General features: G+C 37.6%; 2 protein-coding genes and 4 pseudogenes across 2 annotated transcripts; 2 read left to right on the forward strand and 4 right to left on the reverse strand.

Annotated features, from left to right (window-relative positions):
• Positions 1-1,904: 1,904 nt before the first annotated feature.
• On the reverse strand, positions 1,905-2,848 carry LOC130849347 (olfactory receptor 5B2-like; annotated as a pseudogene).
• Positions 2,849-12,993: 10,145 nt separating this feature from the next.
• On the reverse strand, positions 12,994-13,944 carry LOC130848698 (olfactory receptor 5B3-like). Its single transcript, XM_057727111.1, has one exon. It carries the CDS (start codon positions 13,939-13,941, stop codon positions 12,994-12,996), a length of 948 nt encoding a protein of 315 aa, XP_057583094.1. The 5' UTR covers positions 13,942-13,944.
• A 23,867-nt stretch (positions 13,945-37,811) lies between these two features.
• Positions 37,812-38,745, forward strand: LOC130849386 (olfactory receptor 5B12-like; annotated as a pseudogene).
• A 3,935-nt stretch (positions 38,746-42,680) lies between these two features.
• On the reverse strand, positions 42,681-43,610 carry LOC130849388 (olfactory receptor 5B3-like; annotated as a pseudogene).
• A 15,738-nt stretch (positions 43,611-59,348) lies between these two features.
• Positions 59,349-60,291, forward strand: LOC130850031 (olfactory receptor 1S1-like). The gene has a single exon (XM_057729343.1). The coding sequence runs from the start codon at positions 59,349-59,351 to the stop codon at positions 60,288-60,290; it is 942 nt and encodes a 313-aa protein (XP_057585326.1). The 3' UTR covers position 60,291.
• Positions 60,292-71,148: 10,857 nt separating this feature from the next.
• LOC130848699 (olfactory receptor 5B17-like) overlaps positions 71,149-72,089 on the reverse strand; it is a 1,027-nt pseudogene continuing 86 nt past the window's right edge.

Below are 72,089 nucleotides of genomic sequence, written 5' to 3' on the forward strand. Positions count from 1 at the left end.
GGAGTGAGTTGACTAGGATACTGTAACATTTAAGCAAAGACCTGAAGGAAGTGAGGGAGATTTCTGAGCGCTGACAATAGCAAGTACCAAGACACTGAGGAAGGAACACACCTGAGTTGTCCAGGAATAGCAAGGAACTCAGCGTGAATGAAGTGGACTAAGCGAGTAAGAGAGTGGTAAGACTCAACATAGCTAATCTAAAACTAAAGTATCCATAAAGATTGACATTAGCCATTGTATAGTACTTCCAGAAAAAAAAGAATAACATTATTATTACTCCATGCATTTTTTTTTTAATTTATTTATTTATTTTTTGGGGGGGTACACCAGGTTCAATCATCCGTTTTTATACACATATCCCCATCTTCCCTCCCTTCCTTGACGCCCCCCCCAAGCCCCCCCCACCCTCCCTGCCCCAGTCCTCAAAGGCATCTTCCATCCTCGAGTTGGACTCCCTTTGTTATACAACAACTTCCCACTGACCATTTTACAGTTGGTAGTATATATATGTCTGTGTTACTCTCTCGCTTCGTCTCAGTTTCCCCTTCACCCCCCGCCCCCTCCCATACCTCGAGTTCTCCAGTCCATTCTCTGTATCTGCATCCTTGTTCTGGTCACTGAGTCCAACAGTACCATTTTTAGATTCCGTATATGTGAGTTAGCATACAATATTTGTCCTTCTCTTTCTGACTTACTTCACTCTGTATGACAGATTGTAGTTCTATCCACCTCATTACATATAGCTCCATCTCATCCCTTTTTATAGCTGAGTAATATTCCATTGTATATATATGCCACATCTTCTGTATCCATTCATTTGTTGATGGGCATTTAGGTTGCTTCCATGTCCTGGCTATTGTAAATAGTGCTGCAATGAACATTATGGTACAAGTTTCTTTTGGGATTATGGTTTTCTTTGGGTATATGCCCAGTAGTGGGATTACTGGATCATATGGTAGTTCTATGTGTAGTTTTTTAAGGAACCTCCAAATTGTTTTCCATAGTGGCTGTACCAATTTACAGTCCCACCAACAGTGAAGGAGAGTTCCTTTTTCTCCACACCCTCTCCAACATTTGTTGTTTAAACAATGTCTACAATTCATAGTCATTCACAGAAAACTGAAAATTTTCTTTATTATCAATCAATCCCCTTATCTTTTACTCTGGTCTTCTTGCTTTTGAAAATTTTATGCAACCATACTTTTTCTACAAAATAACTTATTGAAGGCATAAATATTAACTCCTTTAAGATGCTATAGTTCTGAAAAAATATGGAATCATTATGCTGTACAACTGAAGTTAATATAATATTGTAAATCAACCCTACTTTAATTAAAAAAAAACCTGAGACAGCAAAAAAGAGCCAAAAAATATACCTTTATTAAAAAATCCATGTCATATTTTTCTTCATTTTGGAATTTCTCCAGCAATTTTTAAACTGGAGAAATGAAAAGTGTTAAATTTATATTCTGATAGCATAATTAGTTATTTTAACTTTTTTATTAAAAACTAGCCATACTCCATTTAACTCCAACAAATTTCTCAGTCCTGTATGTGCACATGTGAGATCCTTTCAGGCACTTCTATTCATGAGTCTGAGCTCTGTTTTATAAATACTCTTGCATTCGCATGTGATAGAGAAAATATGGACATTGAATAAGTCAAATATAACAAATAAAATTTATTAAAAACAAGATCTAAAAATTTTTATGGTCTCTTTTGGCTATCCTCATTTAGATATTTTACATATCTAAACATATTATTCTCTTTTTTCCTGGTGACAGACTTTTGAGAAGAAAGGTATTATCTCAGTAATTTTAATGCAGTGTGGGTTGTAAAATTTGACTTAATGCATAGAGATGATCTGACAGAAATGAAACTAGGTTATTGTGGATCCTACAGATTTAAGAGGTGAAACCAAGAGACAATTTTGCCTTCTCATCAACTTTCTTGAAAGCACTCTTGACTTCTTTGTCTCTTAGGCTATAGACCACAGGATTTAGCATGGGGATGACCATAGTATAGAACACAGATGCAATTTTGTCTGTGTCCATGGAATGGCTGGAGCTGGGCTGGGAGTACATAAAGATGGCTGTCTCATAGAAGATGGAGACTGTAGTGAGGTGAGAAGCACAGGTTGGATAAAGCCTTCAGGTATCCCTCTGCTGAGGGCATCTTCAGGATGATGACAGATGTGAATAGGCAGGAAATCAATATAACCAGGAGGGCAAAAAAGGATATTGAAGCTTGCCACCACAATAAGAATCAGTTCACTAACATGTCTGTCAGAGCAAGGGAGAGCCGTGATTACTGGAACATCATAGAAAAAGTGATGTATAAGTTTGGACATACAGAAAGAGAGACTGAATGTGTTCCTAATGTGGGTGGAGGCATTTAGGAGACCACAAACATAGGAGCCTGTGGCAAGATGTGCACACACACTTGTCGTCATCATGGTGGTGTAATGTAGGGGTTTACACATGGCTGTGTCATAGGCCATGGAGGCCAAGAGTAAATTTTCCATAGTGGCAAAGGCTACAAAAAAGAACATCTAAGTAGCACATGCATTGTAGGAGATGACCTTGTCTCCTACAAGGTATCCAGCCATGACTTTAGGAGTGACAGCTGTAGAATAACGAAAGTCCACCAGAGACAAGTTACTGAGGAAAAAGTACATGGGGGTATGGAGACGACAGTCCAAGAGAATCAACAGGATCATCCTCAGGTTTCCAACCACACTGAGGAGATAAATAAGAGTGCACATGGTAAAGAGGGGGATCTGCAGTTCTGGGGCATTGGTGAGTCCTAGCAGAATGAACTCAGTCACTTCTGTATTGTTCTCCATGGAGGTTATTTGGGAATCACAGGATGCCCTGTCACAATGAGAAATAAAAGAGTGATAAACAAATGCGAGATTGAAGTGAAATTAATTCAATACTCTGTGTGTGTATGCACGCACAACATTTCATTATAGCAATACTTCAAGATTCTCCAGATCTAAGGTATTGACTAGACCATAAAACTGAAGGCACAAATTATCTGTAGACACAATGTTGAAGCTGAAAGAGCATCATAGATCATTTTCCAATTTTTAAATTTTGTAAATTTGTGAACTTATATTCCTTTCAACAACCCTGTGAGATTTATTGTTATCCCCATTTAACTTATGAAGCACAGAGGTTAATTACAGAGTAATGTATTTAAGTTTACAGAATTATTACTGTCAAACCAATGTGTGCCCCCAGGCAGAGGGATTCCCAAGTCTACTGGTCTTAAGCGAATTTAAAATCAAATTGAACTTAATTCAATTTATAACTACGCTATGTCTCCAATGATCTAAACTCAGCTGTTGGAGTTTCACAGTGAAGAGGCTGAGAGAGACGTGCACGGTGCTCGTGGTAGGATAACTGGGGCAGACAACTGCACATTGTCTCTGTGCAACCCACAGAGACAATGTGCAGGGAAGGCACAGCACTGAACAGGAAGCTCGAGCTCTGGGATGAGGAGCAAACAGCCCTAGCATCTACCACCTGGGAATCATTGAGCCTAACCTCACTCACCTGAACCTGATTTTCTCCATCTGCAAAATGAAAATAGTAATGAGACTTAAATCAAGGTATTATTGTGAGAATTAAACAAGATCAAATGTATAAGAAACAATGAGTAACATGCTGGGTATTGAACACAGTCTGATTAGCATCAGGTATAATATTAGTATTAAGATGAAACGATAACCTCCGTGTTTGAGAAATGTGGGTGGTGAAATGCAAGACTTAAGCTTGGATGAGATTTTTAGTCTTGCAGCCTCACTCCTCAATTTGCCTTTTCTCATGCTTGGTCCACTCAGATTTTCTGTGTCTTCCAGTGTTTCTCAGTCTGTCCCTCCTTGGCTACATGAGAGGCTCTTCTAATCATTTTATGTGAGCCATTCTTTTGCTCAGTTTCTTCCTTAAAATCCATGTTTTAGTTTGGGTTGAAAGAGTCTCCTTTATTAAACTAATTCCTTCTCTCATCGTCTTCTTTCTTAAACTAATTCCTTCTCTCATTGTTGTCCCATAGTTGAATTACAGGGATCAATGGATGGGAGTTCCCAGTTCATCAGCTGCCTTTAGCTGAAGATCTTCACCTTACATGCCTGGTCCAGCAAGTCGTTATGTTGACAAGGTTTTTTTTTTTTTTTTGGCACACGAGCTTAGTTGCTCCGTGGCATGTGGGATCTTCCTGGAGCTGGGATCGAACCCGTGACCTCTGCATAGGCAGGTGGATTCTTAACCACTGCGCCACCTAGGAAGCACTGTTGACAAGGTTTGACTTGGAGAATATTCTGTGTTCTACAATCAGTATGGATGATTATATGTTGATTATTATATATCTTTTCATTTAATTCTCATAATAATGTTATAAGGTAAGTAGTAGTCTTATTCCCATTTTACCTTTAAGAGAACTAAGGATTTGAGAAACTATGTAAAATTCCACAATTATACAGCTAGTATGAAGAAAATTGAAGATTTAATATTCAAACCCATCTATGACCAAATCATATGCTTTTAGCCACCTCACTGCCAGCATTTACAGATATGCTAGTGAATAATAAAAGTGAAATTATGGGGAAAAGACTGCAGTGGGTAAGGCGAATGGATCTTGCTAATTCAATTGGAAACCATCCATAGTTTAAAGGAGGGTTATTTCACACTCATTATTTTTTCTTTTTTAGCCTTCAATGAGAAGTCAACAGATAGTGAATAAGATTAAATTAATCTTTATTCAATCAGAGCATTACTTATCCACTTTTTTAAGCTCTTTATTGGAATATAATTGCTTTATACTGTTGTGCCAGTTTTTGCTGTACAACAAAGTGTATCAGCTGTGCTTATACATGTATCTCCATGTCTCTTCCCTCCTGCGACTCCTTCCCACCCTCCTTATCCCAGACCTCTAAGTCATTACCCATCATCGAGTTGATCTCCCTGTGTTATGCAGCAGCTTCTCACTAGCTATCTGTTTTACAGTTGGTAGTGTATATATGTCAATGGTACTCTCTCATTTCATCCCAACTTCCTCTTCTCCGCCCACCCCCCCACCATGTCCTCAAGTCCATTCTCTACATCTGCATCTTTAACTAATATCTTTGAGGAAAACAGCATGATAATACTTCGAACTCCCTACTGAAATTTTGGTATGTCACTGCTTTAGAAAATATCTCCAAAATCTATTTCTGTGCTTAAATAATTCATAGTAGGTATAGCTTTCCCATTGCTTTTGCATGAATTTCACTTCTTACTACAAATGTATATGGGACATAGAAACTTACCTTGTTGCTGGAAAAGAAAGGACAGTGAATCCCAAATAGTGAGTCTGAAATCAGAAATTCAGCCATGGAATAATGCATACCTACTGTTAGAGATGTTGTTTATCAGGTACTGCTCAAAAATTTTCATGGGCTCTAAGGCAAGTAAAATTGAGCAAAAGAACACAACTTGGAGGCAGGAACCTAAATTTACCAAGCACTCCTTGTGTAGCCTTGGAGGAGTCTCCTATCTTCTTCTGATCTGTAGAATTAAGAATAAAATTACCTATCCCACATAATTCAAGGGTTAGTGTCTGTGTATAGCAAATGAGGGAAGCTCTATAAAACACCTCACTCAGGAGTTATCATTTTAGAGTCTATCAATATAATTTCATCTTGAGATGTTTTCCTGGCCATGATTGGAGGTGCATAGCAAATTCTCAGGTCAGGATTTGAGGGTGAGAGAAAAAGTACAGCATGTGCTATTAACATTCAGATGAATAAATGATAGCCAAAGTGGTTCAGCACATAGTCTGGTCCCTCTAAAATGATGTCACATTGAGTCATACTGGGGTTTTAGAGGCTAATTCGTGGGAATCAGGAGGGAGTTACAGAGACATGGAAGTCTTTGGGGATGCCCCCCACACCCCACCTGCAATGAGGACATCTATAGCTCTCATCCCTCTTGCCTAGGAAAGAAGCAATTACATTGCCTATGGGGACCTAGCTGGATATGTTGAAGGTGCACACGTGGTTTTGTATTACTTGTGATTTCTTCCCCCCCCCCCACTTTCTTTTGTTTGTTTATTTATTTATTTATTTTTATTTTTTTAATTGGAATATAATTGCTTTACACTCTTGTACCAGTTTTTGAGGTACACCAAAGTCAATCAGCTGTATTTATACACATATCCCCATATTGCCTCCCTCCCTCAACTCCCCCACACCATCTCGTCCCGACCCTCTAAGGCATCATCCATCATCGAGTTAATCTCCCTTTGTTATACAACAACTTCCCACTGGCTATCCACCTTACAGTTGGTAGTATATATATGTCTATGCTACTCTTTCATTTCGTCCCAGCTTCCCCTTCACTCCCCGCACCCCCAACCTCGTGTCCTCCAGTCCATTCTCTGCATCTGCATCCTTATTCTTGTCTTGTCACTTGGTTCACCATTTTTTTTTTTTTAGGTTCCGTCTATATGAGTTAGCATACAATATTTGTTTTTCTCTTTCTGGCTTACTTCACTCTGTATGACAGTCTCTAGGTCTATCCATCTCATTACATATAGCTACATCTCATTCCTTTTTATAGCTGATTAATATTCCATTGTATATATATGCCACATTTTCTTTATTCATTCGTTGGTGGACATTTAGGTTGCTTCCATGTCCTGGCCCCCCTACTTTCTGATTAAAGTAGAATTTATAAACAGCAATGTCCCCAGATTTTGGTGTACAGCTCTCACAGTTTGGTCAAATTTATGAGGTCATGCAACCACTAACATAATCATGATATCGAAGAGCTCCATCATCTAAACAAACCCTCTGAGTGTCTTTGTGATCAACTGCTTCTACCCAAGGCCTATGGCAACCACTAAACAATTCTCTCTCCATGTTGCTTTGCCTTTGCAAGAATGTCTTTTAAACAGAATCTTAGGGTAGGTTGGCATTGACTTTGGCTTCGTTCCATTAGAATGGTACATTTGAGATCCATCCATAATGTTACCTGTATTTTCCTAGAAATGCCATAAAAAAGTACCACAAACTGGATGGAATAAGTAACAGAAATTTATTGTCTCACATTTCTATAGTCTAGAAGTCTGAGATCAAGGTATCGGCAGGGTTGGTTCTGTTCGTTCCTTCTGAAGGCTTGTTTCCCTGAAGGCCTTACTTTGGGTTTTAAGGTTCATAGGATTCGCTGGCAAAATAACCACTCTACACTCAGTTAAACAAGAATTTAGAGACAGTTTATTGAATTAAAAAGATTACAGTATATTAAGAAAGAATAGTAAAGACAGAGGTTTATGCATCACTGAATTGGGGAAGCACCTATATCCAGATTCAAGCAGCGCTGGGAAGTCCCGAGTGACAGCAATCTGGAGCCCCAGCTGGGAAGGGTCCCGGGCAGTGCGTCCACTCCACAGACGAGACTTCAGATTGGAGCTCTGGGGGCTTCAGTTTATAATTCTGGGCCACAAACTGATATCATCAGTTTGCGTGTAAAAATGCAGCTCTGGATTTACTTTAAGAATGTTGTTGGTTTCAACATGTGAATCACAAGAGTCTCCAGATCCCAGGGTACTGGCCAGGTCCCCAGGGCTAAAGAAATTCCAAGACCCACTCCCTTTCATATCATAAGCACTGTTTGACTTGCTAGCAGCAATTGTTAGGTGTGTAAACAGGCGTGCAGTACAGGCAGGGTCACAGGTCAGTCAGAGGCCTGCTTCTGTCTCTGAGGCCTGAATACAACTATATTACTAACTTCCCCAACAAGGCTGTGAGGGAGAAAATGTTTTTCATGTTTTTCTCTTAGCTACTGGATAGTTTTCTGACAGTCTTTTGTGTTCCTTGACTTCTGCTCCATCATCCTGATCTCTTTATTTTCACGTGTGTCCTCCGTGTGTCTGTGTGTCCAGATTTTCCCTTTTTGTAAGGATACCAGTCATATTAAACTGTCAACTTAAAAACGCACAACATGAGAGTTGCGAGTTGAGTTTATTTGGGGCAAAATGGGGACTGCAACCCAGGAGACAGCATCGTAGATAGCCCTGAGAAACTGTTCCAAAGAGGCAGGGGGAAAGATTAGTATATATGTATTCTTGGTAAAGAAGGAGTACATGCAATCAAGCACATTTTTTTGTAGGGGGTTTCTGCTAGTCACAAGGGGCAGACGTCATCATGTAGGGACTTAGTGCTTTTCTAGATATGAGGAGATGCAAGTGTTGGGCTCATCAAATCAGCTCCTGAAAACATCTAACTATCTGAAGACCTGTTCCGCCCATCCTCCAAAGCACAGAGTGCCTCATTCTTGGTCTCCGCCCTGAATTCCCTTCAGGGAATGTGGAAGGTCAGTAGCTACAGCAGCACAAAGTGATTTAATTCTTGTACAGGCAGATGGCAAGTTCCAATTTATAGTTAACAGAACTAAGGAGTACACCTTGCTCCAGTATGACCTCATCTTAACTAACTACATCTATAGTGACCCTATTTTCAAACAAGATCAGTTTCTGAGGTCCGGGGATTAGGTCTTCAACATGTAAATTTTAGGGACACACTTCAACCCACAATATATCAGTTGTGAAATATTTTCATTACTAGATGATATGCCATTATAGGGACACTACAGATTATTTATTCATTTCTCATTTGATGTACATTTGGATTGGGTCTAGTGGCTGGAGATTGAGAAAAGAAAAGAGTGTCTAAACATTTGCCTAACTTTTTTTGCATGAACATAGGTTTTAATTGCATTGGGGTATATATCTGTGAATTAGATTTGTTGGTTAGATAATAAGTATTACATATGCTTAACTGAATGGAAACTGCCAAACTGTTTTCTGAGGTGGTGCTAACATTTTGCATTCCCACCAGCAATGCATTACAATTGCTTCACTTGATACTATAATGGTTTTAAAATTTGTATTTTGATTTTATTTCATGTTTATTTTTAGCTCTTTCTCAAGGGAAACTCAAGAAGACAATTATTTGATTCATAACAGTCACATACTATATGATTTCATTTATGATATATCCATAAAAAGTAAATCTGAACAGTCTGAAAACAGATTATTGCTTAAAGTTTGGGGGACCTAGGGGAAGGAGGAATTACTTCTAAGTGGGTACAAGGTCTTCTTTGTGAGTGAAAAATATTTTGGAACTAGGCAGTTGTGATGGTTGTACAACACTGTGAAAGTACTAAATGTCACTAAACTGTACATTTTAAAGTAGTTAATTTTAATGTTATGTACATTTCATACCAACTGAAAAAGAGAGGCAGATGGAAATTAGTAAGAAGAAAAACTAATGTGACTACAAAGGCAGAGATTGAACTGGTGTAGATACATGTCGAAGAATGCTCTCAGTCACCTGAAGATGCTACACACAAGGGAGAGATTCTCCCCTAGAGCCACTGGAGACAAGTATAATTTCATCCCAGTAAAACTGATTTTTAAAAATTTTTATTTATTTACTGCATTGGATCTTCATTACTGTGTACAGGTCTTCTGTAATTGTGGAGAGCTCGGGCTCCTCTTCACTGCAGTGTGTGAGTTTATTATTGTGGAGGCTTCTCTTGTTGTGGAGTATGGGCTCTAAGCGCTCAGGCTTCAGTAGTTGAGGTGCATGGGCTCAGTAGTTGTGGCTCACGGGCTTAGTTGCTCCATAGCACGTGGGATCCTCCTGGACCAGGGCTCGAGTCCGTGTCTTCTGCATTGGTAGGCAGATTCTTAACCATTGAGCCACAAGAGAAGTGCTAAAACTGATTTTGACATCTGGCCTCCAGAACTATGAGAAATAAATCCATGGGTTTTTTGTTTGTTTTTTGTTTTTTTGGGGGGTGTGTGCCTCACAGCTTGTTGAGTAAAATGAATAAATGCTGAGTCAGTGTATGATTTACAAGTGTTTTCTTAAGATACGGTTTTTAGAAGTGGGAGAGGTCTTCAGGTACATATGTCAGTGATTGGTTGGTTGCAAGTGGGCAAGCAAATAGCTTGAAGAATTTCAAAAGTATAAGGATTATTCAATGTTAGGGGATGCAGAGTTTTTGAGACTGCTATTTTCCTGCAAGAAATTGGGGTCATTACCAAGTGGATATTGGTGACATTCTCCCCTCAAAATGTATACAGTTTTTACAGTTTGCTTCCACCACCATAACTTGGAATTGCTGGAGTCGTCTTAATGCTCAGTAAAATAATTTGAAAATCAACACTCAAAGCTTTATTTCCAGTGCAATAACCAGATTAAGCTACTGCTCAAAGGGATTTTCCATTCAGGTTGAGGGAAAGAGATGAACAGGTGAATAAATAGATATATGAGCTGAATGTTGTTAATAACTATGGAGACTAGAACAGGCTTAGGAAAAAAGTCCATGGGAGAGGGCTTCCTAGGTGGTGCAGTGGTTGAGAATCCTCCTGCCAATGCAGGGAACATGGGTTCAATCCTTGCTCCAGGAAGATCCTACATGCCATGGAGCAACTAAGCCCTTGTGCCACAACTATTGAGCCCATGTACTGCAACTACTGAAGCTCATGCACCTAGAGCCCATGCTCCGCAACAAGAGAAGCCACAGCAATGAGGAGCCCATGCACCACAACGAAGAATAGCCCCACTCCCCGCAACTAAAAAGAAAGCCCGCACACAGCAAAAAAGACCCAACATAGCCAATAAAATTAATTAATTAATTAATTAAAATAAAAAAGTCCATGGGAGGGAACTGGCTATTTTATAAAGTAGTTCATGGCAGGCCTCTATGACCTCCCTGAATGGGTAAAGTTTAACCAGCAGTCTGAAATTAGTGTGAGAATATTCCATGCAGATGAAACAGCAAATGCAAAGAAGCTAAGACAAGGGCAGGATTGGAGTGGTCCAGAATAGGTAGAAATCGGTGTGAATGAAATAGAGTGAATGAGTAGGAGAGTGATAAGTCATGGTATAGCTCACTAGGGTATAAATGAAGGGGTGGCATTAACCATCACAAAACATTTAATGCCAAAAACCAGGTAGCATTATTATTTTTAGTGCAATTTTTAAAACAAAATGTCGAGTTGGTACTCAAAAGATGAAGGTAAAAATGAATTAATCACATCTATCCCTTTATTTATTTTTTTTTATGATTTTAGTCTTACTTTTATTTATCCTTTTATTCTAATATGGCTGTTTACCTTCAGAAACTTTCACGGGAATGTGCTTTTTCTTTCCAAATCACTCAGTAATGACAGAAGCATTAATTTATAAAGCTATCATAATTTTTAGCTCTATATAAAGTGTGCCAGCAAAAGCACATACTTCATTAAAAACCATTATTATTTTTTGTCTCTATTTTAAATGATTGGAACTATTCCTCAACTAAAGAGTCAAAAATATTAGACAAAATTTTTGCTCTAATATCCTAAATGGCCATTATCATTTGATTTATTGGAGTAAATCTAAGAGGGATAAAATAACTCATAGATTTTTTTTAATTTTTTTTATTTTTTGGGGGTACACCAAGTTCAATCAACTGTTTTTATATACATATCCCTGTATTCCCTCCCTTCCTTGACTCCCCCCCTCCTCGAGTCCCCCCCCACCCTCCCCACCCCAGTCCTCTAAGGCATCTTCCATCCTCGAGTTGGATTCCCTTTGTTATACAACAACTTCCCACTGACTATCTATTTTACAGTTGGTAGTATATATATGTCTGTGCTACTCTCTCGCTTCGTCTCAGTTTCCCCTTCACCCCCCGCCCCCTCCCATACCTCGAGTTCTCCAGTCCATTCTCTGTATCTGCATCCTTGTTCTTGTCACTGAGTTCATCAGTACCATTTTTAGATTCCATATATGTGAGTTAGCATACAATATTTGTCCTTCTCTTTCTGACTTACTTCACTATGTATGACAGATTGTAGTTCTATCCACCTCATTACATATAGCTCCATCTCATCCCTTTTTATAGCTGAGTAATATTCCATTGTATATATATGCCACATCTTCTTTATCCATTCATTTGTTGATGGGCATTTAGGTTGCTTCCATGTCCTGGCTATTGTGAATAGTGCTGCAATAAACATTATGGTACAAGTTTCTTTTGGGATTATGGTTTTCTTTGGGTATATGCCCAGGAGTGGGATGACTGGATCATATGGTAGTTCTATTTGTAGTTTTTTAAGGAACCTCCAAATTGTTTTCCATAGTGGCTGCACCAACTTACAGTCCCACCAACAGTGCAGGAGAGTTCCCTTTTCTCCACACCCTCTCCAACATTTGTGGTTTCCAGATTTTGTGATGATGGCCATTCTGATTGGTGTGAGGTGATACCTGATTGTGGCTTTGACTTGCATTTCTCTGATGATTAGTGATGTTGAGCATCTTTTCATGTGTTTGTTGGCCATCTGTATGTCTTCTTTGGAGAAATGTCTACTTAGGTCTTCCGCCCATTTGTGGATTGGGTTATTTGCTTTTTTGGTATTAAGCTTCATGAGCTGCTTGTATATTTTGGAGGTTAACCCTTTGTCTGTTGTTTCATAGCCAATTATTTTTTCCCATTCTGAGCGTTGCCTTTTAGTCTTGTTTATGGTTTCTTTCGCTGTGCAAAAGCTTTTAAGTTTCATGAGGTCCCATTTGTTTATTCTTGATTTTATTTCCATGATTCTAAGAGGTGGGTCAAAAAGGATGTTGCTTTGATGGATGTCATAGAGTGTTCTGCCTATGTTTTCCTCTAGGAGTTTGATAGTGTCTGGCCTTACATGTAGGTCTTTAATCCATTTGGAGTTTATTTTTGTGTATGGTGTTAGGAAGTGTTCTAATTTCATTCTTTTAAATGTAGCTGTCCAATTTTCCCAGCACCACTTATTGAAGAGGCTGTCTTTTTTCCATTGTATACTCGTGCCTCCTTTGTCAAAGATAAGGTGCCCATATGTGTTTGGGCTTACTTCTGAGTTCTCTATTCTATTCCATTGATCTTCCTTTCTATTTTTGTGCCAGTACCATACTAACTCTTGTAGATTTTACATCAAGAAAAAACCTAGAGAAAATTTTGCCTTTTCAATAATCTTTTTAAATGCACTCTTGACCTCTTTGTTCCTCAGACTATAAACTAGGGGGTTCAGCATGGGGATGACCATAGTATAGAACACAGATGTCATTTTGTCAGTGTCCATGGAATGGCTGGAACTGGGCTGTAAGTACATGAAGATGACTGTCCCATAAAATATGGAAACAGTAATGAAGTGAGATGCACAGGTAGATAAAGCCTTCTGATATCCCTCTCGTGAGGGCATCTTCAAAATGGTAATAAATATGAACAGGTAGGAAATCAAGATTACAAAAAGTGCAAAAAAGACATTGAAGCTTGAGATAAGAACAAGAATCATCTCACTGATGTGTTTATCAGAGCAAGTGAGAGTTATGACTGCTGGAAAATCGCAGAAAAAGTGATGGATCACATTGGACCTACAAAAAGAGAGACAGAATGTGTCTCCAGTGTTAATAGAAGCATTCAGAAAACCAAAGACATAGCAGCCTATGACCATACGAGCACACACACTTGTCGTCATAGTTACAGTGTAATGTAGGGGGTTGCACACTGCTGCGTAGCGGTCATAAGCCATTGAGATCAAGAGGTAACTTTCTACAGTGGCAAAGACTATGAAAAAGAACATCTGAGCAGCGCATGCATTGTACGAGATGACCTTATTTCCTGTTAGAAACCCAGCCATCACCTTTGGAGTGACTGTTGAGGAGTAACAAAAATCCACCAGAGACAGGTTACTGATGAAAAAGTACATGGGCTTATGGAGACAAGAGTCCAGCAGAATCAACAGGATCATCCCCACGTTCCCAGCCAGAGTGATGAGGTAAATGAAGGTGAACATTATAAAGAGAGGGACCTGCAGTTCTGGGGCACTGGTTAGTCCAAGCAGGATGAAGTCAGTCACCTCTGTATTATTCATCATGGATTTGAGAATCATGAGATGCTCTGTAGTAACGAAAACAAGGCACAGAATGATGAACAAAGAAGAGTTGTACAGAAATTGAAATGTATATGCATTATTTCTTTAGAATAGAGTTTGTAGAGAAGATTCTTCATGGATCACCTTCCCAGCTTTTAAATTTTGTATATGAATAATCTGAGTCACAGGAAGGGGTAATGAGCTGTCCAAGGTCAATGCCTGGAATGGATTCACCTCTGAGATCTTTTGAGTCTACTAATAGCTTACACTCCTGTAGTGCTCATGTGTATTTATTTAATTTTCTCACTATCTGATTAGATTTATAGTCATTACACCCATTTATATCTGTGTAACATGGCCACAAACAGATCGAGTACTTTATTCAAGTTTACATGGTTATTAACAGAGCAATGCTGTAGATCCATCAGAATGGTCACCAAACTAGTGGAGATGTGGATGGACCTAGAGACTGTCATACGGACTGAAGTAAGTCAGAAAGAGAAAAGCAAATATCGTATAATAACGCATATATGTGGAATCTAGAAAAATGGTATAGAGGATCTCATTTGCAAAGCAGAAATAGAGACAGGGATTTAGGGAACAAATGTATGGATACCATGGGGGAAAGGGGTGAGGAGGGAGGAATTGGGAGACTGGGATTGACACGTAAACACTAATGATACTATGTATAAAATAGACAACTGATGGGAACATACTGTATAGCACAGGGAACTCTATCTAATGCACTGTGGTGACCTAAATAGGAGGGAAGTCCAAAAGGGAGGGATATATGCATATGTATGGCTGATTCATTTTGTTGTGCAGTGGAGGCTAACACAACATTGTAAAGCAACCATACTCCAAGAAAAATTAATTAAAGAAAAGAATGTTTACCAAACTAAATGACATTAATGAATTTGAATTGATTTTAATTTCATTAAATTTACATTTGACCATTGTATCCATTTGACCAAGCTTAATGCTTGGGGTTGCACAGTAGAGTACATCACAAATATATGCGTATAGATGCAATGAGATAAATGCAGCACTGGAGACAAATACAACCGACAAAATCAATCTAAAGAGAAGGTATAAAATTGGGTGTAAAATATTGGGCTTTGGGGTGATATGCATATACAATCACATACAAGCCCTACCATTTCCTACCTGGGAGACATTGGTCCTAAACTGAGTTTACTGAACCTCGTTTCATCCACCAGTACAATGAAGGTGATATTAGAACCTACCTCAGAACTATCAGAATTATTGTGAGAGTCAAATAAAATAATTGTAACAAACAGTTCACACAGTGTGGGTGTTCAGTGCAATCTGTTGAGGGCTAGCTCTAATATTACACTTAAGATGGAACGATGGTGCCCATTGGTTTAAAGAAGGTTGGTGACAACATGCAGGGCTTCACGATGTGGATGGGTTTTGAAGTCTTTGTATTTTTGATTTCTATTTTCTCACACACTTCTACACTCTGATCTTTTGTTTTTTTTACAGTATTTCTCACTCTGTCCTACCTCGCCCATATTAGTGGCTTTGCCAGCAATTCTGTGTGAGAACCCAGGGAACTTCATGACTTCTTTTGTTTAATTTCTTTAAAAATTCTGATCCACGTTTTAGCTTGTCTTGAATGACTCCTTTCTTAGACTCATTCTTACTGTCATTACTGTCCACGTTTATCTGCATCACAAATATTGAGGGTTGAAAATTCACATCTGTGGCGTTGACTCTAGCCCTGCAGATTGTTCCTGAGCAAGCACAGTGGTTTAAGTTTCTTAATTTGTATTTGAGATCTTTGAAAGGACATGCATTTTCTGGTAACTACTATTTGCTACCATCTTCTTCCTGACCCCTCCGCACATCACTTTATATGTCTGAAATTTATAGTATTTGTGTTTGTAAACCCATGACTCAAATAATAGTACAGGCTGTAATTTCTTGCTTAGCATTTGCTATGTTTTATGATGACTGGCATATTCTTATTGGGCCCAGATGAATAATCCAGTAAAATAGCGTCATCTCAAAATCCTTAACTGAATCACACGTGCACAATACTTTTCACCATACAAGAGAACAGAACCACAAATCCCAGGGATTAGGATATGGGCATATTTGGGAGCCATTATTTAGACTGACACAATGGGAATGGAAAGAGTATATAATAGGTAAATTATCCATAGAAGTAGAGATTGTTGAAGCTGAGGCATCTTCATAGATCATGTGGCAATCTTCCTAATCATGTATTTTTTTTTGAAAAGTAGAAACTTTTTATTTGATGAAGCCCAATTTGTCAATTTTTTCTTTCATGGATCATGCTTTCAGTGTTTTTTTTTTTTTAAGCTCTTTATTGGAATATAATTGCTTTACACTCTTGTGCCAGTTTTTGAGGTACACCAAAGGGAATCAGCTGTATTTATACATATATCCCCATGTCCGCTCCCTCCTGCGACTCCCTCCCACTCTCCTTATCCCAGCCCTCTAAGTCATCACCCATCATTGAGTTGATCTTCCTATGTTATGCACCAACTTCCTACTAGCTATCTATTTTACATTTGGTAGTGCATATATGTCAATGCTACTCTCTTACTTTGTCCCAGATTCCCCTTCGCCCCCTCCCCTGCACCCTGTGTCCTCAAGTCCGTTCCCTACATCTGCATTTTTATCATTGCCCTGTCACTGGGTTCAGTATGTTAATCAACAGAAGAGCAGAGGAGGTATTAACTTGTGCAAGGTCACATATCTAGAATGAATCCATTCCCGAATCACATTTATGAGAGTTAGTAACAGCTTTAACATAGTACTTATGTGCTAATTTATCTCACAGATAGATAGACAGAGACCAGATAAGACAGGCAGGCAAGCAGGTAGTCAGATAGATAGACATAAATATAGAGGATAGATGGTTGGATGGATGGATGGATGGGAGATTATACAAATGATAGGTTAGATGATAGATAGATAGATAGATAGATAGATAGATAGATAGATAGATACATACATACATACATACATACATACATACATACATAGACAGACAGATAGATAGACAGATAGAAGGGGGGAGGGAGAGTTTTTGGTTACATATTCATACCCATATACCTATAAGCTCATTTATAGTTAAGGAAGTGGAGGATTTGAGAGATTATATGCCTTCCCAAAACTCCACCTAATATGAATCTATTCAAGATCAAACACTTGTCCAACTGATTCTGTTACCTGTGCCTTTTATTGTTGCATGTTAGATTTTCTAAATGAGCAAGTAATGAAAAGGATTCAATTATGGGGAAATGCTAGTGAAAATGGAGTAAGGATCTTGGTATTTTCACGATGACCCTTCTGGAGTTTAAAAGCATGTTCTTTCATTGTTTTGCTTCGCTACCCTTTCATGGACAGGCCAACATATAGTACACAAGATGCATTTATGACACATTCAATCAGAGCATCATTTATTCTGTTTTTTTGCTCATTCTGTGAAGGAAAGCAGCATGACATTTCCTAAATACTACTATACTATCTCCTAAATAAAATGTTTTTATATTTAAATACTAGATCCATATGATGATTTGAGAAAAAGTATTCAAACAGCCAGATATGAGCTCAAAACCTCATAAAATATGTCTGTTTCATTGCTTCTGCATGAAATGTGTTATCACTAAGATGCATAATGAATATAGACACTTACCATGTTCTTTGAGAAAAGGAAAAGGTAATCTTGAAATGTGAGTGTGAAGTCAGAAATTCATCCTCAAAATCATTTGGAGAAACTGTCTCTCATGGGCTGGCCAAAAGGTTCCAATGTCCCTGAATCATGGAGAAATGGAGAAAAAATAATTAACGTGGAGCTAGGAAGCCTGGATTCAAGCCTTGCATCTACCATGGTTTTTTTCTGGGTACTTGGAAGAGTTACTTGCCTTCTGCTGAGTTCAGCCTTCTTATTTGTGATATAGAAATAATAAAATTATCACTGCCATATACTTCACAGTATTGTGTATGTAAATAGAAAATAAGAGTTGGTCTATAAAAGACCCTAGTAAGAGAATATCCTTTCAACAAAAATGAATATAATTTTTATCATAGGACATTTATTTTCCCCTGCTGTTTTTAAAGACTCTCTGTAAATAGTTTAAAGAAAGGCCAGTGTGTTGGCTAAAATGTGTCAGTATTCATTTGACTAGTTGGTGGACAAATGGGCTCTACTCAGAGTCTAGCCTTTTAAAAATAATGCCATGTGCTGTCATAATAAGATTTCAGAGGCTAATCAATGGGAACCAGGAGAAAACTGTAAGGGCATGTTGCTCTTGGGGGAACATGTGTCCTATGAGGGCAATCAATTTCCTTTCCTCACTTATCTAGGGAAGAAATTATTAAACTGCACACAGGGACATAGTTTGGTATGTTGAATAGCATATAGATGCATTTTTGGCAACTCATGTCATTCTCCCCTCTATATTTTAAGATACAATTTATGTACATGAACAGCAGATTTAATACATTTAATTTATTGTAATTATTGAGGTATGAAATATACTACTAACATTTTATTTTGTTATAGATAAAACATCCTTTTTCACCATTCCATCTTTTAGATAATCTAGCCAAATGTTGGGCTACTGGGAGTGTTAAGAGATTGATAAATAATATCTTTATTTTTCTTTCTGGGTTTGCAGTGAATGCACAAATATGGCACAGGGATTTGAAAGATGATTTTTTTTTTAATTTTTATTTTTTGGCCACATCACATGGTATGTAGGATCTTAGTTCCCCGACTAGGGATTGACCCTCGCCCCCTGCATTGGAAATGTAGAGTCTTAACCACTGGACCACCAGGAAAGTCCCAGAAAGATGAAAATTAAATCAGCCTTAATACTGATAAGTTAATTTAAAATTTTGGTTTATCTCTGTAGGCAGATGGGCTTCTATCTTTCTATCTTGAATTACCTTCCTGTAGTATAGGCTGATGGTGCCCTGTCTATAAGCCCATGGTAGTCACTGTCCTTGTGTAGGCCAAAGCTTATTATGAAAAAAAAGAGTAGCAACTCTTAGAATGAGGGCTTACTTTGCTGCAAGAATATGTTCAGTCTATGTGTGATCCATATAATTTCTCTGGTGGCCATCACTAGTAGTTGGCAGATAGAGGCAGAGTGATAAATACCTCAGATTCTTCATCTTTCAGATACTATAACTCTGAGGCATGTTTACATAGTCTTCAAGTGGTCCTGGTACAATTGAGCCCTAGTTGTCCACATATATAACATATTCACTAATGAAACCCGTATTGGCTTCCTTTCCATCCCTGATTCACTTTCCTGCTACTCAGTCAGTGCTTTCTGCTGTTAACTCTAAAATACAACTATTTGAAATGAAATCCTTTTTTTTTTCTTTTTTGGCCATGCTGCACGACTTGTGGGACCTTAGTTCACTGACCAGGGATTGAATCCAGGCCTTCATCAGTGAAAGCTTGGAGTCCTAACCGCTGGACTGCTAGGAAATTCCATGAAATGAAATCTTTGACTCTGGCTCTGCTTATGGAAAACCTAATCTAATATTTATCCCAGGATTAGAGGTCTCTCCTTCCTTTGACAGGCAGGTCCTATCCCATTACCTTTTCTACATAAAAAAAGCAGGATGGAAGGTCAGAAGGCATTTTTGCTGCAAATAAGAAGAGTGAAAAAGAAAGAGAAAAAAACAAAATATGCTCTATTCCTTCTTCCAAATTCCCCTATCTGATGAATTGCATCTCTTCCCTCCTGCTGAAACACTTTCACTGTACATCTGCACCTGTGGATAGTATACCAAGTTTTGATTTTTGGATCTCTGATAATGTTTTATTTTGCCATCACATTCACACAGTAGTTTATCTGGGTATAGAAATCTGGACTGATATTTGTTTTCCTTCCTTTTTTTTTTTTTAAAGCTATCAGGCCACTGACTGATGACTTCAATTTTTTTTTTAATTGGATAAGAAAACTGGTGTTCGGATGATTGTTATTACTACTTTCTCTGTGATGTTTCTCTATGCTATAGATTTAATTTTTTGTTTCCCCCCTCCCAGTTCATATGTTGAAGTTCTAATACACAATGCTATGACAATTGGAGGTGGGGCATTGGGAGGTAATTAGAATTAGATTCAATCATGAAGGTGGGGTGTTAATAATGTTAATAAAGTTAATAAAGTCTTAATGCCTTTAAAAAGAGAGGAAGAGACAAAAGAGCTCTCTTTCTTTACCTTGTGAAGATACAGCAAAAAGTTGGCCATCTGCAAGCCTGGAAGGGGGTTCTCACCAGATACCAAATTGACTCGATCTGGGACTTCTCAGCTTCTGAAAAGTGTGAGATATAAATGCTTATTGTATAATTCACCCAATCTATGGTATTTTGTTATAGCAGTCTGACCTAAGACATTTTCTCTGGCATCTAAAACATTAGATATTTTTATTTATTTTTAATTTAATTTAAAAATAAAAATTATATAAATGTAAGGTGTAAAACATGATGATTTGCTATACATATAGTGAAATGATGATAACAGTCAAGATTAGTAGCACATCCATATCTTTTCACAGTTATCATGTGTGTGTGTCTCTGTCTGTGTGTCTGTGTGTGTGGAGAGAACTCTTGAAATCTCCTCTCTCACTACATTCCAAGTATTCAATACAGTGTTAATAACTGTCAGATAAGACGGTTTGCAATTTTTTTCACACATTTCATAGATTGTTTTCATTTTGTTGATTCTTTTCTTTGTTGTGAAGAAGATTTAGTTTGATGTAGTTCCTCTTGTTTGTTTTAGCTCTCGATGCTTGTGATTTGGTGTCATGTCCAAAACATCATTGCCAAGAGCAAAATGAGGAAACTTTCCCCTGTGTTTTATTCTATGAGTTTTTTAGATCCAGGTCTTACATTTAAGTCTCTAATCCACTTTGAGTTATGTTTTGTGTACGGTGTAAGGTAATTATCCACTTTCGTTCTTTTGTGGATGAATGGATATCAAATTTCCTAATATCACTTCCTGAAGAGATAATTCTTTCTCAATTGTGTATCTTGGCACCCTTTTTTGAAATTAGTTGACTGAATATGCTTGGGTTTATTCCTTGGCTCTCTATTTTATTCTATTGGTCTAAGTGTCTGTTCTTAATATCAGAATTACACTCTTTTGATTACTATAGCTTTGTAATATAATTTGAAATCAGGAAGTGTGATTCTTCCAAGTCTATTCTTCTTTCTCAAGATTGCTTTGGCTATTTGGGGTCTTTTGTGATTCCACAAAAATTTTAGAATTGTTTTTTCTATTTCTGTGAAAACTGCTATTAAAATTTTGCTAGGGATTGCATTGAATCTGTAGATCATTTTGGTTAGTATGAACATCTTAAAAACATCAATTCTTTTAGTTTATAAACAAGAGATACCTTTCTATTCATTTGTGCCTTTCTCCATTTCTTTCATCAGTCTTTTATAGTTTTCAGTAAATAGATCTTTCACTTCTTTGGTTAAATATATTCCTAAATGTTTTATTGTTTTGATGCTATTATAAGTGGGATTTTCTTGATTTCTTTTGGGGTAAATATACAATAGATTGCTGCTGGTGCAAAGATACAGAACTGAGTGCTGAATTTGTTTATTATTTCTAACAGGTTTTTTGTTTGTTTTTTTGGTCTGTGGAGTCTTTAGGGTTTTCTTCATGTGGGGTTTCTGTCATCCACAAACAGATAATTTTACTTCTTCCTTTATGACTTGGATAAATTTTATTATTTTTCTTCTTGTCTGATTGCTTTTGTTGTTTCTTTGAGTACTATGTTGAATAGAAGTGGTGAGGATGGGCATTCTTGTCTTGTACTGGATCTTAGAGAAAAAGCTTTCAGTTTTTTCCCCCACTGATTATGATGTGAGTATTGTTTATAATTGAAAAGCTTAAGGCTTCTAATAAATGGTCTTTATTGTATCGAGAAAATTTCCTTTTATACCTATTTTATTGAGAATTTTGATAATTAATAAATGTTGAACTTTGTCAAATGCTTTTTCTGCACTTAAGATAATCATGTGGTTTTTAACATCTTTTATTCTGTTGATGAGTATATCATTGATTATTTGCATATATGAAACCAATCTTGTATCCCAGGGATAAACCCCAATTGGTCATGATGTGTAATCTTTTTGATGTATTGTTTAATTTGGTTTGCTAATATTTTACTGAGGATTTTGCATCCACATTCATCAAAGATATTGGCTTGTACATTTCTTGTAACATCTTTGTTTAGCTTTGGTATCAGTTGATGCTAGTCTCATAAAATGAGTTTGGAGATATACCACCTACATTATTTTTTTGGAAGAGTCTTAGAAGGACTGGTATTAATTCTTTGAATGTTTGGTAAAATTCAGTCATGAGCCATCTGATCCTGAGTTTTTCTTTTTTGGAAGTTTTTTGATTTCTACGTAATCTCCTTATTTGACAAGTACAAAACTTTTCACCCAACAACAGAAGAATAAACATTCTTCTTAAGTGCACATGGAAAATTCTGCAGGATAGATCACAGTTAGGTCACAGAAGAAGTCTTAACAAATTTAAGAAGACTGAAATAATACTAAGTATCTTTTGTGACCACTGTGGAATTAAATTAGAAATCAATAACAGCAAGAAAACAGAAAAATTCACAAATATGTGAAATCTAAATAACACACACTTGAGCAGCCACTGAGTCAAAGAACATATCAAAGAGAAATTTATAAGCTATCCTGAGATGAATAAAAACAAAAACAAAACATAGCAAAACTTATGGGATGCAGCAAAAGCAGTAGTATTAGGGAAGTTTATAGTGATAAACACCTACAATAAGAAAGAAAGATCTCAAATTATAAATTTAACTTTGCACCTCAAGGAACTAGAAAAAGAAGAATAAATTGAGGCTTAAAATTAGTAGCAGGAAGTAAATAATAAGATATAATGTAATCATAACAAATAATAAGATTAAAGCAGAAATGAATGAAGTAGAGAATAGAGAAATGATAGAAAAAATCAACAAAGACAAGATGTGGCATTTTGAAAAGAAAAAACAAATCTCTCTGGGAGATACTTGCACTGTGAAGCAAGGCAGAGGGGGAGTGCAAAATGATGCCCTCCAGCACACCTGTTCCTTGGAGAGAATCTGAAAAGGCCTCTGCCCCTCTGGCAGACACCTTAAGGTTAGCAAATCTCCTTCACACATTGTCTGGGAGCTTTTCCAAAAACTTGTTTCTGCACTGGGTCCTGGGCAACTGAGACTGCCCTAAGAGCCCTTTGAGTTTGCTACAGCATTTTGGGGTTGTGGGTGTGAACCCTGTTGGTTTTCAAAGCCAGATATTTTGGGGGTTCATTTCTTAAATGCAGATCTTAAGGGTTGAAGTGCTTGTGGGGTGTAAACCATTTGATTCTCATGGAGAAGCTCCAGATTTGTGCATTCCCTCCTGAACACGGGTTGCTGCACCAGGGATGGAGTTTATAGCAAGACTGTGTCTCAGCCTCTCCTACCCACCTCAGTGTGGCCCCTTTCTCCTTTGATGTGAAGGAGATGCTCAGCTTGTTTTCAGGTCTTTCTCAGAGGGAATTGCAGTATATGTAGCTGCAAATCTGATGTGTCCATAGGAGGTGATGAGTTCTGTACCTTTCTACATCAGCCTCTTGGGCCACCAAACAGTTGACTGACACATAATTTTAGGTAGGAGAATTTCAATCTTCCACTTTCTTTTTCATTGTTTCACATTTAAGTATTATGCTAGCTGTGGGCTTATCATAAATGCACTTTATCAGGTTGAGGAAATTTACTTCTACTTCTATTTTTCTGAGTGCTTTAATCATGAAGGTGTATAAAATTTTGTCAAATGCTTTTTCTGAATCTGTGAGATTGTCATTACATTAAAGTGCCTTATTACATTTATTAATTTTCATATATTGAACCATTCTTGCATTTCTGAGATAAATCCTACTTAATCATGGTTTATAATCCTTTTAATATGTTGATAGACTTTGCTAATATTTTGTAGAATACTATTGCTTCTATATTCATGAAGGGTATTGGTCCAGAGTTTGTTTTTCTTATGATGTTTGAACTCACCTTGGTATTATGGTAATGGTAACCTCATAAAATGACTTAGAAAATGTTCTCTCCTATTATACATTTTGAAAGAGTTTGAAAAAAATGGTATTTATTCTTATTCAAATATTTTTAGAATTCATCAATGAATTTGTCATTTCCTTTTTTGTTGTTTTTGCTGTTCAGAAGTTACTATTGATTCAATTTATGCTCTTGTTATATGACTGCTCAGATTTTCTGTCTTTATATTTTGACATAGTTTTTGTAATTTGTGTATTTCAAAGGATTTGCATATTTCCTCTGAGCTATTCCATTTGTTGTTGTATTGTCATTAATAGTATTTTTTTTCAAGCTCTTTATTGGAATATAATTGCTTTACACACTTGTACCAGTTTTTGAGGTACACCAAAGTGAATCAGCTGTATTTATACACATATTTCCATATTCCCTCCCTCCCTTGATACCCCCCCACCCTCCCCATCCCAGCCCTCTAAGGCATCACCCGTCATCGAGGTGATTTCCCTTTGTTATACAGCAACTTCCCACTAGCTATCTATTTTACAGTTGGTAGTGTAAATATGTCTATGTTACTCTCTCATTTGGTCCCAGCTTCCCCTTCGCCCCCTGCACCCTCAAGCTCGTGTCCTCCAGTCCATTCTCTGCATCTGTATCCTTATTCTTGTCTTGTCACTGGGTTTATCAGTAACTTTTCTTTTTTTTTAGATTCCGTATATATGAGTAAGCACACAGTATTTGCTTTTCTCTTTCTGGCTTACTTCACTCTGTATGACAGTCTCTAGGTCTACCCACCTTATTACATATAGCTCCATCTCATCCCTTTTTGTAGCTGAGTAATATTCCATTGTATATATATGCCACATCTTCTTTATCCATTCATCTGTTGATGGGCATTTAGGTTGCTTCCATGTCCTGGCTATTGTAAATAGTGCCACAATAAACATTATGGTACATGTTTCTTTATGGATTATGGTTTTCTCTGGGTATATGCCCAGTAGTGGGATTGCTGGATCATATGGTAGTTCTATTTGTAGTTTTTGAAGGAACCTCCAAACTGTTTTCCATAGTGGCAGTACCAACTTACATTCCCATCAACAGTGCAGGGGAGTTCCCTTTTCTCCACACCCTCTCCAACATTTGTTGTTTCCAGATTTTGTGATGATGGCCATTCTGATCGGTGTGAGGTGATACCTCATTGTGACTTTGACTTGCATTTCTCTGATGATTAGTGATGTTGAGCATCTTTTCATGTGTGTGTTGGCCATCTGTATGTCTTCTTTGGAGAAAGGTCTATTTAGGTCTTCTGCTCATTTGTGGATTGAGTTATTTGCTTTTTTGGTATTAAGCTGCATGAGCTGTTTGTATACTTTGGAGATTAATCCTTTGTCCGTTGCTTCATTGGTGAGTATTTTCTCCCATTCTGAGGGCTGCCTTCTTGTCTTGTGTATGGTTTCTTTCCCTGTGCAAAAGCTTTTAAGTTTCATTAAGTCCCATTTGTTTATTCTTGATTTTATTTCCATGATTCTAGGAGGTGGGTCCAAAAGGATCTTGCTTTGATGGATGTCATAGAGTGTTGTGCCTATGTTTTCCTCTAGGAGTTTTATAGTGTCTGGGCTTACATTAGGTCTTTAATCCATTTGGAGTTTATTTTTGTGTATGGTGTTAGGAAGTGTTCTAATTTCATTCTTTTGCATGTAACTGTCCAATTTTCCCAGCACCATTTATTGAAGAGGCTGTCTTTTTTTCCATTGTATACTCGTGCCTCCTTTGTCAAAGATAAGGTGCCCATATGTGCTTGGGCTTACCACTGAGTTCTCTACTCTGTTCCATTGACCTTCATTTCTAATTTTGTGCCAGTACCATACTGTCTTGATCACTGTGGCCTGGTAGTATTGTTTGAAGTCAGGAAGCCTAATTCCACCAGCTCCATCTTTCCTTCTCAAGATTGTTTTGGCTATTCGGGGTCTTTTGCGTTTCCATACAAATCATAAGATTTCTTGTTCTAGTTCTGTGAAAGATGCCATTGGTAATTTGATAGCGATTGCGTTGAATGTGTAAATTGCTTTGGGTAGTACAGACATTTTCAAAATGCTGATTCTTTCAATCCAAGAACATGGTATGTCCCTCCATCTGTTTGTGTTGTTTTTGATTTCTTTCATCAGTGTCTTACAGTTTACTGCATACAGGTCTTTTGCCTCCTCAGGCAGGTTTGTTCCTAGGTATTTTATTCTTTTTGTTGCAATGGCAAATGGGAGAGTTTCCCTAATTTCTCTTCCTGCTTTTATGTTGTTAGTGTATAGGAATGCAAGAGATTTCTGCGCATTACATTTATATCCTTCTACTTTACTAAACTCATCAATTAGTGCTAGCAGTTTTCTGGTAGAATCTTTAGGGTTTTCTATGTATAATATCATGTCATCTTCAAAGAGTGATAATTTTACTTCTTCTTTTCTAATTTGGATTCCTTTTATTTCTTTTTCTTCTCTGATTGCTGTGCCTAAAACTTCCAAAACTATGTTGAATAAGAGTGGTGAGAATGGACACCCTTGTCTTGTTCCTGTTCTTAGAGGGAATGCTTTCAGTTTTTCACCATTTAGAACGATGTTGGCTGTTGGTTTCTCATATATGGCTTTTACTATGTTGAGGTAATTTCCTTCTATGCCCATTTTCTGGAGAGTTTTTATCATAAATAGATGTTGACTTTTGTCAAAACTTTTTTTTGCATCTATTGAGATGATCCTATGGTTTTTATCCTTCAATTTGTTGATATGATGTATCATGTTGATTGATTTGCATATATTGAAGAATCCTTGCATCCCAGGGATAAACCCCACTTGATCATGGTGTATGACCTTTTTAATGTGCTGTTGGATTCTGTTAGCTAGTATTTTGTTGAGGATTTTTGCATCTATATTCATCAGTGATATTGGTCTGTAATTTTCTTTTTTTGTGACATGTTTGCCTGGTTTTGGTATCAGGGTGATGGTGGCCTCGTAGAATGAGTTTGGGAGTGTTCCTCTTTCTGCTATATTTTGGAAGAGTTTGACAAGGATAGGTTTTAGCTCCTCTCTAAATGTTTGCTAGAATTTGCCTGTGAATCCATCTGGCTCTGGGCTTGTGTTTATTGGGAGATTTTGAATCACAGTCTCAATTTCTGTACTTGTGATTTGCCTGTTCATATGTTCTATTTCTTCCTGGTTCAGTCTTGGAAGATTGTATTTTTCTAAGAATTTATTCATTTCTTCTAGGCTATCCAGTGTATTGGCATATAGTTGCTTGTAGTAGTCTCTCATGATCTTTTGTATTTCTGCAGTAACAGTTGTTACTTCTTTTTCATTTCTAACTCTGTTGATTTGTGTCTGCTCTCTTTTCTTCCTGATGAGTCTGGCTAATTTTTTATCAATTTTGTTTATCTTCTCAAAGAACCAGCTTTTAGTTTCATTGATCTTTGCTATTGTTTCCTTCCTTTCTTTTTCATTTATTTCTGCTCTGATCTTTATGATTTCTTTCCTTCTGCTCCCTTTGGGTTTTTTTATTCTTCTTTCTCTAATTGTTTTAGGTGTAAGTTAGGTTGTTTATTCTATATCTTTCTTGTTTCTTGAGGTAGGACTGTATTGCTATAATCTTCCCACTTAGAACTGCTTTTACTGCATCCCATAGGTTTTGGGTTGTTGTGTTTTTATTGTCATTTGTTTCCAGATATTTTTGATTTCCTGTTTGATTTCTTTAGTGATTTCTTGGTTGTTTAATAGCATATTGTTTAGCCTTCATGTGTTTGTATTTTTTTATACTTTTTTTTCCTGTAATTGATATCTAGTCTCATAGTGTTGTGGTCAGAGAAAATGCTTGATACAATTTCAATTTTTTTAATTTACTGAGGCTTGATTTGTGACCCAAGATGTGATCTATCCTGGAGAATGTTCCATGTGCACTTCAGAAGAAAGTGTATTCTGTAGTTTTTGGATGGAATGTCCTATAAATATCAAGTCGAGAAGGTCTAATGTGTCATTTAAAGCATGTGTGTCCTTATTTATTTTCTGTTTGGATGATCTGTCCATTGGTGTAAGTGGGGTGTGAAAGTATCCTACTATTATTGTATTACTGTCGATTTCCCCTTTTATGGCTGTTAGCATTTGCCTTATGTATTGAGGTGCTCCTATGTTGGGGGCATAGATATTTACAATTGTTATATGTTCTTCTTGGATGGATCCTTTGATCATTATGTACTGTCCTTCCTTGTCTCTTGTAATAGTCTTTACTTTAAAGTCTAATTTGTCTGACATGAGTATTGCTACTCCAGCTTTCTTTGCACTTGCATCTGCATGGAATATCCTTTTCCATCCCTTTACTTTCAGTCTATATGTGTCCCTTGGTCTGAAGTGGATTTCTTTTAGGCAGCATATAGAAGGGTCTTGTTTTTGTATCCATTCAGCCAGTCAGTGTCTTTTGGTTGGAGCATTTAATCCATTTACATTTAAGGTGATTATTAACATGTGTGTTCCTGTTACCATTTTCTTAATTGTTTTGTGTTTGTTTTGTAGGTTTTTTCCTTCTTTCGTATTTCCTGCTTAGGAAAGTTCCTTTAGCAATCATTGTAAGGCTGGTTTGGTGGTGCTGAATTCTCTTAACTTTTGCTTGTCCATAAATCTTTTGATTTCTCCATTGAATCTGAATGAGATTCTTGCTGGGTAGAATATTCTTGACTGTACATTTTTCTCTTTCAGGACTTTCAGTATATCCTGCCATTCCTTTCTGGCCTGCAGAGTTTCTGCAGAAAGATCAGCTGTTATCCTTATGGGTTTTCCCTTATATGTTATTTGTTGCTTTTCTCTTGCTGCTTTTAATATTTTTTCTTTGTGTTTAATTTTCATTAGTTTGATTAATATGTGCCTCGGTGTGTTTCTCCTTGGGTTTATTATGGGATTCTCTGCATTTCTTGGACTTGGTTCATTATTTCCTTTCCCATGTTGGGGAAATTTTCGACTATAACCTCTTCAAATATTTTCTCAGGCCCTTTCTTTTTTTCTTCTTCTTCTGGGATGCCTTTGATTTGAATGTTGGTGTGCTTAATTTGTCACCACAGTCTCTGAGACTGTCTTCCATTCTTCTTATTCTTTTCTCTCTTTCCTGCTCGGTGGCAGTTATTTCCCCCATTCTATCTTCCAACTCACTTGTTTGTTCTTCTGCCTCAGTTATTCTGCTGTTTATACCATCTAGACTATTTTCAATTTTGGTTATTTTGTTGTTCATTACTGCTTGTTTGCTCTTTAGTTCTTCTGAGTCTTTATTAACTCTTTCTTGTATTTTGTCTATTTTATTGTCAAGATTTTGGGCCCTCTTTACTATCATTACTCTGAATTCTTTTTCAGGCAATTTTCCTATTTCCTCTTCATTTATTTGGTCTTGTGGTTCTTTTTTCCTGCTCCTTTGCCTGCATGGTGTTTCTTTGTTTTCTCATTTTGTCTAATTTATGGGGTTTGCTGTCTCCTTTTGCTATGCTGCCTAGTATTAATTCCTCTTGTTTCTGCCCTCTGTCCCCTGTGGTGGGATTTGTCCAGTGTCTTGAGTAGGCTTCCTGGTGGGGGGGTCTGGTGTCTGCTTTCCAGTGTGTGGCTCTGTGTCTTTTCTCTCTGATGAGCAGGGCCATGTCAGGGGGTGTGTTTTAGGGTATTTGTAAGGTTAATATGGCTTTAGGTAGTCTGTGTGCTGATGGGTAGGTTTGTGTTCTTGTCTTGTTTGTAGTTTGGTGTGAGGTGTCCAGCACTGGCTGCTGCAGACAGTCGTAGAAGCCAGGTCTTAGACTCTGATACAGGGTTGTGTGAGAATTCTCTGCAATTAAACTTCCCTGTGTCTGAGGACTCCCTAGTAGGCTAGCATCTGGATTCAGTGCTCCCTCTCCAGAGCCTCCTACTTGACTTCTGATGGAGTAGTCCAGGCTTCAGAGATTTCTTGTCCCAGTTATGTCAGGAGCTTTGCAGTTCTTTCTGGTGTCAGAGGTCATTTGCTGGTGTTCAGCTGGTTCTCTGTGGGAATTACTGTGTCTTTTGGTGTATTCCTGATGCATCTGTGGAGAGGGACGCATTCCAAGTCCTTCTACTTCACTGCCATCTTTCTTCTCCAAAATTTTTTTTCCAGACTCTGTTCCTGAATCTGCCACAGGCCCAACACAGGTGGCGATGGGGGGTGTCAGGCAGCAATGGGGGGCGCTGGCCTCCACAGGTTAGTGCTAACTTTTTTCTCACTAATCTTTTTTGGATAGCAGTCTGATGATGTTTTATAATTATCATTAAACTACCTATTGATGGGAGTTTTGACATTTATATCTCAAGTTTACCTTAGGAAAATGTTCAAAACATCTATTTCTGTGCTCAAATAATTCATAGTGTATATAGCTGCCCTACTGATTTGCATGTATTAACTTTTCACTAAATATGTATATTGAATATAGATGCTTACCTTATTCCTTGACAGAAAGAGACAGTCAATCCTGAATAGTGAGTTTGAAATCAGAAATTCAGCCATGGAATAATGCATAAATACTATTAGAGAAATTCTCTCTCAGGTAGTGGTCAGACTGTTCCAAGTCTCTAAGGCAGGGAAAGATGAAGGAAAGAACACTAATATGTGGTCAGGTTCTGAATCTACCATGAATTCTTTCTGTGCCCTTGGAGGAGCCACTTACATGCTCCTTATTTGTAAAATAAATATAATTAAATTACTTCTCCCACATAATTCACAAAATTGCATCTGCAAATGGCAAATACAGGAAGGTCTATAAAACACTTGCGGAGGGGTTATTATTTTACATTCACTTAGTATAATTTTTTCCTTGAGGTACTTTCCCTGATGACTGAAGGTGCATAGCAAATCCTTAGGTCAGCTGAAGACATGCCAGACTAACAACCTGCATTTATTAACATGCATATTAATAAATGGTGATGGAAGGGGCGCGGCATGAAATCTGCTCCCTCTAAAATGATGTTACCTGGAATTGTGTTGGGATTTTAAAGATTAATGCATGGGAACCAGAAGGGAATTATAGAGACTCCTGTCTCTCTAAGGATGCCCTCCTGGGAGGGCATGAGGACATCTATAGCTCCTCATCCCACTTTCCTAAGGAGGAAGCAATTTGACTTCTTGTGGGGACCAAGTTGGATATTTTGAAGGTCAACACGTGTTTGTTTTACTTGTTATATTTCTTGTTATGTCCCACATTTTAAATTGATGTATAATTTACAAACAGTAATATGTATACTTTTTTAGTGTATGGTTCTAAGACTTTGGTCAAATGTATAATCATGTAATTGGTACCACAATTTCTCATAGTAAATTGTCCTAAACTTCTTTGTGGTCAACTCTATCTCTGACCTATTTCTTCTCGTAAACACTAACCTGCTTTTGTCCATATAATTTTGCCTTGTGAGGATGTAGTTAACTAGAATCCTAGCATATATAGTCTTTGGTTTTGGCCCTTTTCACTTAGCATAATATATTTGAGGTCCATCCATATTGTTACCAGTATCAGTAGTAAATAACATGCTTTTTATTGCAGAGTAATTTTCTGTAGTACGGATTTTACATATTGTTTCCATTCCACAGCTGAGTAACATATATGTTGGCCTCAATATTTGGTGATTAACAATAAAGCTTATCTGGACATTGCATGAATTTATTTCTGTGAAGAGAGATTTTATTTCATTTGAGTACATATTTAGGAGCTGGATAGCTCATCACATGGTAAGTAAATATCTAATTAAGAGGAAACTGCCAAACTGTTTTTTTTGAAATGGCTTTACCATATTGCATTCTCAAGAGAAGTGTGTTCAAATTGCTTCACATCTTTGCTAGAACAAGGTATTCCATAATTTTATAAAATTTACTCTTACTTTTGTTTCATTTTCATTTCTGCTCTTCCTCATAGATATCTCTTAGACTTCCCATCTTGCTACTTATTTCTTATTGGCCAGAACTATGCTACATGTCCCCCAAAGAAACAACAGCTGCTGGAGGGGCTGGTAAATAGAGCTGGGCCTATTGTTACCCCAAACCATGCCCCTTTTGTTCTACACAGTATTGGAAGTCTTAGTCACAGCAATCAGAAAATAAAAGAGATTAAGGGATCCAAATTAGAAAGGAAGAGGGATCCACATTAGAGAGGAAGAGGTAATTGCAGATGACATTATACTATATATAGGAAATCTTACAGACACCAAGAAAATTATTATAACTAATAAATGAATTCAATAAAATTAGAGTACAAAATCAATTATTTCTATTGATTGATTGATTGGCAGTATTGGGTCTTCGTTGCTGCACATGGGGTTCCTCTAGTTGCGGTGAGCAGGGGCTACTCTTCGTTGTGGTGTGTGGGCTCCTCATTGCTGTGGCTTCTCTAGTTGTGGAGCACAGGCTCTAGGCGCATGGGCTTCAGGAGTTGCAGTACATGGGCTCAACAGCTATGGCTCATGGGCTCTAGAGTGCAGGCTCAATAGTTGTGGCGCACAGGCTTAGTTGCTCTGCAGCATGTGGGATCTTCCTGGAGCAGGGATCGAATCTGTGTCCCTTGCATTAGCAGGCGGATTCTTAACCACTGCACCACCTAGGAAGCCACTGTTACATTTCTGTACAGTGATAACAAGCTATAAGAAGTAGAAGTTAAGAATACAACCCCACTTACAATTATATCAAAAAGAATAAAATATCTAGGCATAAATTTAATCAAGGAGGTGAAAGACCTATACTCTTAAAACAAGACATTGATGAAAGCATTTGAAGACGAGACAAATAAATGGAAAGTTCACTCAGTAGGGACTACTAACTACTGTGAGTTTTAAAACCACTTGCTGTAATTTTTTTGATGTGATGGATATTCTTTAAGACACAGTGATAGCTTTTCTCTCAATGATACAGATTCTTAAACTAGTCTGAACAAGTAGTTTCCAATTTGAAGCTAATTATGAATCCCAATGGTTCTTGCTTCTAGCAGAATGATATTAGACCTATCCTTCTAATTTGCTTATTATGGTGCAGTGATGCAGACCAATAACCCTGATGATAGTTTTGGTTTGGGGGATGGGTGTTTTTATTTTCTTTTATTCAGGTTTTATTCTGGAAGGATGTTGAAATGTAAAGTACCAAGAAAGAGACCTTGCAACCTATGCTGCAGCCACATTCCCATCTTTCAGATTCTACCTTGAAATTTGGAGCTGTTACTCCATGCTTTTCATTTTCCATGGGATGACCTTTCCCACACTGGTTCTTTGTAATTTTTAGGCCTGGCTGACATATTAACTTTCCTAAGAAAGCATTCTGACCAGCCAGATTTCTTCTTGTCTCTCTTATTTTTCTATGTGCAATTACTCACTTATTCTATACATAATTTTACATATACACATATATGGAATATACATATGCACATATATAATGTTGTTCTATATATATTTATATGCTTTGGTGTTTCCTTGTTTGGTGTCTATCTTCTTCACTGTGCTTAAACCTCATGTGTGCAAGAATGACTTAATTTTGCATGGGTCTATGTTGCCATGGGCCACCATTATGGTTGATAGCCATTTGGGATCAGTAAACAGTTTAATAAATTGATATTTCTTCTCAATGGTACAAACATTTACAGTGTATTAAAGTAAGTGCTAATTCCTGGGGCCCACTTGTCTTGTTTAATGTCAGAGTCCTTGTCTCTATCCCCCAATATTTGTGTCACATGGCAGCCCTGGAGGTCGTGCTGTGGCTGGATTTGTGCATCATCAAAGAGCATTGCTGCAAATAGTGTGAATACGCCCATGGTCTCCCTCATCTAGCAGAGCTGGGTCCCCATAGACACTTTCATGACTTTTTTCCTAGTTAGGTGAGATAAAGAGTTTTGGAGCCCTCATAGGGTATTTTTCCCCTGAGAGTTCCATGGTTGCATAACTCCCTCCTGGTTCCCACTTTTTAACCTTTCCAGTCCCCACTTGACTCCCATTGGCCTCATATTAGAGAGTGCAGCCCAAGAATCAGAGTTGCTTTGGCCATTTATTTCTCTTTTGGCTTGTTATAAGTTATCTAGTGGCAACAATGACCTTCCCTCAAACTGTGATACTGTGATATTTCTAAGGGCAGCAACAATGTCCAGGGAAAACAACTGCAAATAACAATGATGGTTGTGATTCTGATGATCACCCCTTATCAACTGTAAGGTATTTTAGGATGTTCTTATTTTCTTCTCATAGCAGCAGTCTTCAAGGAGGATGTTATTGGGGCTGCCTTTTTTTATTATTTCCATTTTATAGATGAAGATACCGAAACTCAGAGAGGTTAAGTGATTTATATAAGAAGAGTGAGCAGCAGATCCAGGACTAGAACTCGTGTTCACTGCTCCCAAGGCCAAAAACAATTTTTTCCTCCAGTTTCTTCCTGCCTCTAGAGAACTTTAAACTCTTTGGGCAAACGCTAGAGAAGAGCATCACAATAGAGTGTTTAGTTGCTTTCATTAACTGAGTTTCTGATTTAAGATCCACTCACATATGAAGGTTGCTGGAGTTATATGTTGTATTGTTCAGGGAATAAGGTAAGCCTACAAATCTATTAGATGAAATCTACCATTTGCATAAATTTGCATGAATAGACATAGTTAAGAAAGTGCATTAAGGAAGCCATTTATCCCTTGATTTATTCAGAGCCGGGGCTTGAATGTTTTGAATATTTCTTGTATCTGTTTCATACAATCAGAGGTTATACATCTAAACACTTTAGAGGTTCTATTAGAACATGTATATTTATCATAGAATATAGAGAAAAGCACAGGAAGAACGTGAGTCTCTGCTTTGCTAAGCATAAGCTCACATGACTTTGAACAAGTTATTTAAAATATTTCAATCTCAGTTTTCCCTTTCAGGGAATGCGATAACAGTAGTTACCTTGACTACCAGCTTTTAACTTTATTTTCCACCCAGGACAAAGTTGTACTAAAACTTAAGCCTTCACAAGTGGAGAGGAATGTGGGTGAGAAGTTTTGAATTGGTTCCTAGAACAAAAAATTTTTTCCAGAATTTGAGAAGTTTGTATCTATGCTATTACTCAAGTTAGCAGTTTTTAAGGAATCAACAGGTACACTAGTCACCCTGCTCTGTACAAGTCGCCCTCATACCATTAATTGGAGGAGTGAACTTTGCCCAGAAGTCTCTATGCTTCTGTTGTGTTCTCACCTGTATAATCACCTTTCCAATTCCTACTCTCACCTTGAGACCCATAGGACTCATCTCCTTCACTCAGCATGAAGCTACACACATCCTTTGGTGATGGTTTTTAATGTGATGGATTTAATATGATATATACATGTTGGGCCATCAGAAATTGCCAAGGGAGTTCAAACTAATATAATTTGAGGCAGTTAAGCCTCTTTTCTGAACTCCAAACTTGTATATCCAGTTGTTGATGCAACACTTTTACTTGGATACCCAAAGGAATCTCAAACTTAATGATGATTTTTCTTCCCCCTTTGTCCCAAATATCTACTCCTTTTATATCATTCTGTGTATCACCATACAAAAATAGGAGTCAGTATTGACCGTCTCCTGCTCTAACACCAATATTCAATATTTCAGTAAGTCCAGTCCACTCTACTTCTGAAATATACCCATAATTGAACAATTTTTATTATCTCTCTCACAACCACCTTGATCTAAGCAATCATTCTCTCTTACATGGAATATTATAACAGTGTACAAATTTTTCATTTTTATCCTGCTAAATTTAATTATCCACAGATCTACTAGAGTGATCCTGTTAAAAGAGAATTCAGATTATGTCACTTTTTTGTTCAAATCCTATAAGGCTTTCCAATCTCATTCAGAATAAAAATTTAATAACTTAAAGTAGTATGTGAGATCGTTATAGCTTCACACTGCTGTACTTCTCAGACCTTCCCACTGCAGCCTTATTGATTTTCTTGCTGTTCCTGGGACAATCTTGGCATGTTTAAATCTCAGCACCATGTATTTGCTGTTTCCTTTGGCTACTATGCTCTTCCCACAAGTATACTCAAGGCCTGCTCCCCTGATTCCTTCAGGTGTTTGCTCAAAATTCTCATTTTTATGAATGAGTCTCTCCCAGACCACGCTATTTAAAATCATACCCACCTATCTCTAATCTATCCCCCACACAACTTTTTTAAAAACTTTCCATGCGTACAATATATTTTCCTTGTACATTTTATTTTCTATCCCCCCTTTCCAAAATGCTGGTTTCATAGAAATTACTGATTTTTATTTTATTTCCAGTATCTATGGATCTTTAATCTCAAAACTATTTAGCTAAAATTTTAGAGTAGATGAAGTTTTCAGACTCCATTTTGGGAAGATTCTTGATTTAGAAAAAATAAGTGAAGATTTCATAATAGGATTTTATGTAGGCTTCAAAAAATTTCCTTAAATTAGTTCATAACACCTGTGATAAAGTATCAATACTTGTATTGTTTTCCCCTGTGATGGCTAAGTCCAAGATTTTTCAGGCTCTGAGAATGAAAGGATAATGGGATGGAAGAAAGACTCATCTACACAGAATTCCTTAAGAATGGACACATTTATTGAATGCTTATTAAGTGTCAGACAAGATTATTTTCTCCATTTTACATATGGGGAAACTGAGGCTTGCATTCAGTTAATACTCAAGGTGATTCAGAAAATACATGGATTGTTACTTGGCACAGCTAGAATGAGCATTCATATATAGAGAAATCTTGTAAGAAAAATTGGAGGAGAGTATATTAAGTATAGCAGAGTAGAAGGCATTTGGGAGGAAAATAAATGATGTTATCACCCCTTTGATTTTACCCTTAATTGCAAGCCCTATCTTATATCACCCATCTCTCCAGTACCAGATAGATCAAGCCCTCTGTCTGAATCATAATATCTAACAACTTACATAGTTTGAGTTTGCATTACCAACCTAGTTAGCTGATGGGAAAATTAATGGGACAACTGACAGCCAACTGATGTTGCATACCACCAGAGAAGAAGTTCATCAATTCTGTACACGGTGAAGCTAGAATTTGCATCCTTTAATATGGCTTTAACATGAATCCAGATCAGGGACATCTGAATGCAAAAGTTAAAAACTGTATGAATTTAGTATGAGTTAAAAATTGTTATTTTATACATGTCTTTATTCCCTGTACATGAATTTTTACTCTTTTCCACTATGTGGTAAATTATGCATCCTGTTTACTGTACTACAGTGAGAACATTTTAGGCTAAGGACATATTTTATTTAACTCTCTTTCCCTATTATATAACACTGTTCTTGACACAATGGAAAGCCAAAAACAGTTAGTAAAAGTAGAATTAATTCAATTTCATATTAATTTTACTAAGTCACTCTAGTTTAGTGTAAATAATAATTTGTACTTGTTTTGGAAACTTTGAAATGGGAGCTAGAGCTGTTCCAGTTAGCAACTAATCTGATGAACTAGCATAAATTCTTTCTTCTCTTGTTTTTACCTTAATTCAATCATCTATAAAGTTAGGAGATTGGGATAAATTATCTCCAAATCCTTTTACCTGGAATACTCTATGAACCTATCAATAATTTAAAATTTCATTTAGTTGTCATGGTCATGCTTTAAATCCAAAGACTCCTGGAAAGAAGTTATTGCAATACTGAAATAAAGCAGAGTAATCATGTTGATTGATTTCAGTGGAGTCTTCCTTTCGTTTATTATTCTGATTCTGGTGTTTTGTTTGTTTGTTTGTTTTTATTGCTGTAGGGCAGGCACACAATTCCCAATTGATCCCCATGGAAAACACTACAGAGGTGACTGAGTTCATTCTTGTCGGGTTATCCGATGACCCGGAAGTGCAGATCCCACTTTTCATCATCTTCTTTCTCATCTATGTCATCACCGCAGTTGGGAACCTGGGGATGACTGAGCTGATCCTGCTGAACTCTCGTCTCCACACTCCCATATACTTTTTCCACAGTCATCTCTCTCTGGTGGACTTTGGTTATTCCTCAAAGTGATGGCAGGATTCCTCACAGGAGACAAAATCATCCCCTACAATGCTTGTGTCACCCAGGTCTTCTTCTTTGCACTCTTTGTCGTTGCGGAAAGTTACCTCTTGACCGCAATGGCTTATGACAGCTAGGCAGCAATGTGCAACCTCCTGCATTACACCACCACCATGGCGACTAATATGTGTGCACGTCTGGTCATCGGCTGCTACTTCTGTGGTTTCCTGAATGCCTCCATCCACACTGGGAATATTTTCAGGCTCTCCTTCTATAGGTCCAATGTGGCCCATCACTTCTTCTGTGATGCTCCTCCTCTCCTGGCTCTCTCGTGCTCAGACAACTACATCAGTGAGATGGTTGTTTTCTTTGTGGTAGGCTTCAATGCCCTTTTTTCTATCCTGGTCATCCCGGTCTCCTACCTGTTTATATTTGTCACCATTCTGAGGATGCGCTCATCTGAAAGACATCAGAAGGCCTTTTCCAACTGCGCTTCCCACCTCCCTGCCGTCTCCACTTCCATGGGACAGGCATCTTCATGTACTTGCAACCCAGCTCCAGCCATTCCATGGACACAGACGAAATGGCATCTGTGTTCTACGCTATAGTTGTTCCCATGCTGAATCCTCTGATCTATAGCCTGAGGAACAAAGAGGTCAAGAGTGCCTTTAAAAAGGCTGTGGGGAAGGCAAAGGCTTCTGCAGGATTCATATTTTAATTACATTGAATCTGCGATAAGACACTGTCATCCACCTTGGATCTATCTGGGAAAAATATTTACCTGTCCATTCCCAATTTTCTAATTTCTTGTAGTAATTTCTCCAGCTATTGATTAAGTCTGCAAAGCAAAAGTCTTAAAAAATATGAGACCTAGGAATAATAAGTTAAGAAAAATCACTCTTGAACATGGAATTCGTATTATAAAAATTCTTCTTAATGAGCATGTTCACCCACACTCCCACATGAACGTGTACATTTACATACATGTATTAGCATATGCATGCATGTACATCATTCATGAGAAACTTATGAAACCCACACACCTACACATGGAGAAAGTTGTTTAAGACATGCATCAGATACATCTATTGTTGCAGAATGTAAAACAATTATTTTGGTGTCTGAGAACATATGCTTAACATAAATATTTTGTCTTATGGAAATAGTATATGTATAGTATATATAATGTATGTAAATATTACATATTTGGTTTTTTAAAATTATATTTCACTTTACTCTTTCACATATGAAAATACAATAGGTTTTATATTTTTAAAAAATTTACCTTAATGAAAATAGTTCCAAAGACCTGAGTATTTATTTCCTATTGCTTCTTTGTTCTTGTTTTTAATAAAATTACATTCCTTTACATGTGCATTTATTTTCCTAACTAAATTTCCATCTTAATAAATTATTATTTAAAAGTAATATATTTACATGACAATTTTAATTGAGAAAACAACACAATATAGGAAGAAGAAAAGGATGATTAAATGATAGGAAGAATTAAAGGCATACTTTAATGGACTTAAAATATAACATTTAATTTAAAACTTTTAAGCACCAAGAATTACAATAATATCAATAACTTATACATAAATGTCAAATTTGTTAATAACTGTTATTAATATTTTGTGTCTCACTTCATTAAAATATCTGAATCTATTTGTATTTCCTTTCTTTCTTCAGATTTGGGAAGGTTTTGCTTGTTATTTCTTCAAATATTCTGCCAGTTTCTCTCTCCTTTTGGGACTTCCCATTATATATATGTTGGTACTCTTGATAGAATACTGCTTGTCTCTGAGACTGTTTATTTTTCTTCATTATTTCTAAATTTTTATTCCTCAGATTGGATAGTCTCAAGTGCCCTATCTTAAAGTTTGCTAATTCTTTTACTTTGTTGGGTTAAATTTGCTACTGATCCACTTTGGTAAATTTCTTATTTATTTTCCTTTTCAACTCAAGAATTTCTATTTGTTTTTTAAAAAATAATTTGTATATCTATATTGATATTCTCTATTTTGTGAGATGTTCTCATATTTTCCTTTGATTTTTTAGACTTGTTTTCCTTTAGTTTTTTGACCATATTTATATTATCTAATTCAAATTTTTTTTCTTGTTACTCTAACATCTGGTTTTCCTCAGGGATAGTTTCTACTGTTATGTTTTCTATCTCTTTATTGAAATTTCCATTTTGTCCACACATTGTTTTCTTGACTTTCTCCACATCTTCCTTTAGTTCTCTGAGCATTTTTAAGATGATTGTTTCAAAGTCTTTGTTTAGCAATTTACAATCAGGTCTTTTTCAGAGACAGTTTCTGTTTATTTTTTCCCTTTGAATTGGACATACTTTCCTTTTTCTTTGTATGCCTAGTGATTTTTTTGTTTAAAACTGGACATTTTAATCTAATAATTGTGGTAATTCTGGACATCAGATTCTCTTCTTTCAACAGGGTTTGCTATTTTCTGTTATTGTTTTTGTTTTTTGATTGTTGTAGGCTGTCTCTATGCCAAGAATCAGCCTATGTGTAAACTTAAGGTCTTTTCAGATCTTTTCTGAGCTTCTTGCTGGGCATATGTGGTCATTTTCTAATGTCCCCATATATGTGATTGCTTTTTAATGTCCTAGATTTTAATTTCTGGCTCCCAAAGAGTGAAAAAGAGAAAAATAAGGGGGACGTATAAAAAGAGCACTATCCTTTTAAATTTCCTGGAAGTCATTTCAGCTGACGGGGTAGGGGTTTGAAACAATAGAGGTAGGTACAGCAGTGATGGCTCCCCACCTCCTTGTTTGCATCTTTGTGGTTAGAAACAACAATCAGAAATCAGGGCACAAATTCCCGATATTTGGAATATAAGAGTCCTTTCTGCCCACCCTAGCTCCTGCAAGCTGTGGGCAAATTGCTCCAGGAACACACACACACACACACACACACACACACACACACACACAGACACCCTGCTGCCTGCCACATGGCTGGGGTGGGAAAAGGGTCTCCATGCTAACAGCTGAAATCAACCAAAATTAAGGAAAATTTATCATCCAAGTCTTTGTCTGGAAGTTGCTAGCCTTTAATAGACTCCAGAGTTCCCAAACTGTTACATCAGACAGATTCTGCCAGTGCAGTTGCTGTGTGGTGTGTGGTGAACAGACATATTCCCGGTGCTTCTTCCTCCGGCATTTTCCCGAAATCCTTTCCTCTGAGTTCTTCCCATGATAATACAAGGGATTTTCTTTAGGGCTTAGGTTACACACAGATATTTTAGGATAACCTCTCAAATTAAAATTCTTAATTTAATCACAACTGAATAGTCATTTATTTTTGGCCATATTAAATTAGTATTCACAGGTTCCAGGGATTAGGCCATGGCTCTTTTGGCAGGCTATTTTCAGCCTGCCACAAGATTATATAGATTCTATTTTTGATAATTTTATGCAACCTGAAATAGTTCTAAAATTGAGTCATTCAAAATAATAATTAAAAGTGGGTCCAAGATAAGAAACATCAACATACTGACAGATATGTCATGTTTATATTTATATGAGCATTTAAAATAATTTCAGTTAATTATAACCTGTAAGCAGTGATTTTCCAATTGAAAATGTTTTTTTTTCTCCATTTTTCTTGTACTCTGGTGCTTTTATCCTTTGGAAAATTTGAATTGTATATGTTGGTTGTATAAAATGACTTAGTTAAGACATAAAAATTCAGAACTTCCCTGGTGGTGCAGTGGTTAAGAATCTACCTGCCAATGCAAGGGACATGGGTTTGATCCCTGCTCTGTGAGGATCGCACCTGCCTTGGAGCAACTAAACCTGTGCACCACAACTATTAAGCCTGCTTTCTAGAGTCTGCAAGTCACAACTATTGAGCCTGTGTGCTACAACTGCTGAAGTCCACAGGCCTAGAGCCCACGCTCTGCAGCAAGAGAAGCCATTACAATGAAGAGTCTATGCACTGCAATGGAGAGTAGCCCCTACTCACTGCAACTAGAGAAAGCCCACATGTAGCAACAAAGATGCAACACAGCCAATAAATTAATTAATTAATTTTTTAAAAAGACATAAAAATTCATTTCATATGCTGTATTTGTGTATCTATATATGATGTGCCAGTGAAAAGGCAAATACTTTTATTTAAAAGTTTATCATTTTATTTTCAGTTTAGGACACATAGCATTTATTCAACAAAAAAAAATAACATTAAATATAAACTGATGTTTTAGTACTCCAATTAATTACTTGAACTATTTAAATCAAAAACAAGATGCATTCCATTATATATGGCAAATTTCTCACTCCCATTTATATTCACCCATGTAAGGCACATACATGGACTTCTGTTCATGGGCTCACTTGTGCCTTTGTTTTACACGTATGTTTAGAGTGGCATGTGGTAGAGAAAATGCATGTAGAATGAGTGAATAAATCAAATATCCTTGACAAACTATTTGACAAGCAGGACACAAGATATCTTGTGCTTCACCTTAGCCATTCTCATTCAGGTATTATAATTCTAGACATAAGTTTTCCTTTTTTTCTAGACAACAAATTCTTGAAGAGGATATTGCTTCAGGAACTTCATTCAGTGTGGGCCTTAAATGTGATTGAGTACATGGAGAAGGATACTGTGAATCCTATGACATCAAAAATCATAACCCTAGAGACAAAAGAACCTTCTTGAATGCACCCTTGACCTCCTTGTTCCTCAGGCTGTAGACCACAGTGTTCAGCATGGATATGATCATAGCATAGAACACAGATGCCACTTTGTCTGTGGCCATGGAATGGCTGGAGCTGGGCTGTAAGTACAAGCAGATAATCATTCCATAGAAGACAGAGACTGCAGTGAGGTGGGAGGCACAGGTGGACACAGCCTTCTGGTACCCTGCAGAGGACTGCATCTTCAGGATGGTGATAGATATGAACATGTAGGATATTAAGATAACCAGGAAAGCAAAAAAGACATTGAAGCTCGCTACATAAGTAAGAACCATCTCACTCATATGGCTATCAGAACAAGACAGGACCAGGACTGCTGGACTATCACAGAAAAAGTGATGGACCACATTGGACCTACAGAAAGAGAGATGGAATGTATTCCCAGTGTGGATCAAGGCATTCAGAAAGCCACAGACATAGCAGCCTATGATCAGACTTGCACACATACTTGGGGTCAAGGTGATTGTGTAATGTAGGGGTTTACACACTGCTGCATAGGGGTCATAGGCCATCGATGCCAAAAAGTAATTCTCCATAGTGGCAAAGACTGCAAAAAAGAACACTTGAGCTGCACATGCGTTGTAGGGAATGACCTTGTATACTGTAAAGAACCCAGCCATGACTGTGGCAGTGACAGCTAAAGAATAACAAAAATCTACTAGAGACAGGTTACTGAGGAAAAAATACACGGGAGTGTGGAGATGAGAGTCCATGAGAATCTACAGGATCATTCCTAAGTTTCCAACCACATTGATGAGATAAATGACAGTGAACATTATAAAGAGGGGGACCTGAAGCTCTGGGGCGTTGGTTAGTCCTAGAAGGACGAACTGTGTCACTTCTGTCCTATTGTCCATTGATGTTATTTGAGAATCATGAGATGTCATGTAGCAAAGTGAAATTATGGACAAGAGCATTAAGTGGAATAAAAATTGCAGTGAAATTGAAATTTTTATATACCATGTGCATTATTTCATTACAGCTATAATATGTACTTCAAGACTCTCCACATCTAAAGCATGAACTTAACCACAAAATTTAGTACATTAATTACCTAGAGTTAAAAATGGTTAAATTGGAAACTTTTCCAAACCAATATAGACACCATCTCCCTAGTTTTAAAATTTTGTATATTTGTAAACTGAGATTTGGAAAATTTAATGACTTGTCTAAGATGACATATCTGGGATGCTATATTTCTGCCAATTCATTTTTTTTTTCCTATCCCAGTAAAAGTTTACACTACTGTGTTGCTTAACTGCCATAACAGCTCTAGACACTTTACATGTATATCCGTTGCTCCCTCTCAAGAATTTCATGAGGTTGGTTAGTTGTTCTTTTCATTTAAATTGTGAGGAATGGGCTTCCCTGGTTGCGCCGTGGTTAAGAATCTGCTGCCAATGCAGGGGACACGGGTTCAAGCCCTGGGTCAGGAAGATTCCACATGCTGAGGAGCAGCTAAGCCCGTGCACCACAACTACTGAACCTGTGCTCTACAGCATGCGAGCGACAACTATTGAGCTCACATGCCACAGCTACAGAAGCCCACGCACCTAGAACCCATGCTTTGCAACAAGAGAAGCCACTGCAATGAGAAGCCCACACACTGAAATGAAGAGTAGCCCCTGCTCGCCACAACTAGAGAAAGACCACATACAGCAACGAAGACCCAAAGCAGCCAATCAATCAATCAATCCATTTATAAAAAAATAGTGAGGAACGTGATGGTGAGTAATTTATTCACGTTTACATAAGTATTAATGGTAAGCCAGCTTTTTCATCCAGATAGAGTGGTTTCTAATAAAATGGTTTTAATTGAATTTAAATTTAAATTGAATTTAAAATGGCTCATTCTTTCCATTGATGCAAACTCAGTGTTTGGAGTTTCACAGTGAAGTAACTGAGACTAATAGGCACCATGTATGTGGTGGGATAACTGGACCAGTCAGGACATGTACAAGCAATAGAGGTGATTCTGTGGGGAAAGCATAGTGTCATGTATAGAGCTTGGGCTCTGGGATGAGGTGCATATCAGCCCTACCATTTACTACCTAGAAATCATTAATCCTAACCTAACTCCCCTGAACCTAATGCTTTGCATCTACAAAATAAAAACAGCAATGAAATCTAACTTAAAATGTTATTGAATAATTAAATGAGATAATGGATTAAAAACAATGAATAAGTTGTTAGGTGTTTAGTGCCTGATTAGTGTCAGCTGTAACATTGTTAGGATGGAATGATGGTCTCCATGTTGATTTGGAAAAAGTGGGTGAGCACATGTGGTACTTTAGGTGTGAGTTGTGAAGTCTTGTAGCCTCTTCAATTTGGCTTTTCTCCCACCATAAGGCCACTGAGATTTTCTGTACCCTCCAGTAATTTTCACTCTGTCCTTGCTCCATTCATACAATTGGCTGCTTTAGTTCTTCCATATAGCCATTAAAAAAAAATTATTCCTTGAAATACACATTTTAACTTGTGTCTCCTTTTCTTTTTTTCTTTTTTTTCATCTTTATTGGAGTAAAATTGCTTTATAGTACTGTATTAGTCTCTGCTGTACAACAAAGTGAATCAGCTGTATGTATCATATATCCCCATATCCCCTCCCTCTTGAGCCTCCCTCCCACCCTCCCTATCCCACTCCTTTAGGTTTTCGCAAAGCATCGAGCTGATCTCCCTTTGCTCTGTAGCAGCTTCCCACCTAGCTATCTATTTTACATTTGGTAGTGTGTATATGTCAATTCTACTCTCTCACTACCTCCCAGCTTCCCCTCTCCTCCCCACCGTGTCCTCAAGTCCGTTCTCTACATCTGCATGTCTATTCTTGCCCTGCCACTAGGTTCATCAGTACCATTCTTTTTTTTTCATCACAGGAATTCCATGTTTGCACCACAGATGGAGAAAGATAATGGTTGTGGCTTGCCTTTAGCCTGCAGATCTGTTTTTACAGCAAACTCCATGTTGTTAAATATTTTATATGAATCTGTTCTTGTGTAGGAACAGTATTTTAATTCCTTTTATGTGAGTCTGGATCCTTTGGAAGGACAGCCATCTGATGCTATCTACTATTCCCTACCATTTCCCTCCTGAACCTTTGGCAACTTCACTTTACAAGCCTAGTTCGTGAAGGCTTTATGTTTGCCAACCTTAAAGTATATAATCGTGTTAGCATATACTATGTTCCACACCAATGCTAAGAGCTCAATATTTTAAAATGTGTGTGTACGCAAGGTAGGTAGTATTCTTATTCTTATTTTACTGTTAGAGAATTGAGGATTTGTTAAGTTATGTAACGTTCTACAATTACACAGCTGATACGAGGAAGATTCAAGATTTAAACCCATTTTCAACCTAATCGAAAGCCTGTATTTTTAGTCACATCCCTGCTAACATGCATAGCTATGCTAGAAATATTAAAAACAAAATTCTGGGAAAATATTAAAATTAAGTTTGGATCTTACTAATTCACTTCAGTCTCTCTTGTAGTTTAAAGGAGGGTCATTTAACCCTCTTTTTCTTTCTTTGCCTCTAACAAGAGGCTAACATATAGTGAACAAGATGAAATTACTACCTAATCAGAACATCACCTATACTATTTTTTTTCCAGTAATCTTTTTTAGAGGAACATTATGGTAATGTTTCATAAGAATCATCTAACTTCCTATTGATGGAGGTTTTGATATTTACTCCCCAGCTTTTTTTTTTGTTAAAGAAGCTCCTCAGTGTTTAAGAAAAATGTTCAAAACATCTATATCTGTGCTCAGTAAATCATAACAGGTGCAGCTGCCCCACTGTTTTTGCGTGAATTACAGTTTTCACTGAGAGCATATATTGAATACAGATGCTTACCTTGCTGCTTGAAAACAAGCAACAGCCAACCCTAAAGAGTTATTTGGAATAAAAAATTCAGCCATGGAATAATGCATAAATACTGTTAGAGACGGTCTGTCAAATAGTGTTCGAAGATTCCAAGGTCTCTAAGTCAGGGAATGATAGTGGAAAGAACGTTAATGTGGGTTCAGTTTCTAAATCAAACATGTATTCTTTCTGTGCCCTTGGAAGAGACATTTACCTCCTCATTTGTAAAATAAACATAATAAAATTACTTCTCCCAAGTAATCCACAGAATTGTGTTTGTAAATAACAAATAAATAAATGTCTATAAAATGACTTGATGAAAGTTTTATCATTTTAATATAATTAAATTATACAAAATATAAATAAAACAATATAATTACTCAATATAATTTTTACCTTGGGTTGTTTCCTTGGCCATCGCTCCAGGCTCATAAGAAATCCTAAAATCTGGGAGAAGGCCTGCATATACAAACTATTAACTTTCAAATGAATACATGGTGATCACAGGGGCTAGGACCAAACTCTGGTCCCTCTAAAATGAAGTCCTCTGCAGTCATGTTGGATTTCAGACGCTAACGCATGGGAACCAGAAGTGAATTATAGAGACATGAAGCTCTCAAGGGCTGTCCTCATGAGAATATCTATAGACTCTCTTCCCATTTTTCTAGGAAGAAGTAATTAAAATGCCTATGGGGACCAGGTTGGGTATTTTGAGTGTACATATGTTTTTATATTGTTATTTTACATTATCTTCATTTTTAGTTAATATATAAGTTACAAACAGTTAAGATGCACCCTTTTAACTGTATAGTTCTAAGAATCTGAGCAAATGTAAAGTCAGGTAACCTCTATCACCATCAGCTACAATAAACTTCCCTCAGTTTCTTTGCAGTCAAATCTGTCACCAACCCACTACCCCTCATAACCAATAAACTGCTTTTTCCACATAATTTTGCCTTTGCAAGTGTGTCCTTAACTAGAATCCTAGAATATGTAATCTTTGATTGTGACCTTTCACGTAGCATAATTCAGTTGCCGTCCGTACTATGATTACTTGTGATCTATAGTAGAATATTTAACTTGCAGAGTAGCATTTCATAATGTAAACTTTTTTTTTAAATTTTATTTATTTATTTATTATTTTTTGGGGGGAACACCAAGTTCAATCATCTGTTTTTTTTTAATTTATTATTTTTTTGGGGGTACACCAAGTTCAATCATCTGTTTTTATACACATATTCTCGTAACATAATGTAAACTTTATGCACAGTTTTTTTTCATTCCTCGGTTGAGGAACTTTGTGTTGTTTCCAGTGTTTGGTGATTATAAAGAAAGCTGACCTAAACATTGGCTAAATTGTTTTGTGTGTGAACATAGGTTTTTCTTTTCATTGGGTAAATATCTAAGAGTTCAATTGCTTGCTCATTTGGTAAATATACTTAATTGAATAGAAACTGCCAAGCTGTTTATGGAAGTGTCTCTACTGTTTTGCATTCCCGACAGAAAACATATTCCAGTTTCGTCACATCTTTGCAGCACTTGGTATTTAAAATTTTTTAAACTTTTTAAGTTTTAATTTTTATGTCTGCTTTTTCTCAAAGACATCTTAGAAAGTTTCTTAAAAATATTTTAGGGAATTCCCTGGCAGTCCAGTAGTTAGTACTCCACACTTTCAGGGCCGAGGGATTGGGTTCAATCTCTGGTCAGGGAAAGAAGATCCCATAAACTGCATGGCCTCAATAAATAAATAAATGCATTTTAAAAATCTTTTATTTTTTATTCTATTTGCCTTACCACCAAAGTTATGGCCTGGAAATTTTTTGTTGTTGTTTGTTTATTTCTTTTTGTTTTTTTTGCAACAAAGGAAATAGGTCCATTCTTTTCCTCTCCACAGTCTCCTTTAAGCTTACTCCTGATAAGAATTATCTCACCTTTTGCATTGCAGACATATGTAGTGGTTATAAGTTTGTTCTGTGAACTAAAGTGACTTGGCTTTAAATCAGCTAAGTAATTTAACATCATCAGCCTTCAGCTTCTCAACTGTAAGGATGGACATAATAATATCATGCTATCCCCATAAGGTTGCCAATGAGACTTAGCATATCGCATGCATACAAAGCAGAAAACAATTTCTAGCACATATCAGGTATTAGTTATTCTGTAGGGTTAAGTATTCACATTTCATTATTCATAAACATTGATACAGCATGGATCACAAAAACAGTGGTGTTCAAACATTCCATCTGCTTCCCCAAATGTGCCTGCCCATTATAGGTTGACTGGGACATGTATTAGCTGTAGACAATGAACTGTAGAAATAACTGATGTGGGTCATTTCTGTGTGGACTGAAGCAACACATTACTCTCCAGTTATCTTTCTCCTGTCACAATGGTTGAGGAGGCCTCATGTTCCAGCCAGGGCAGCTATAGATAGTGAAGCCTTCATCAGCCTATGTCTTTTAATGACCACACAGAGGGAGAGCTGCATCACTGGCATGCATCACATTGATTAATTTGCAGGTGTCTAATCCTTTTTATGTATTTTTGGATTCAGTTTGCTAATATTTTGCTGAGGATTTTTGCATGTCTATTCATTAATGATATTGGCCTGTAATTTCCTTTTTTTTATAGTGACTTTATCTGGCATTGGTATCAGGATAATGGTGGCCTTGTAGAATGAATTTGGGAGTGTTCTATCTTCAGTGTTTTTGTAGAAGTTCTTTATATGTTTGGTAAAATTCTTCTGTGAAGTTGTCCAGTCTTGGATGTTTTCTGGGAGTTTTTAAATCACAGATTCTATTTCACTTCTAGTGTTTTGTCTGTTCAAATTGTCTGTTTCTTTGTGACAGTCTTGGCAGGCTGTATGTTTCTAGAAATTTGTCCAGCTCTTCTAGATTGTCCAATTTGTTGGCATATAACTGTTCATAGTATTCTTTTATGATTTTTTATATTTCTATGATATTGGTTATTATTCCTCCTCTTTAATTACTTATTTTGTTTAATTGGATCCTCTCTTTTCTTCTTGGTGAGCCTGGCTAGAGGTTTGTAGGTTTTGTTTATTTTTTCAAAAAACTAGCTTTCAGTTTTATTGATCTTTTCTATTGCTATATTATCTCTATTGTATTTATTTTCTCTCTGAACTTTATTACTTCTTTCCTTCTGCTGACTTTGGGCTTTGTTCTTTTTCTAATTCTTTTAGGTGGTAGGTTAGGTTGTTCATTTGAGACTTTTCTTGTTTCTTGAGGAAGACTTGTATCACCATAAAATTTCCTCTTAGCATTGTTTTGCTGCATTCCATAGATTTTAGAAAATTGTGTTTTCATTTTCATTTGTCTCAAAATATTTTCTAATTTCCTCTTTGATTGCATCATTGAATTATTGGTTTTTTAGTAGGATACTATTTAGTCTCCACGTGTTTTTCTTTTCACGTTTTTCTTTCTGTAGTTGATTTCTAGTTTCATAGCATTGTGGTCAGAAAAATGCTTGATATAATTACTATCCTCTTAACTTTGTTGAGGTTTGCTTTGTAGTATCTGATCTATCCTGGAGAACATTCCATGTGCATTTAAAAAGGATGTGTATTCTGCTTTGGGGGGGGTGTAGTGCCCTGTAGATAACTATATATTAAGTCTAACTGGTCTATTGTGTCATATAAGACCTCTGTTGCCTTATTGATTTTCTGTCTGGATGATCTGTCCATCAATGTCAGTGGGGTGTTCAAGTCTCCTACCATTGTCGTATTATTGCCAATTTCTTCCTTTATGTCTGTTAGTATTTTTTTTAATTGAAGCATAGTTGATTTAGAATATTGAATTAGTTTAAGGTGTACAGCATTGTCAATTTCTCCCTTTATGTCTGTTAGTATTTTTTTTAATTGAAACATAGTTGATTTAGAATATTGCATTAATTTCAGATGTAGAGCACAGTGATTCAGGGTTTTTTTTGTTTTTTGTTTTGTTTTGTTTTTTGCAGCTTACCTTTCATTACCCATTATTATAGGATATTGGGTATAATTCTCCATACTATACAGTAAATCCTTGTTGTTTATCTAAGATCTGTTAGTATTTGCTTTATATATTTAAGTACTCCTGTATCAGATGCATATATGTTAATGGGTGTAATATCGTCTCTTGAATTGATTCCTTTATTATTATATAATTCCTTTCTTTGTCTTTAACTATAGCCCTTGTTTTAAAGTCAATTTTATCTGATATGAGTATTGCTACTCTCACTTTCTTGTTATTTCAATTTGCATAAAATATGTTTTTTTATCCCCTCACTTTCAGTCTGGTGTGTCTTTCACCCTGGAGTGAGTCTCTTGTAGCCAGCATATGGAAAGGTCTTGTTTTTTATCCAATCAGCCACCCTATGTTTTTTGATCAGAGAATTTTGTTCATTGACATTTACAGTAATTTTAGATAGGTACGTATTTATTTCTATTTTATTCCATGTTTTCCAGTTGTTTTTGTAGTTCCTCTTTGTTCATTTTTTTCTCTCTGTTTTTCTTGCAGTTTGAAGGTTTTCTTTTGTAGTATGCTTGAGTTCCTTTCTATTTATTTTTTGCAAATCTGTTGTAGGTTTTTGATTTGTGGTTACCATGGGGTTTGTGTATGTTGATCAATAGTTATATCTATTTGCTTTAAACTGATAATCACTTAAGTTGAAACACATTCTAAAAGATCTACATTTTTTGCTCCCCTCCCTTCATGCTTCTCCCTTTACTATTTATTGTAGTTATAGTTACTTTCACTTTTTTTTTGTTTTTTTTTAATCTACATGCTGCCTTATTTAAGTGATCATCAATTCTTACTATATATTTCCTTTCCTACAGGAATTTTACCTTTTCTATAGATTCTTTAAAAATTTTTTTATTTTATTAAAGTATAGTTGACTTCCAATGTTTCAGGTGTACAGCAAAGTGATTCAAATATATGTATATTTTTTTCCATTATAGGTTATTATAAGATATTAAATATAGTCCCCTGTGCTATACAATAGGTCTTTCTTGTTTATCTATTTTATGTATAGTAATGTGTATGTATTAATCCAAATTCCTAATTTATCCATTCCCCCACTCCTTCCCCCTTTGGTAACCATAATTTATTTTCTATGTCTGTGAGTCTATTTCTGTTTTGTAAATAAGTTCTTTTGAATCATTAAGATTCCATGTATGTGATGTCATATGATATTTGTCTTTCTCTGTCTGACTTACCTCACTTAGTGTGATCATCTCTAGGTCGATCCATGTTGCTGCAAATGACATTATTTCATTCTTCTTTTAAGGCTGAGCAATACTCCATTCTCCCTATATCTACCACATTTTCTTTATCCATTTCATCTCTCAATGAATATTTAGGTTATTTCCATGTCTTGACTATTGTAAATAGTGCTGCTATGAACATTAGGGTCCATGTATCTTTTTGAATTAGAGTTTTCATCTTTTCTGGATTTCCTTTAGATTCTTACTTCTTTTCCATTAGGGAAGACACTTTGACATTTCTTTTAGGGTAGGCTTAGTATTGCTGAATTTTTAAAGTTTTTGCTTGTCTGAGTAATTTTTTAAAAACTTTCCTTTCATTCTAAATGATAATCTTGCTGGGTAGAGTATCCTTGGTTGCAGGTTTTTCCCTTTTAGGACTTTGAATATATCATGCCACTCCCTTCTGGCCTACAAAGCTTCTGTAGCTAAATCAGCTGAGAGCCTTACAGGGATTCCCTTGTATATGACTATTTTTCTCTTGCTGACTTTAGAATTCTCTTTTTAACTTTGCCATCTTAATTATGATATGTCTTGGTGTGGGTCTATTTGGGTTCATCTTATTTGGGACCCTCTGTGCTTCCTGTACCTGGGTATCTGTCTCCTTCTTTAGGTTTGGGAAGTTTTCAGCTATAATTCTTTCAATACATGTTGGATTCCCTTCTCTCTCTCTTTGCTTTCTGGAACCCCTATAATGAAAATATTGGCATGTTTTGCACTATCCTAAAGATCTCATGTGCTGCATTCATTTTTTTTTTTTCATTTATATTCCTGTCTGCTGTTCTGATTGGGTGATTTCTATTATTCTATCCTCCAGATCACTTATGCCTTCTTCTGTGTCATTTGATCTGCTATTCATCGCCCCTAGGGTGCTTTCTAATCTCCGAAATTAAATTATTTTTGATTGAGTCTTATTTATCATTTCAAGTTCCTTGTTAAAATGATCTGTGCTTAGATCAATTCTCTTTCTTTAGTTAACATTTTTATGACCAACTTTTAAAATTCATTCTTCAGTAAACTGATTATCTATGTTTCATTATTTTTTAGGGGTTTTCTCTTGCTTTTTCAATTGAAAGCAGTTCCTCTGCTTTTTGTTTTATTTAACTTTATCTCTATGAATTAAAGATAAACAGTTATCTATCCTGATCTTGAAGGGGTGTTTTTATGTGGGAACATCCCTGTGTAGACTGTATGTACCCAGTGTCTTTGGAGTGAGGGCTGGATTTGATGTGGATGCCAGTCATGTCTTTCTTCAGGGTGTGCTGGCCACTATTACCTTGATAGAGGGAGTGGCTGGTGTTGGAGGAGCTAGAGTCTGTACAGGGTGTGAGTCAGGACTTCCTCTCTGCTCAGTGGTCATCAACACACTGTCCAGTGGATCAGCACTCAAGTCCCTGGAGCAGAAACCCTGAGGGTTGGAATCCAGCTGGCTCTCCTTTTAAGTGTGTGTTTTATCTTCTCCTTACACTGGGACTTTTGCCCCAAAGGAGGGGAGTGTTGCAGTAAGTGGGGCTCATGACTTAAAGGGATCCAATGCACTGCCTGTGTAGGCATCTATCACTCAGCTCAGACACAGCTCCCAGTTGCATCTTTTCCACTGTTGTGGTTATCCCAGAGCTAATGCAAAGTTGTTGCATGGAGTGGGCGAGGCTGGAGCTTTTGTTCAGCTGGAACTTGGGATCAGGGTGCGGTGGTTGTAGGAATTGAGGCAACTGCCTGCCGTCAGAAGTCTGGGCTACTTATAGACACCATTTGACTAAGCAAAACAATAGCTGTCACCACCAGATCTGGACCACTCCCTGGGCCCCCAGGGTCACCTCTTTGTCCCTAGATTACTTATCTAGGTCCTGCCTACCCTAGATCCAATGTTAAGATGCAGAGTGGAGTGAATGGGGTCTGGGTGGTCAGTCAGCTCAGACTGGGGAACGTGGCAAGGTGGCACACAGTTGAGCAGACCTCTCCCCACTCTGTCTGGTGGCAGGCCAGCAGCTGCACACTTCTCACAAGGGGAGTCTAGGCTTCTTCAGATTTTGTATCTGTCTCAGCAGTTCTCCAAGCAGCCAAGGAGACTTGTCTCCTCCATGTAGGACCCTAGGACTGGGATACCCAGTCTGTGGCCAGCCTGCTCACTTTGCAACTTTATTTCTTACTTCTTTATATGAACCTCAAGCTTAGCAGTGCTGGTCTCTTTAGTGAACCCAGACTATCCCGTGCATGGTCCTACCACCTGGCCTTTGCTCACACCATCCACCTGGATCAAAATCCTTCTCTGTTTCTCCCCACCTATATAAACCCTACCCATTTAAAAAGTGTGATTCTAGCTCACTTACTCCATGAAATATATACTTATTACTCCAGTCTCCAGAGATGTCTCTCTCTTCTGAATCCCTGCAGCATTTTCCATCCCATGCTCAGAATTTGATGGGAACCATTATTATTGTTTCCACCTGCCATTGGCAACTACAAGCTCTTGCTTCTTGTTCACATCTTACATCTGCAAGGACTTTGAAAACTTTTGGGGGAAAGAAACTGAGTGTTAGCCCTGATGACGTCCCCATAAAATTTATGCCAGAACAATATATAAAGCAAGGCCTACATAATGTTTCATTGATAAACTTGGAGCAGATAAAATGCATTTAGAGGCTCTGAAGGTTTTCCAAGTTCTTCTCTTTAGATAGGACTAATACTCAGGTTCTACCCTCCACATGTTCACAGCACAGTAGGGAAAATGGGCTTCCTATTCTAGAAACCTTGAACCAGGGTAATTCTGAACTCTGGAGGAATGACTGTGATGACCAGTTACAACAACCACAAGCCAAAGGTCAGGGCCACTGAGAATCACATCCTTCAGGGCAAAAGTTCTGGGCTCCACAGAAAACAAGATCAGCTACAGTCTGAACCAAGAGTGGGGGGACCTAGTGAGTGATGGTGGAGGGAGAGGAAGAACGTCAGTCAGAGCCTCAGCACAAGCTAATGGGCCAGGAGGACTGTGATGTTTTCTGATGGCCTTCTTGCCTTAGTTTTCCAGGAGGGCAAGACTGGCTGCCACCCTGAAGGGGTCTCAACAGGGATGATCCTGCCCCCAAGTGGGCGAAAGTTGGTGCTTCAGGGGTGAAAAAAATCAGACATTTTAATGGTTTGTGCCTCTCCAGAGCACAACCGCATCTGAGAAAATCTTATTCCATAGTCTTTGATTTCATGGGAGGTGGAGAGGATTGAGGATAAAAGATCTATAAAGGCTCCTTAAGGAGGTTTCTGGACAATAAAGACTAAAAGAACGAGAAACATTGCTCTAGGCTGACTAGAAGGATTCTTCCCTTCTCAGAGTATTCTCATTCTCTTGCAAAAATTATATTGTAGAATCTAGAGATAATAAGAGGGCATAAGTAGATACAAATGGCACAAGAGGTGGATGGTATTAGAAATAAACCTTATATCACTTCCTTAATGACATAATTCACCTTCTAAACCCTGCTACCTCTTTCCAAGCTCTCTCAGATGACTGACATCCACATTAAACCTATGTGCCAAACCTGCCCACGCAAAGTTTCCCTTATCTTCTAGACTCAGACCAATCATCTTATAGTGGAGTATGGTTCCTGACTTTCTGTGTGGCCACCAAGGGGAAATGATGCAACTGGCAAATTCGAGAGAGTCAAGTCCCCATGGGATGAACCTTGGCTGATGGGAAGCAAGAGATGGAAAGGAATGGGGTAGATAAATATCCCTTTCTTCTCTCCCTGGACTGGTCCTCCTAGCTACAATTTTTCCTTCCAGAGGAGTCTGAAATGCTTGGCAAATATACCTGATGAATAATCTTCTCTGTCTCTTCTATGCTGCTTTGAATAATTACTCCCTCAGTGATGCATTTCATTGCATTGGTTTGCATCTAGCCTAGCCTGTGTTTCCTCTATTGTCCTCCTCCTTACATCCCTGGGATTTCATCTTCCAAATAAAATATCAAGGCTTAAATTCTTGCTTCAGGCTCTAGAAGCAAGAAGACCCATGCTAAGATAGTAGTTCTCTTAGTCCCTTCTGGCTGCTATAACAAAATACCATAAATTGGGTGGCTTATAAACAACAGAAATTTATTGCTTACAGTACTGGAGGCTAGAAGTCCAAGTTCAAGGCACTAGAAATTCCGTGCCTGGTGAGACCCTCCTGGCTCATAGACTGCCATTGTCTCATTGCATACTCACATAGCAGAAGGGGCAAGGAAGCTCTTTCAGGCTTCATTTATAAGGACACAAATCCCATTTATGAGGGTTCTATCCTCATGACCTAATCACCTTCCAAGTCCATACTTCCTTACACCATCACCTGGGGTCATGTTTCAATATATGAGTTTTAGGAGGGCATGAATATTCAGCTGTGACGGTAGTAGAAGGAACTCATAAATATGTCTCATGGACAAGTTGTAGAAACAAGGATTCTTGTCCCACACATTTCTTTCCTAGCTGCGACTAGATAGATGATAGATTAGATAGATAGATAGATAGATAGATAGATAGATAATAGATAGATAGATAGATAGATAGATGATAGATAGATAGATAAATAGATATAACTTGCCTTTTATTTCTTCTCCATTACCCAGTTTTTTTAACATTATTCGTGAATATTTATACAGTCAGTCCACAGGTTACATTGTTTATTTTAAGGAAGAAGAGGAGGTGTGTTCTTGGTTTGGGTGAGAAATAATTGCACTATATTATGAGGCACATACAATCAGAAAAAGGCACATGTTAATTTCAGCTGTGTCTCTGGCTGTGTAGCCTCCCTTGTCCATGTCAAAGTTTGTTTTAGTGGCCTTCCCAGTGTATCTGTGAACCAGCCAATACCATTTCAACTTGTTTCTTTTGATATTAATAATCCAGAGTTTATTTCTTTCATTTGCAACTAAGAGCTCTGAATGCTGAATTACTGAGTCCCCAGATCCCTTCCCACACTGACATTCATTTGAGCGGTACTGAAGGCTGTAGTCTATCCCTTCCCCTAGAGATGGCATCTCTGTGGAGTCATCATCCCTAGTGCAGGAATTAAACTCAACTCTCGAGGTATTTACTATTTCCCCTCTACTAGGCACTAGAGAGGAAACAGAGAAGGATCTCTCAGAACACTTACCATCTCACTGGGAACATAAGGCACACACAAAGGCAATAACCAACTAAGATACAAACAGAAAGTCACAGGTAGGAAGAGGCACCTGAAGACAAACAAACAAAAAGGCAGAGCTGCCTGTTTATTCCCCCATTTACCTCATTGAGCCTGGGATATGAAAACAACTGTCTGTCTTGTGGAAAATCCTTCAGGGACATTATCCCCAAGGACTAGGAAGGAGCTAAGTGTCCCAGGTGAGCCCAGCACCAGGGCTTTATTAACTCTGTGCTTGGGGAAAGAGCCTGGTTCTGAAAAATATGTAAGACCTGCTCTCAGTCTCCCCGCTACAATCCTGTAAAGAACAAGTTAGGCTACTTGGTCTAGGTTCCAATAACTTCCTGGGATACTACCATCTTTCAGAGGTGAGCCCTTTTAGACCTCAGTGCTGCTTTTAACTAGTTAGGCAGGTGCCTTAGGGACTCAGAACAATTTAGGCAAAACTGCTGGTAGGCAGGAGAGGTAGGACAGGAAAGCAAGATTAGAGATTGTTAAACAAAAATACACACTTCCTCTTGCTAGTCAAGCCTAAACCAGGCCAGGGCTTACTCATCACAGGACCCTCTAAGGCTGGTATGTATCTTGCCCTGAGGTTAGATACAGCTGCCTCCTGGTTCTTTACCTCACTTTAGTTTTCCCATGACATCTCCCTTCTTCGTGTAAGTTTCTCTCTCTCTCCCTGATCTGTAAAGCCAAGCTTCTCAGAGGCAAAGAGATGTCAGAGCTACTGCTCCAGTCTCCACTGCTCTTCTGTTTTCCAGGATCCTAGGGTAGAGATTTACTATTCTTTGGCCTCTTCAAGGAAAGAAAAGCTATGTGGAGACTTGACTATCTCTAATCTATTTTAAAAAAAGGGGGGCTTTGGAGATAAGTAAGGGAGAAAGAAAAATGAGAGGGAGACAATATAGGAGAGTAGATAGATGAGACTAACACTCTTGGCTCTCAAGCCAATAGTCTTCCCAATAAGCCACAGGGAAAACCATTCTCAGTCCAGTCTACCTTCTCTGCCTCTGGGTAACTCTTTGGGAGGTTCCTATTACTTTCTGGTCAATTTTAGTTTTTAAAAATAAGTTTTACTTTGGTACTAAAGACCCACTTCACCAGGTATTCAAAAGCCCAACCCAAATAAAAACTTCAGTTTCACATCCTTCAAACATGTGTACTCCCTCCTGAGCTGAGTGTGATGTGTAACTTGGGGATATGTAAGAGGAAGCAGTAAGGAGGGGGAATGGAGGCGGAAAAGGGGCAAAGTCAACAGTCTGCTGCCATGGATACTAGCAGTTGGTGAGTCGTGTGTGGCAGGCATGCTCTGTCTTGAGTACACTTAGGATTCTTCAGAGGTCTTTTCAGAGACTGGTCCATTAAGCAGTTCCCTGACAAGGGCCATGAATTTTATCCATCATCTCTCTATGACCCCTCTTTCATAAGGAGCCACTCCATGACATCTTACTGCTATAGACTCCTCTACCCCAGCAGACTCCTTCTTGGTTGGAGTCCCAACAAGGTGGCTTGAGCTCAAAAATTTCCTGCAGCATCCACTTGGCTTATGGGTAGCTCACATATTCATGCTGTGTCCTGTGCGAGGCTGCAGGATTGCCCTACCATGCAGAGTGAGCTGATCCAGAGAGCATCCCACCTTTAAGGGGAGAGGAAAACGAGGAAAACACAAATGTTTAGGTTCATATGTGTCCATTAAACTTTCTCCATTTACATAACATCCAACCATGAATGAAGTAAAATTCTGGAATCCCCTTCTTGTACACATTCTTCAAGACCAGTTCTTTTGGGGTCATCCCCCTAACTTGAGTGAAAAGGGTACCCACACAACAATATATTCTCATCAAAGTTCCTAACACCCAGTTGTTTCTACTTCACCAAACTCTTTACTTTAATGACTCTTTCAAAGGATGCAGGGGAATGATGGAAAAGGTCTTGGGACCAGTTAGTTCATTTTTAAGTAATTCCTTCAGGACTATCTAGCATCTTTAGAAATCATGTACACCTCACATATTGTCCTCAATTTGGGGCATGTAACTACATTTGGAGCCAACAGTACAAATCACATTCAGAATCATGGTAGAGTTTAAAACATGTTCATTGAGAAGTATCTACTATCATGTCCCTGTCTTTTCTTTCTAAGACACTTCCTGAGTCTCTGCACTGCTGACGTACTTGCTTGGTAAGTAACCTTTCTCCACTCTTCATTCCCCTTCAGACTAGAGGGAGTGCCCACCTCCCTGCAATGGCCACAGGTCAATGGTACCATATTAGGTTTTCTCGTGGGGGTGTGAAGACCTTGTGCTCCTTTCTCCAGATTAGCAGAAATATGCATCAAGGAAACCAAACGAGCATCTCTGAATTCCTCCTCCTGGGACTCTCCAACAAGCCTGAGCAGCAGAAGCTCCTCTTTGTGCTTTTCCTGGGTATGTACTTGGTCACTGTGGTTGGGAATGGGCTCATCATTCTGGCCATCGGCTTGGATTCTTACCTTCACACCCCCATGTACCTCTTCCTTGCCAACCTATCCTTTGCTGATATTTCTTCCATTTCCACCTCGGTCCCCAAAATGCTGATGAATATTCAGACCAAGAGTCAGTCCATCTCCTATGAGAGCTGCATTACACAGATGTATTTTTCTGTTGTTTTCGTTGTTATTGACAATTTCCTCTTGGGGGTCATGGCCTACAACCGTTTTGCGGCTATCTGCCACCCTCTGAACTACACAACCATCATGGAACCCAGGCTCTGCATTTTACTCACAGTCATCCCATGGGTCCTCAGTAACCTTGTTGCCCTGACACACACCCTTCTGCTCCTTCGATTGGTCTTCTGTGACAGCAATGCTCTCCCACACTTCTTCTGCGACTTGTCCCCTCTGCTCAAGCTGTCCTTCTCGGACACAATGATCAATGAGCTTGTGCTCTTTGTCTTGGGCTTATCAGTCATCACCTTCCCCTTTGCCCTCATCCTCTTCTCCTATGTCTGCATCGTCAGGGCTGTCCTGAGACTCTCATCCACAGAGGGAATGTGGAAAGCCTTCTCCACCTGTGGCTCTCACCTGACAGTTGTATTACTCTTCTATGGGACCATTGTAGGGGTTTACTTCTTCCCCTCATCCACTGACCCCGACAACAGAGATAAGATTGGTGCAGTACTGTTCACTGTGGTGACACCCATGATGAACCCCTTCATCTATAGCCTGAGGAACAAGGACATGAAAGGTGTTCTGGCAAAATTCATCCATAGTAAAAAATGGTTCTGCCTTTGATGCCCTGGGCATCTGAATTCCTTTTATTTCCATAACAAAATGAATGATTCTGTCCAGAGTGTGTGGCATAGGTGTGATTGTTCAACTTTTGATGAACTTTAAGATCTCTGCCTCCCATTTCAACCTCTGAGGGGCTGGGGCTTTTCCACATAGCACTGGTCTTAGAAGCAAGACCCCTAGTCCTCATGGTAAGTCACAACAATAACCCACATTTTGATTATATTTCATCTAACTAGAAAATTTTGTGAAAAAGGTTTATAACTTAGACAATAACAAGGGCATGTAGTACCTATAGTTTAGCTTTTGCATCTTTGAGGACATTTCTTACTAATTCCGTCAATCTAGATTTCTCTGGGAGAGTTTTTCTCAAAGTTTGTTTTGCCAAAACTGCTATTCAGTGAGATGTTTAATAGTTGTAAAAATTAAGACCCCCCATGTTCAAATAATTTGGGGCATCTTTGAGCTAAATGAAGCAAAATGTTTTAAATAGGCAAATTTTCAGAGTGTTTAGTATAGTACAGATCTCCAGGAAGGTAGTATGGTATGCAGCGTTTCTCAAAACTAAACTTATTCAGTCATACAGAACTTGATTCATCACAAAGTGGTACATGAAACTAGTGTTTTGCAATACCCATTTTGGAAAGTGCATTCCAGTGAAAAACCAGAGAGCGTGTATATAGAAGACATGAGTTCTAGTCCTGAGTCTGTCCCCAAGTTGCTATGATACTTTAGGCATATCAGCTCACCTTCTTGAACCTAGTTTCTTACACATAAAATGAGGCCACTGGTCTCAGTTGCTTCCAATGGAAAGTGTACATCAGAATTGCCTGGAGAAACTTTTTCAAAATGCACACTCTCGAGGCCCTGCAATGCCTTCTCTACTCAACCAGCTGCAGTGGTCTTGGATTCAGATTGACCATTAAACTCACAGGATACACCAAGAATCAAGCCTTAGAGGATACAGCACAGCCACACAACACACACAATGACAGCACGGTAGAGATCTTATGATTCCCAGGCACACTTTCTAAATATCCCAGTCATTTCACACTTGGGAGGTGTATCATCAGGAGAGAGAAGGCTGAGTGTGGAGCATCATGAGAAAGAGCTGAAGGTCAAGGAAATTTTATTTACTTGCTACTGCATAGCCTCTCAGGGGTATGTGACTAGTACCCATTTTCTGGTGCAGCTGCAACTCGGCAAATACAAGTTACTCATCAATTACAGATTCCTCCATAAGCAAACTTAGCAAACAAATGCAAGTGCTTGTGTCACCTCAAAGCCATTGTAGCAGGACTTTCATGTGTCTAGGATCCAGGATGCACCAATACAATTCTTGAGTTAGTTGCAAGGGGGATTTGATCGAGGGTCAAACCTCAGATTTCTCCAAGGCTGAGAAAATCTGCAAACCAGGATTGACTGCTTTCCTTCCACACACCACCCCAGATCTACTAACCCAGACTCCAATGAAGGAACTCGGCACTTGTATTCTGAAGATGCTCTTTAGTTGACCCTGATGTGCTAAAGAATCACTAAACCCCATGAGCTCTGAGTTCTACTCTAGCTCCAGGATTTTGTGAATTTAGATGCCTACTGGCTGATGGAGATGTCCTTCAGACATCCAACTTAAAAATACTCTGTAACTACCCAGAAGAATGTGATGTTTTGCCCTGTCCAAATCCTCTTTTTAAATATTTCCAGCTCTGGAGCAAACTATTGCTAGTTACTGAATCCAATTTCTCTCTAACAATTGCACTGTAGTGCAGAGAAAAGATCTTGGCTTTTCAGCAAGTTGTGACCCAGCTATGTGATTTAAGGGAAATTATTAAAGCATTGAAACTCATTTTCTTCATCTGTAAAATTAGAATAATAACCCCATCATCCCAAAGCTGTTTTGGATTAAATGCATATGTATATTAGACAACTACCATAGTGCCCAGTATATTGTAGACACTAAAAAACCAACAACCAAACACACAAAAAACCCAAACTTTTCCTTTTCTTCATCTGTTTCCTGGATTCCAGCTCCAATCTACCTGCCCTACCAAATTAGTTTTATTTATCCCCAGCCTAAAAATTAGGTTTATTTATCCTCAGCCTAAGTGGACTTCTATTCTTCTCTAAACTTGCAAAAATTCAACCTCTTTAAGAGGAAGTATATAATCAGTCACTTGCCTTTCTCTGTGGTATCTCTTCAACTTTTATGCTTTGAGTTTTTTCATTACTAATGCAAAATCTATCTGCTTTTATATGGGTTACCAAACTACCTTCTTAACAGTCCTGTCTTCCTTGAATACCTCAAAATCCAACCTAACCTACTCACAGCTCCAACATGAAAAATCACAGACTTCTGCTTTCATTATACCACACGGAATAGTAGAGACTCCTAGATTTATCATTAAGAGACTTGGGATCTGGCCCAACTCTGCTGCTAATTCACTATGTAACAAGCCACATTACTAACCTCAGTTTCTTTTTCTGTAATATAGCAAGTGATCTAGTGTGAACAAAGGAGGTTTTCTAATGGCATGTATGATTAAAATCCATTTATGTAAAACAGAATATGTAGAAAGAGATGCCTGGGAGGAGAGCCCACAAAATATTAACAGTGGTTTTCAGAGATAATGTTTTCCAAGAATGTCCAAAATAAGATTTTCCATCCCACATGCTCTTGAAAATTTGCTTCCTCATCAAGAGATGGAGTCTGTGTCCCTCCACCTGAACATGGAAGACTTTGGGGATGGCTTTGACTAACAGAGGATCCCAAAGTGGTGCTGCATGATTCCTAAGGCTCTTAGAAAACCCAGTGCAGTTTCCCCCTAGTGCTGTCTCAAGAATGCACCTATGAAACCATGAAATGAAATGCATGAAAGAAGTCCTACTACTCTGAAGCCACCATGCTGGAGAGACCACATAGGGTTAGAGAGAATTGCCCAGGTGTTCCAGCCAACCAGTCTTTGAGTCTCCCTGCCAGTCACCCAACATGTGAATGAAACACCAACTGATCTCGGCCTCAGCTCTGATGGCAAGTTACCCAAGTGAAAACTGCCGAGCTGAGTCCAGTCAACTCCTAGAACTCTGAGAGGTAAAAATAAAGTGACTGTTACTGCATTAAGTCTCTTGCATTTGGGGTTTGTTATTCAGCAATATATAACCACCAAAGTGGTAGTTTTGTTTCATGGGATTTATATTAACCTGTATTGCTCTAACATTTTACAACTTTTTTTTTTAAATTTTAAGGAAAATAAACTGTCTTGCCTCTTAAACCATCATGGTTAACATGGTATCAGAATCTTCTCAGTTACATAAACGTCGATTGGGCAGAGCTATAGCTTTCTCGCTTTATCCTGGTGTCATCGAGCCCATATTTGATGGAATAAGAACCATAATGGTTAGACCCCCCTCATTTGGTTTGAATTGGTCACCATCCCCGAGGGCCTGTCCTGGGTCTCTATTACCTGTGTCTTATAGGTTCCATGGGAGGCTGTATCCATTCTAAGACGTTGCTGCAGCTGCAGCGAATAATAGGGAAGCTGAGTTCATTGGAAATAGACTTGTATGCAAGTTGGGAGTTTGCCTGAGAAAATGAATTAAGATTAAGGTGGGACACACAAGACAACTGATTAAGAAAATAGAGAATCACAAACTCTTATGAAAACTTTGACAAGTTTTCACAGAAGAAAAGCATAAATCTGTACCTAAATGCTTGTATTTCCCTAAATCAGCCTTCTACTCCTCAGCGTCCACAAATAAATATTATCAACCTTCTCTTTACCAGGCTCCGAGTCTGGCCCTGGGACTGAAAGAATGAATAATTTGCAGTCCATACTTTTAATACACTCAGAAACTAAAGAGGAAAACTGACAAAAAATTTAAGTGATTTTTAAGACATGATAAGCAAGGACAATATTTAGTCAATAATTCATGTCATTAGATTTAGAAAATATAAAGAATTTGTGTAAAGCACAGTCAACCAAATTTTATGCCATTCTTGTTCTTCTGTGATAGCCCTACCAGAGAAAAGCCAAATTGCAGTTTTATGAATAAATTAACAGAAACCCCTGCCATTTTATTAATTAATTAATTAATTAATTTAAAACTCTTTATTGGAATATAATTGCTTTACACTCTTGTGCCAGTTGTTGAGGTACACCATAGTGAATCAGCTGTATTTATACATATATGCTTATATGCCCTCCCTCCTGTGACTCCCTCCCACCCTCCCTATCCTGGCTCTCCAAGTCATCACCCATCATCGAGTTGATCTCCCTGTGTTATGCAGCAGCTTCTCACTAGCTATCTGTTTTACATTTGGTAGTGTATATATGTCAATGCTACTCTCTCACTTCATCCCAGCTTCCCCATCGCCCCCCCATCGACCCCCCCTCCGCCCCCCCAACCCCGTGTCCTCCACTCCATTCTCTGCATCTTTATTCTTGCCCTCTTGCTGGGTTCATCAGTACCATTTTTTTAGATTCCATATAATGAGTTAGCACACATAAACCCCTGCCATCTAATGTAGGTAACACAAATGCAAGAGAAATGTCTAGAAAAAAATCTGTGCATTGAGTAGGAACAATTTGTAAAACCTAACATATAAAGGGTCAGCAAATATTTGTTATTTATTCACTAAACAATTTTTTGAGTGTATAGTTAGAATTAAAAGGAAATAAGACAACACCATTGCTTTCCTGGATCTTACTTCATAATGCATGAGACAGACAATGAATATATAAAGGTTGGCTATAATATGGGGTAGCAGAAAGACCTGTAACAAGAAGTGAAGTAAGGTCAGGTGATAGACAATGAGACAGGTTGGAGTAGCAATTTTAGATAGGGAAGGTCAGGGGTTGGGGAAGGCCTGTCTTAGGTATTTGAGTTGAGTACTGAACAAAATTAAGGAGTAAACCATGAGAAGATCTGGAGAAACACATTCCAAGAAAAAGGGAAAGCAGCTCCTTTATTAAATAAATAAAGATCCTGATGTGAGAGCATGTCTGACATCTTGAAAGAATAGTGAGTGCATTGGACTAGGGGGAAGGGATGGGTAGGTAGTTATAATCATGGAGGTAGTTAGGTATCCAACCTGGTTGAATCTTGTAGGTCATGGCAAAGAATTTGAATTTTATTTAAGTACGTAAATCCAAGAGACTGGATGAAATTAGCTAAGGAATGACTACAGAGGGAGAGAAAGATCTATGACTGAGTCTTGGGTGACTCTAATGTTTAGAAATAAGGAGCCAGCAAAGGAGTCTGAGGAGCAGCAGCCAACGAGGTAGGAAAACAGAATAGAGTCAGGAAGATGGAAGAAGTGAAAATTCTTCCAAGGAAAAGGAGGGATCAACTGTTTCAAATACCACAGGAGCCAAACCATCATTCCTGAAATTGTACTTTCTGATCTGCCCTCTTCAACCCATGCCGCTGTCATCCCTAGTGATCTTTGGACCAGTTCTACATCCTCAGGGTTGAATTCAAATAGAAAATTCCTCCTTCAGAACATATTTCTCAGAAGATGAAATCATGTCAAATTTCTTATTTGCTTCTATCTTTCTTCCACGGTGTATGCCTCTCTCTGTATTCTCTTTTTAAATAATAGAGGAATTTAGATGACTCAGAACTACAAGTCCATTTTAAAACAGGCCTATGTCTTTAGACAATACCCCTGTGACTTTTTTTTTTTATTTATTATTTTCTGGGGGGTACACCAAGTTCAATCATCTGTTTTTATACACATGTCTCCATATTCCCTCCCTCCCTCAACTCCCCCCCCACCCTCCCTCGAGTCTCCCCCACCCTCCCCACCCCTGTGACCTTTTTAACCAGCCAATAATACTCAGGGACATCTTCTACTTTCTTTGATAATAAAAAGAATATTAAAATATTTTGAACCACCAAAAAAAAAAAAAAGAATATTAGATTGTGATCAAGTACAGTTTATCTTAGAAACACAAGAATTGTTTAACATTTCGAAAGCAATTAATGTAGTTCATCATATTAATAAACAAAAAATAAAATTATGGACCATTCCTGCAGATGCAGAAATTGTTTTTGGACAAAATACAATATTCAACCCTGGTTTTAGGAAACAAATTCTCAACAAACTAGGAATCGAAAGCAACTCCCTTAAAAAAGTCACCTGTGAAAAATCTACGTAATAAAAGAAGAAAGACTGAAAAGTTCCCCCTAAGGTCAAGAACAGGTCAGGGATTTTCATTTTTATCACTTCTCTTCAACATTTTATTGGAAGTGAAGTCAGACAGAGAAAGATAAATACTATGTGATCTCACTTATATGCAGAATCTTAAAAACTCATAGAAATAGAGATTTGTGGTTGCCAGAGACAAGGGATGGAAGGTGGGGGAACTGGGGGTGGGGGGGTGAAAGGTGGATGAACTTGGTGGAGGTGGTCAACAAGCACAAACTTCCAGCTGTAAGATAAATAGGTCCTGGGGGTGTTATATACAACATGATCACTTGTTAAGAATGCTATACTATGTGTTTGAAAGTCACTAAAAGAGTAAATCTTAAAAGTTCTCATTCAAAAGGAAAAAAATTTGTAACTATGTGAGGTGATTGAAGTTAACTAATCATAGCAATCATTTCACAGTACCCACATGTATTGAATCACTATTTTGTACACTTCAAACTTATATATCAATTATATCTCAATAAAGCTGGAAAAATTAAATAAATAAAAATAACAAAGATTTATCAAATAAAATAATATGCCACAGACTCAGAAAGCAGTGCCCAAGGAGAAATGATCATAGCAAATGTGGAATAAAAAAACCAAATAAACATTGTAGTGAAGATTCTAGCTAGTGCTGTAAGACAAGAAAAAGAAAGTCACTCGAATTACAAAGGAAAAAATGAAACTATTTTTATTTATATGACTTTCTAAGTAGAAAATTCAATGGAATCTACAAAAAAGCTATTAGAATTTATAAGTTTAACAAGTTTGCAAGATCGATATAAAAAAAGTGGTTTTTTTTTCTTTTTCTTTTTTTTTTGGCCACACCACGTGGCTTGTGGGGTCTTCATACCTGGACCAGGGATTGAACCTGGTCCCTTGGCAGTGACAGCATGGAGTTCTAACCACTGTATCGCTGGGGAATTCCCAAAAAAGTAACAGTATTTCTATACACAAGCAAAGACAATTGGAAATTGAAATTTAAAAATCAATACCATTACAATTGTATCAAAAATAATGGAACATTTAAAGATAAATCTGACAAAAGATTTGAAAAATCTATACCCTGAAAAGTACAAAACGCAGATATTAAAGAAGACCAATAAGAAGAGAGATACATCAGTCTCATGCGTCAGAAGAATCAATATTGATAATATGTCAATTGTCCCCAAACTGATCAATCAGATTCCATGGAATCCCAATCAGAATTACAGTATACATTTTTGTAGAAATTAATAAATTGGTTTTAAAAATCATATGGAATTCAGAGGGCCTAAAGTAGTTAAAACAATTATGAAAATGGATGAAGCTGAAGGACTAGCACTACCTGATTTCTGACTTATTAGTATTCAAGACAGTGTGGTATTGGAGTAAAAATAGTTAAAATGATTATGAAAATGAAGCTGAAGGACTAGCATTACCTGATTTCTGACATTAGTATTCGAGATAATGTGGTACTGGAGTAAAAAAGGACAAATACATCATTGGAACAGAAAAGAGTCCAGAAATAGGCCCACACATATATGGAAAACTGATTTCCAACAAAGGTGTGGAGACAACTCAGTGGAGAAAAGACAGTCTTTTCAACAAATGGTACTGAAACACCTGGATGTCCATATGCAAAAGTGTTTACTTTGACCATACATTTTTCATATATAAAACTCAACCCAAAATGGATCCTAGACAAATGTACAACCTAAAACTACAGAATTCTAGAAGACAGAGGAGAAAATTTTTGTGACCACGGAGACAAAGATTTCCTTTTTTTTTTTTAATTTTATTTATTTATTTATTATTTTTTTGGGGGTACACCAAGTTCAATCATCTGTTTTTATACACATATCCCCGTATTCCCTCCCTTCCTTGACTCCCCCCACCTCGAGTACCCCCCACCCTCCCTGCCCCAGTCCTCTAAGGCATCTTTCATCCTCGAGTTGGACTCCCTTTGTTATACAACAACTTCCCACTGACTATCTATTTGGATAACCTGGAAGAAATGGATACATTCTTAGAAAAATACAATCTTCCAAGACTGAACCAGGAAGAAATAGAAACCATGAATAGACCAATCACAAGTACGGAAATTGAGGCAGTGATTAAAAATCTCCCAACACACAAAAGCCCAGGACCAGATGGGTTCACGGGCAAATTCTATCAAACATTTAGAGAAGAGCTAACACCTATCCTTCTCAAACTCTTCCAAAATAATCTCAAAAAATTTCTTAAATATGATACCAAAAGCACACCCCATACATAGAAAAATTGATAAATGGGACTTAAAATTGTTTACTCTCTGAAGGATACTGTGAAGAATAACAAAAGTGTAGAAACTTGGAGAAAATATTTGCAAATCATATAAAGGACTTGTATCCAGAAATATAAAGAGCTCTCAAATATTAATTATGAGAGAACAAAAAGCACACTTAAAATGGTTAAAAGATGTGAACAGACACCAAAGATTTACTAGTGGCAATTGACCACATTTAAAAATAATCAGCAGCAACATTTTTCATTAGAGAAATGAAAACTAAAACAACAATGAGGTACCACTACAATACAAATGCCTCTTATCACCTACTACAGAAGTTGATGTGTTAGGGAACATTGCATGGCAGCTAATATTTGAAAATTTGCTTTCAAGATGCACTCTGTGGAGATGCTTCACCCCATTCTGCAGTTTTTAAGTGATTTATGCAAAAGCATGAACAAAGGCTAATGTAAAATCCAAACCTCTTGTCAACTAGTGCAATTTTTTTCTCAGTATTTTTTCTCAAACATGTCCACCCAACTCTTTTAAAAAATTTTTGTTATACATCCTTCAAATAAAGGTCCTAGAGTTCAGGAGCCACCATCTGTTTATTCTACGCACTTCATTTTCTCATATAGGACGACACGCTCATGCTGCCACCTTACACAGTATTAGCACTTCGGGGCTACAGAATAAATGTTGTTGACTGCCCCCTGCCTCTGCAGATTGGACTTTTATCTTTTCTTCACTGGGTAAAAGGGAAAAGAAAATTGCAATAAGAATAAATTCCAGATTGAGTGATTATATAAGGTGGGCAGTAGATCATAGCAGGAGGGTGAGTGCATGGCAGTGAAGAGCTCGGGCTTTGGTGGGGTGGGGGCCCCACTCCAGCACTTGCTTACTGACCTTGGGTCAATTACTCAGCTCTAAGTCTCAGGTGCCTCATCTACCTGTAAAGCAGGAATAATAATAGAACATGACTCACAGGGTTGTGGTGAGAATTAGATAATTCTTACAGCAAACATCACAATTCCTGGAAGAGGATAACCACCTAATAAATGTGCTATCTATATCTATCTATATCTATCTATCTATCTATCTATCATCTATCTATCTATCATCTATCTATCTATCTATATCTATCATCTATCTATCATCTATCTATCATCTATCTATATCTATCATCATAATCATCATCCACATTAATATTATTTTTATTATTCAAAATCCACAGAAAAAACAAGAAGAAAAACAATGAAAACATAAATAATGAGATTTGGAAAATTTCCTCGGAGCAAAACAGTAGTTGTATTCGTAGATAGCCTTTTGATTTTCTAGATAGTTTTGCTTTGTGCATCAAGTATTTGCTGTGCCGGGCAATGCCAATTTATTGCAAGAGCTGTGGTCATTATCAAGTGGTTATTAGGGCATATTCTCCCCTTGAAGTTTATAGTGTTTGTATGGCTTACTTACACCAACACGACTTGGAATTTACAGAGTTGTTTAATGCTCAACAAAATGACTTTTAAATAAAGATTCAAAGTTCTATTTCCAGTTAAATAACTAGATTAAGCTACAGCTCACAGGGAGCTCCCATTCAAGTTGAGGGATATAAATGAACAGGTGAACAAATAAATAAAAGAGCTGAGTATTTATAACAACTATGAAGAATGAAGCAAGCTGAGGAAAGAAGCCTCAAAGAGAGCAGAGTGACTTTTATAAAGGAGTCCAGGGAAGGCCCAATGACTTCCCTAAGCAGATAACACTTAACAAGCAATCTGAAATGATTTGAGAAGTATTCCAGGCAGAGAAAAGAGCAAATATAAAGCCCCTGAGACAGAGGCATGCATGGTGCTGTCCAGGAACAGCAAGAAATCAGTGTGAATAAATCAGGGTGAATGGGTAGCAGAGTGATGACATGGTATAGCTCAACAAAAGGATCAATAGTGAAATCAGCCACTTAAAAGCATTTCTAAAAAAGAAAAGAACACTAATAATATCAGTGCATTAATTTTAACATAATGTGAAGAATTATTAGTCATAAGGTTAATGTAAAAAAAGGCTTAGAGTTCTCCCCACTTTTAGTCTAACATGGCTATTTATTTTTTTGGAAATTGTCATGTGAACATGCTTTCTCTTACCAAAACCCTCAGTAACAGCTCAAACATTAATTTATTAAGATGATGTAATTATTTACATCTGATTAAAATGTGTCAAAACCATTTATACTTTTTAAACAAATTTTATTAAAAAATAATTATCATATTTTTATACATTTTGGATGCTGGGGCCTGTTCCAAAACTAAAGAAATAAATAATATTTGACAAACTTTTATCTTCTACTCCCTATGTGGCTGTGTGTTGTTATGACATCAAGTAGGTCTAAGACAAATGAAATAATTTCTGTGGATTCCATGCCACTAAAAGAATAAACCTACAGAATACTTTGCCTTCTCAACAACCTTCTTGAATACGCTCTTGACCTCTTTATTCCTCAGGCTGTAGACTATGGGGGTCATCATGAGTAATGGGCACAGTATAGAACACAGGTACAATTTTGTCTGTGTCCATGGAATGACTGGAACTTGGCTGTGCATATGTGATGATGGCAGTCCCATAAAATATGGAAACTGAAACAAGGTGAGAAGCACAGGTAGATAAAGCCTTCTGGTATCCCTCACCTGATTGTATCTTCAAAACAGTAATAAATATGAGCAAGTAGGAAATCAAATACAAAAAAATATTAAAGCTCAAAATAAGAACAAGAATCAGCTCATTAATGTCTTTATCTGAACAAGTCAGAGTCATGATTGCTAGAATATCACAGAAAAGTGATGGACCACATTGAACCTATAGAAAGAGAGACAGGATGTGTCTCCAACATCAATAGCAGCAGTTAGAATACCATCAGCCATGGTACAGATGTACCTATGGCCAGATGAGCACACGCACTAGTCATGGTGCTGGTGTAATGTAGGGGTTTACACACTGCTGCATAGCGGTCATAGGCCACTGAGGCCAACAGGTAACTTTCCACAGTGGCAAAGACCACAAAAAAAAGAACATCTGAATAGCACATGAATTGTAGGAGATGACCTTGTCTTCTATAAGGAGTCCAGCCATCACCTGTGTGGTGATATTTGAGGAGTAACGAAAGTCCACCAGAAACAGGTTACTGAGGAAAAAGTATAAAGGGATGTGGAGATGAGAATCCAGGAGGATCAACATGGTAATCCCCAGGTTCCCACTCAGAGTGATGAGGTAAATGGGAGTGAACATTATAAAGAGTGGAACCTGCAGTTCTGTGGCAGTGGTTAATCCTAACAGGATGAACGCACTTGCCTCTGTATTATTTTCCGTT

This window comes from Hippopotamus amphibius, chromosome 3 (genome assembly GCF_030028045.1).
Source record: "Hippopotamus amphibius kiboko isolate mHipAmp2 chromosome 3, mHipAmp2.hap2, whole genome shotgun sequence".
In the NCBI taxonomy this organism is placed as follows: domain Eukaryota; kingdom Metazoa; phylum Chordata; class Mammalia; order Artiodactyla; family Hippopotamidae; genus Hippopotamus; species Hippopotamus amphibius.

Excerpts from the sequence above, each read along its gene's own strand:
- LOC130848698 (XM_057727111.1), bottom strand. The coding sequence starts at position 13,941 with ATGATGAATAATACAGAGGTGACTGACTTCATCCTGCTTGGACTAACC.
- LOC130850031 (XM_057729343.1), top strand. The coding sequence starts at position 59,349 with ATGCATCAAGGAAACCAAACGAGCATCTCTGAATTCCTCCTCCTGGGA.